This window comes from Syngnathus leptorhynchus, chromosome 11 (genome assembly GCF_054491065.1).
Source record: "Syngnathus leptorhynchus isolate UIUO chromosome 11, UIUO_Slep, whole genome shotgun sequence".
In the NCBI taxonomy this organism is placed as follows: domain Eukaryota; kingdom Metazoa; phylum Chordata; class Actinopteri; order Syngnathiformes; family Syngnathidae; genus Syngnathus; species Syngnathus leptorhynchus.
Window position 1 is genome coordinate 9276081 of NC_141205.1, and position 72089 is coordinate 9348169.

General features: G+C 41.0%; 2 protein-coding genes across 6 annotated transcripts; both read left to right on the forward strand.

Moving 5' to 3' along the window:
- Window positions 1–10664: 10664 nt before the first annotated feature.
- atp2b2 (ATPase plasma membrane Ca2+ transporting 2) lies at window positions 10665–53648 on the forward strand. Of its 5 annotated transcripts, none has more exons than XM_085923514.1 (22): window positions 10665–10866; window positions 23622–23822; window positions 25244–25501; window positions 25686–25811; window positions 26652–26777; window positions 26979–27011; window positions 28196–28288; window positions 30136–30177; window positions 31656–31817; window positions 33441–33655; window positions 33727–33969; window positions 38968–39209; window positions 39345–39579; window positions 42172–42351; window positions 42432–42519; window positions 43093–43199; window positions 43484–43675; window positions 44244–44457; window positions 44582–44793; window positions 44949–45056; window positions 45384–45566; window positions 50861–53648. In XM_085923514.1, exons 1-22 carry the CDS (start codon window positions 10665–10667, stop codon window positions 51170–51172), a joined length of 3774 nt encoding a protein of 1257 aa, XP_085779640.1. In that variant the 3' UTR covers window positions 51173–53648. The 5 variants fall into 5 exon arrangements, with proteins under 5 accessions (XP_085779640.1, XP_085779643.1, XP_085779642.1 ...); XM_085923517.1 differs by lacking the exon at window positions 28196–28288 and adding an exon at window positions 46446–46538; XM_085923518.1 differs by lacking the exons at window positions 26979–27011; window positions 28196–28288 and adding exons at window positions 29827–29843; window positions 46446–46538 and having other exon boundaries at window positions 10674–10866; window positions 26652–26784.
- A 6378-nt stretch (window positions 53649–60026) lies between these two features.
- slc6a11b (solute carrier family 6 member 11b) lies at window positions 60027–71275 on the forward strand. Its single transcript, XM_085925183.1, has 14 exons — window positions 60027–60237; window positions 60782–60916; window positions 61000–61140; window positions 61221–61302; window positions 62896–63028; window positions 64656–64790; window positions 66909–67012; window positions 67094–67218; window positions 67825–67937; window positions 68240–68377; window positions 69972–70074; window positions 70314–70414; window positions 70628–70798; window positions 71132–71275. The coding sequence occupies exons 1-14, from the start codon at window positions 60027–60029 to the stop codon at window positions 71273–71275; spliced, it is 1836 nt and encodes a 611-aa protein (XP_085781309.1).
- Window positions 71276–72089: the final 814 nt, after the last annotated feature.

The following is a 72089-nucleotide window of genomic DNA, read 5'->3' on the forward strand; positions in this document are numbered from 1 at the left end:
TGAACAAGTACAGAATTAGTCTGTGCTGCTTACAGCATGTGCGTGTGTAGCACTCCATGTCGCCTGTGCGAGCTAACATTTCTCGGTGCCAGGCAAATCAGTTGCATAGCAACAGGAACTTTTTCAAGAACAAAAAAAATCTTTCAGCACAAGAGCAGTTCAACTAGAAATGGAAGGACTGAACTTTTTCAGAGTCAATGCACTAAATATTGCATTTTAACTTGAAGGAGACATATTGTGGATTTGCTGTATTGCTAAAATGTCAGCATCAACCTTTTCACGATATTATTTTACATGACATGTCATTGTAATTGTGACCCGCAATGCATTTCCAAACACTTGTGACTCGAAGTGTTTATACCTCCCGCCCTGTGAAAGTAGTGCCACAAACATGGCAACGACTTGGTGTGTAAATGTCACATTGTTTGCGCCGCAAGTAATGGAGATGACATTTTACGCTTGAACGTGTGGCTGCTATTATTTTATTTTTTTCAGAAGGGGGGGGGGGGGATTTGGCTGCCTGATGGCGAGCACTTTAAAACGCTGCACTCTTTACTGCAAAGCTAGAGTGGAGACATGAGTATGGGAACCAAATAAATGTTAACATCGAGTCATCAAATTGCTCATTAAAATTGGTAAAAATGTCAGTCGGCCATGAGCTGACAGGTAAAGCCAGCTGTTATGACGCAGTGTAAAATGTTATAAGCTTTTACCAGGGTTCTTAAAGCTTAGGATTTTTCATTACAGTTGTTTTTTATTTTGTTTTGACATTTTCTTTTTTTTTTTTTTTTTAATTCACCAAGTTTCGAACGTTTGTCCGAATTAGTTAATTTATTTATTTATTTATTTATTTATTTATTTATTTATTTATTTATTTATTTATTTTTAGAGGTATTTTAGAGGTCTTGGTTTTTGAAGGGGACGTTATCACTGATCATTGCTAGCCATCGATATGACCCACTGGTACTGACATGATAGTCAAATCGAATTTTAAAATGCTTTTGGGAATAATGCAGATCATGATCCAGTCCTCCTGTTTATTTAATTGCTCAATATATTTCACAGTAGATTTCAATACGACCCGCCGAAAAGATGATTTGTCTCTGCTGCAGTCAGCTTGGAAGTTGACTCTTGGTTTTGTCTAAATTTATTGGCACCCTGTGGCTTGCTGATTTGTGATTTAAACTATGCGCTTTGGATGCTGCAGTGTGATAAGTTGCGTTTGAGCACACCACAACTTGCTTTACATCTCATTAAGTAACTACACTCTGTCTTTGTGGATGTACTCATTCTATTTGCTTAATAGATCTTCTCCCTCTGCCAATATTGTCTTTTAAGTGTCTGCTAACTTTCCTCTCCTTTGTCTCGTTCACAAATGACGAGTCACTGAGGATTCTTCTGGAGCGAATCGTTTTCTTGAGGGACAAGACAAGGGGTTGATATTCAGTTAGCATTAAATACTTTGTGAATTTGTGGGGTGGTAAGAGAAAGAAGATAAAGGGAAAAAAATCACAAAGAATATCGTCAATGGGTTCTCGCATCATATTCATTTGATCCAGTGCAATTGCAGAACATATTTTGGAGGCAGACAGGCTTTGAAAAAAAGTAGTAGAGCATCTAACAAAATCTGATATGATCATATTTTTCACTTTATCAAATGAATTTTTATTGCATTCCCTGCCTGTTTCCATTTCTGATGCCAATGGGCTGTCTTTGGGGCTAGAAGTTCTCCATGACCTGCCCCGCTTTCCCCCAATAGTGTGAGGAACATATGAATCAATTAATACTTTAAGTAGAAGGTTATACTGCTAGGAGCCATCTCATTAACGTCACACGTGCACTTGCACAGTCAGACACAGACAGAAGCGGTTTTATTTTACTACAGCACTTAGGAAATGGTTTGAGGCTTGAGCAATTAATAAGGCTAATGGTTATTGGCCGGTAGCTAGTAGTGATCAGTGTTGGAGATTTATCCACAAGATAAACACAGCACTTAACGGGGGAAATGGATTCTAAACTTGAGTGTTGTGTGTGTATGTGTGTTTGAGAAATACATACATGGTATAGAAAAAAAAAATCCATTATTAACAAAAAGACAACAATAATTTACATCAACATTGAAAACAATTCCCTTGATTTATTATTATTTATTTATATTATATTCATATTATAAAATCTTTTTTATATAGTTATTTGATGAGGGCTCAGGCAACAACCAATCACGGCTCAGCTTGCTCATGTCACGTGATCAAACCCATTGGTGGGTTACCTGGGTCCTCAGCACGTGATGTCAATTTCATTCGACAGGAAATAACAAAATGTGTTTGTTATTAAATGTACATAAAAAAATAATGAACTTGGGAAATGAAATAACGTTTTACTGCTGAAAATGGCTAAATAAGCACACTATCCCTTTCGGCACGTATCGTCTTTGAAAACTATTCTGAAAAAGAAACAGACAACTTCATCAATAAAAGATACGACTATCGGCATAGTCTTAAACCTGTGCAGAAAGTACAAAATGTAACAGATGTACCTTGGCCAGCAATCCTCCATTATTGATAGGAGTCAAGAATAAAAAGACACACAGGTAAAAATAAATGCTACTTTAAGGCTGTTATACATTTTTCATGCAGCTCTTGTCATGGATTTGATGCAGGTGTGCTTAATAAAGTGGCGAGCAAAGGGTACGGCCTGTCTAACGTACTGCAGTTGCTCGGACCACCCGCACCTGGTGGTACCTGCAGCGCTAGGCTGCGTGTCCTCTCCTGCTCTTCCTCGCAGCTTTTTGGTGCACTGCAGCTCTGGAATCTTTCAGACTGCGCTGCATTGATATTCAAAGCCTGTGTCTGATCCCCATCACTGCTCTCCTTCCCTCTCTCCTTCCTTCCTTCCTTCCTTCCTTCCTTCCTTCCTTCCTTCCTTCCTTCCTTCCTTCCTTCCTTCCTTCCTTCCTTCCTTCCTTCCTTCCTTCCCTCCCTCCTTCCTTCCTTCCTTCCTTCCTTCCTTCCCTCCCTCCTTCCTTCCTTCCTTCCTTCCTTCCTTCCTTCCTTCCTTCCTTCCTTCCTTCCTTCCTTCCTTCCTTCCTTCCTTCCTTCCTTCCTTCCCTCTCTCTTGCTCTCACTCTTTAGGTCGTCCTGTCTTTTCCTGTAATGTCCAAGTTAAATAGTCTTAACAGCTGTTCTGTAAAACTAACGCTCTGCTTGAATCCGCTCCTACTGAGTCAACTATTGCTTCTCTGTGTGACAACTTTACAAAACTTACTGAAAACGTTAGATAGGCAATTTCGGAAATATCGGGAATTGTCATTAGTTGGCATTCAATGGGTTTTTGTATCGTAACATTTGCCTGCTTTGTTCCCGCAACGAAAAATCTTCAGTGAGTTTGACAACTTGGTGTCCCCTGTGTTGTATCTTCTCACGGGTGATGTGGCTCTTACTCCTCTTGCCAGGTTATATCAGAGTGCTGAGGTGGTACTGGTGGTGTCGCATCATATTATTGTCTGAGTACAAACGCAGAACACACACACCAGTGCACCTAATTGCCCTATTATGCTCCACAGTCTCTACTTTGCTGCTGCGTGCCCTCAATCTCCAAACACAGATGTTCTCCTCTGTTTCCACTTGGTCCGATGCAGCATGCCTTTCTCGTCGTTTCCAGCAATTATATCCGAACCCTGGATATGTCTTGGAGAGTGACTTCTTTACTGCTAGCACATTTCCAGTTTTTGGCACTTGACCTTTTCAACTGGAGCATAATAATGCAATGAGTCCCAAGTAAATGGCTTCAAACTGGAGGGACTGAAATGGACTGTACCCTCATTAGAGTCTGACCTCTTTCTCTTTGCCTTCCCACCATCTCATCCCATCGTCAGGTGGAATGTTTTTTTAAAGAAAAAAAAAAACCGCCTTGTCGCAGACACACAAACACACACAGCACCCCCGCTGCCTGCCGACATGGTACAGGCTGTGCAGTGAGATGGCCCCAGCTGAGGCGGCATCACAGTGAGAGAGAGAGAGCTGCTCACAGTCTCAGTCTCCTCACACACTCACACCCACACACACACACGCACTCACACACTTACACACACATTCACACACACTCACACACATTCAGCACATTGCTGCGGTGGTTAGTCCGCCGCCGCCGACACCGTTGCAGCCGCATGTGCTGGTGCGCTCGCAGGTGGATTGTAGGACTGCGGGTGACTGTAATCTTGATGTCATGTAAGTGCTTTTTGTCATATTGTATGGATTGAAATGCAAAACATGACAATTAGTCATGGAATGATGTATTTATCATCCCTGTTATGTATGCACATCTTTGTAGCTGACTCCTGCTTTTTTGCCATCCGTTGATATTAGTAGGGACCGCTATCTCAATGATGGTGCGCAACTGGGGAGCGTGTACAATAAACGGCCGACTTGTCGCGGGTTCGACCGCCCGGGGCGACTGCTTTGGCAGATATGTCAACGTACTCAAAGATCACTGTTAAGACAAGCGAGCTTCCCATGGGGATTTATTATAGCCGCTATTGGAAAGCGGGGCTGACTGAATGACCTCAACCATACTAATGCGTCGCCGCCATCAAGTCCCTTTACTGCTCACCTTCTTTTTTTTTTTTTTTTTGCAAACAGTTGGCTTCAATGTCTATTTTTATACTTTTCAATATTGCTAGATTTTTTTTAAACATCTTATTACCCAATCAGAAGGATGAAAAATGCATGGTTCGGTGCAGTTGAGTCATTTTTGGACTATTCCATGATAGCTCAAACAGGTATGACAATGGTTGGCACCCCCAGCAGAAGAATGTCCAAAAATTGATACGTATAGACTAGTTGTTTTGGAACCATTCGCAATGCAATCAAACTCTATCAAAATGTACATGGTGGAAATGAGGCTGTTCCTTTGAGATATCTTACCACTGTTGTTGGTAATGGTTGGTGGGAACAGTATGGATCAGATATTTTGATTACCTCCACAACTGTACTGAATAGTAATTTCAAAATGTCCTACAATCATGGACACTTTGGTTGGTTACTCGTTCTCAAAGCTTCCCTGAAAAAGACTTGATCCAACAATTTTCACTTCTTAGAGGCCAATATCCAATTTATGCTTCTTGTCAAAAAATCCTTTGAATATCTCATCTGTGTTCAACTTTAAAAGAGACTTTGGAGACTCAAATGAGTTTCAAAACTGCAATCAGGCTTCAGAAAAAAAGCACGCCACTAACCCTGCTGTTATAAAAGTGATCAATAATATACCCGTTGCACTTTTGATTGATCCGTCAAAGGCTGATGTAGGCTTATCAGTTTTGCCCTTTGAGGTCATGTGGTTTCCTAGTTCATAAGTCATTTTAGTGACAGAATCTAATGTATTCATTATAATGATTTGTTTGCTGGAGTCGTGAGCATCCAAAAGGGGGTGCCTCAAGGTTCTATATTAGGACCTTTCCTATTCATTATGTACATTTATAATTTGGGATAAAATGTGCATGTCGCTAATATGCCGATGACACAATCATTTACTGCTTTGGCTCATCTCCTTCTAATACTGTTGAATCTCTGCAGGGAGCTTTCAGTGAAGTGTATCACACACGTCTGGCACTAAAACTAGTCATGCTGACAAAACTAAATGAATGTTTTGAAACTCCAGGGAGGGCCTGAAAGTGTCCACTCTTGAGAGAAATGGAATTGAGGTGGTTCATCTGTACAAGTGTCTTGGTTTCTGGATTGATGATGCTCTTACTTTCAAAAACCCTGCTCAAGTGGAATGAACTTCTTTGTTCAACAGGAAGATGGCTCATTGGTACACTTTTATTTACAAGGTCATTCTTAGAATAATGCATACTCTCTGTGGCTGTTAGCTAAACAAAAGTGCGTCCAAAATTGGTCCAGGTCGATCCTGGTATTTTGGTCTCATGCACAACTGTTGACCGTGAAAAAATTGTACCATGCATTCATATTACCAAGATGTGCTTTTAAGTACAAGTGATGTTGTGGGGACCTTGTGGTGAAAGCCCTTGCTTTATGAAAGATATCGTAATAGATGGGTCTCTAAATTATCTCGGTATCCTTTAACCGTACTAAACTTGACCACACTGTCCGTTACTGTTGTGTGGAACATTTTCTTTTCGGTTCCTTCCTTTCGTGCCAAATAGTACAGGAGCGAATGTCCTCTCACTGCATTTTGTGTTTGTCAATTGAAGGCACTGGGATCATGAATTGGTTTTATTTTCATGATGTCATATAGTAGTTTTCAATAACTTTGTACAATAGGAGTTTTGAAATTGTCAATCAAGTCAATGGCTTCTTGTGTGGCTGGAACATTATGTCCAACTAATAGCCACAATCTGCTCTGCACATTGACTGTTTGGAACACGCGGGTGCTCGCTTCGCAACTTCAAATGTCACGTTATTGACTGCAGTCCGAGTGTGAGCACATTAACCGCAGTTTACTCAGTGGCTAATTGGGAAAAAGATGAAAAATATGAACGTAACGTCTCAGTACAAGAAGCATGATGAAGAAGCCAATTGTACCCTTCATTTTACATCGGTAAGGTGTCCTAAATATATTTGGAGCATTGTGCTGTCCTCCTTTAAGTCCCATCTGTACTGCCACTGGCCAACATTTCAGGCCAATGTCAATTTTTATAGAAGCACCACTGAGCTCTTAAAGTGCATTCTGCCTTCTTAACAAGACATCTATAATGCTCGAAAATGAATCGCAATAGTTTTGGGAAGGTCTTTTGTTCCTTCTCGTCATTAACTCGTGCCTACAAATGTCACTGGTTGGTTCAGGTTTCGGTTTTGCCTGCATTTCATACACCATTCGGCACTGACCGAAGGTCAAAAGTGAACAGGACAGGTTATGTGTGAAATTTCCTTTCCTCCTTTCGTCCCTTTTTAAAGTTTGCAAAATATTGACAAGGACACTATAAATGCATTTAAAATGGCAAGCAGGGACTCTCCTGATCCTTTTCTTTTGTTCTGTTAGCAGCACGATAGACCTGCTCTACTAGCCAACCATTTCCATTCCGCCTTATCTCCCTGTAGACAGCTGAATTCAAAGATAGACCAACGTCCCTTTCTTTTTGCAATCCTCCTTTTTAGGCCCGATGCCCGTTGTCCTAGTTTTCAGTTAAACCTGGCCAAATTTGAATATTAAAGATAAAAAAAAATATCTTACAAATTACACATCATCTGAAGGTCTTATTTAATTTTTATTTAGGTAGTGCGTCAATATTTATTTCATGAATTGCTTAACTAATGTCTTTTTTTAAAGTGCAAATAGGTCAATGATTATGACATTTTATTTCAGTTGTGAGTCTCCCAATCATTTCATTAATTATCACCAATTTATACATATTAGCTATATTTTTCTATATCCCCAAGTCATTGATAATATTTACAATTTTGTGCTTGCTGTACTAAATGACAATCCATTATTTAAATTTTCTAATTTTTCTTAAAGGTTGTATGGCATTCTATTTGTTACAATTATAAACAGGATTTGTGTTTATTATTATGGTTGTAGTTTGGATTTATTTTTTTGTACTGCACCGCACTACATCATACTGAGAGGTCATAATAATATTTGGGTGACCTTACCTAATGTTGTGGTAGCTTGTGAGTCAATCATCCTCAGGGGATTCTCTTGCAGTGCTTTTCCTTAGAGGCAGGGGGCGCTGTGTGCCAGTGCTCTGCTGCTGCTGCTGCTGCTGTTGCTGCTGCTGCTGCAGTGGGCACAGCTCAAATCTCAGCACTGTGCTCAAGGACATTTTGAGAAAGCGTGTCAATGTAAGAAGTTGCTTTCATGATTAGTGCTTAAAGTCAAAGTGAAAGTTTATTGCTTATTACCCGTCACGTGCATATTGTATGTTTGATCAGGTGTTAAAGGCATCTGCTCAAATTCAAGCTCGCAACCCATATGGTGTCCACCTCCATAAAGTCCAATTAGACTTTCACTTTTTAATTACAGTATTCACATGGTTGGCATTTTGTCTTGCAGCGTGGGCTTGTGTAAGTCATTAGTCACTGTCAGGTCATGAGTGCAAAAAGTGAGTGAAAGGAGAGACAGTGGGAAATTGGAGGGGTGTGAGACACTTTAAGGAGTCTCATAAGGGGGCGCTGTAGTTTTTAGAGCACTTATTTAAGACTACATTCAATTCGAGACTCAAATGTGTAATGATGATTTCTGGCCCACAATGATCACATTTATTAAGAGTTAAATTGGCAAACAGTAAATGTCAATACTAATACAAATGTGCATGTGAGGTGCCGATATTATTCTTGTCCACTTGGGGACGTCCCCACGTTCCATACTGTAGTATCTGTGACTTTGAAGGTGTATGGCTTTAAAAGGCATCCGATGCCTGGTGAGTGACGTGTACCTCAGCGAATGAATGTATTGACAATGTTATTATTACAATACGAGGTATCAAGACAGAGACTAATAGTTATTCATGTCATCATTTTTTGCCCTACTTTAGACACATTGGCCTTCTTAGTTCTGTTATCAGTTAACATCAGTCGGGTTCTCGCTTGGAAATCCAAAAACTCTTTGCACATGTTTGAAATGAAAATGAATTCTAATTTGTTGACTGTGTTACAGTCACAAGTAATGAATCATATCAGTAAAAATTAGCCGGGTTCTTGCTGTGACATACAAAAAGAACAAGCTGAAGATTGGTTGAAGCTTACAAACAAATATGAATTCATACCTTCAGATCGTAATTGTGATGGGCAAGCCTGGCTCAGATTAGAAAGGTTGTTCTTCAAAAATAACCAGGATTCTTGTGATACCAAAGAGAAATTCCATCTTACATGGTCTTTTCTATTTAGAATTCTGTTTTATACGGTACCGTCTGGTTCTCTTCAAAGACAAACATCTGGGTTCAATGGCTAAGGTAGAGTTAGGGGATCTGTCTGCTTCTGTGGATGATGTCATTTCTTCATAGGCGAGTGATGTAGTTTCACTCCTCAGCTTGGTACTTGATTATGTCTACACACACACTCACACACCCGTTCCTGGGAGATCATTTGTTTGCTTTCATTTAGAGGATCTGGCCGACACAGATGCCCGCCTTGGCGTGCGCACAGTACGTCCGACGTCGACTTGGCCAGTACCGTTGGAAAGTTTGGAGAAAAAAAGATTAAGGGAGTAAAGCAGTACTAAGTGGAGTAACTATAAAACAAGACAACACAAACAAGACTAATGCAAGATAATTATTTGGATTATTATTCAGTGCCCATGAGGATTCTTTTCTTCCAATGTGACCAAGCAAAATGGAAGCAGCAGAGAATGTTGTGATGAATAATAAATACATTACTATTACTGGCGTGGAGCCAAAAAAGGCTATCCCACAATTTCCTTCCCCCCCCCCCCCACAAATTTATATTACTGGTCACTGGTCAGTTCCCATACAAGGGTGTTGCCCAATATAAAGTGCAGATTTAAAAAAAAATATATTGTAGCTTGGTGACATTTTTTCAAACGATACCAGTACGAGTACCAATTCTCAACCAATACTACTACAACATATGATGCATAACATTTCTACCAATGACATACCATTTTGAAGAATGACTTTTTATTCCTGATATAAAGCAAAAGGCAGTTTGCAATCAAATAAACCAAATTATCAGCAGTGACAACTATATGGGAATGACTGCATAATCGTGAGTACAACTGTGCAAAGTATCTTCTCTTGTCGTCTTGAAGTGACAGCGTCCGATGAAACGGACCTCGATGAGACAAGTGATGCCAAAGCAACACACACACACACACACACACACACACACACACACACACACACACACACACACACACACACACACACACACACACACACACACACACACACACACACACACACACACACACACACACACACACACACTCCATGTCAGCCCACCCTCCCCGGCGCCAGTGCGACGCTGCGTGCCACCTCTTCCATTTTGTCGTCAGAACAGCTCCCGGCCTACCGCCCCCGCGCGCACACCTCCTCTCCTCTTTCTCCGCATCTGAGAGGAGCATCCTCTTCTCTCTCCTCCTCATCCTCATCCTCTCGCCCGTCGCGCTCTCTTCCTCTCCCCGCCTCTCTCTGGTTGTCCTCAGAATGAGGTTAGCAGCTCCGTTACCGGCGCTAGATCAACACAGAAACGGCGGAGTTACCGCAGTGGCGGACTGTGGTTGTACCACCGCGCGCCATTCCCGCGCCGTCCTTCACGCTCTGTCCTCTGGGAACTAACCTCCTCCTCCTCTGTCCCTCCGTCTCTCCAGTAGTGATGCAGAGGACCACCATGTAGAAGCGGCCGCCGTATCGCAGAAATGGGAAGCCATGCATGGAGCGGGTCTGGACTGCAGCCGTGGTGAGCCTGAGCCCCCGCACCCCCCAAGCCTCGCGACCTTCTCAGGACCTGACCACAGGGGCCGTCCGACGCTCACCTGGATGCTCCCCAGTCTGTGCTTCGTCGCCCCTCTCCCTCCAACCTCCTCTTCCCTCTTCTTCTTCTGCTGAAACAGATGCTCCAATAATTGGATTTTGCCCTCCTTTTTAATATCTCCACAAGTGGCACTCTCGCTTATTTATTTTTCTCTACTTGAATCCCACTTTGGAGACTGATCCCATCGCTATTAGCAATAACTGACCGGCTGGCATCATGGGAGACATGTCCAATAGCGACTTCTACGCCAAGAACCAAAGAAATGAGGGCGCCAACCACGCGGCGGGCTTCGGCTGCTCGCTCATGGAGCTGCGCTCGCTCATGGAGCTTCGCGGCACCGAGGCGGTGGTCAAGCTTCAGGAAGACTACGGGGGAGTTGAGGGACTGTGCAAACGACTGCAAACCTCACCCACGGAAGGTGAGTCCCCCATCACCACACTCACACACTCGCCTGTGCTTGTGCATGCCGATTAACTGGTCCTGATGTATCCATGACACTGTATCATATTGAGATGGAGTCTTGGAGGAAGTGCTTGTAGGTCTCTTTTAAAATGTAGCTCTTCAGCCAGGTTACCTGTTAGGTATGCATAGGACTGTCATGTGTCACTCCCACCTGCCACCCTCCATCCCAGTCAGACGTATCCTTCTCAACTGGACTTAATGCTCTAATTACACTGCTCAATGGCAAATTTTAAGATAAGATGACTTTATGTAAACCTAAATGTATTTTTCCTGCTTTATCATGGCCTATTAGTGGGTAGTTTCGTGCCCTGGACACTTAAATTAGGATTAAAAAAAAAAGAAAAATACATTTTCAATTGGTCTTTATTAATGTAACCTATTTTGACACATTATGAAAAATATAGGCGATATTATTTGTCTCTGTCACTACACCATTTGTGTGTGAATGTTTGGTATTTGCAAATTTTTTATTAGCCTGGCTATTGGCCTGACACTGTGATGTGAATTTTCATGTACTGCTGGCGATGTTTTTTCTTGGATTTAAATATACAATGTGCGGAATCATTTTTGTTGTGTGATTAGGTTTATATTAGGCTCCGCCTTGGAAGTCATTAAGCAATTAATACATAGCATTGGTGTCGTCGTTTTAAGCAACAGATCTTTGTACACAAAATATGGTGTGACATAGACAGACTGTAAAACAATACTCACAGGCATATATTCTTCATCCTTTATTTTTAAAAAAAATGTTACTAATACTATTACTGCAGCTTACTCTTCTTCCTCTGTCGCCATATGTCTGTGCAATACTGCCCCAGGTGGCCAAGGTGCACACACCAGAAGGAACAGCACAATATCAATTGAATTAAAGCGGAAAATGTGCCCAAAAATGTTTGGTTCTTAATACTTTATTGGTTATTGCTTTATGTTTTTCTAAAGAATGAGGCCAGAACAGATTACTAATGGCATTTCAAATAATGTCAATGGGAAAAACTTGTGTTCGGGGTGTTTTTAGTTAGGAGTGTCATTGCTGAAACAATTAAGACTCGTATCTCAAGGCACCACTGATTAAATAGCAATTATTTTTTTTCGCTTTATCTGGGTGGGCTTGTTCCCCGTAAATAGTTGATTAATGACATGACACTAATGTGCCAGCTTTAATATTAGTACACACATTTGTAGAATGTTGCTGTGTGTATGGTTCCAGCCCTCATTCTTCATCATATATTTACTGTATTAATTATCACTCTGGCTTGGCACTCCTGGAGTCATTTAAGCACACATCTGCATTTTTAAAATGCTCCTCTCAACAGTGCCTTCCTCTAAAGTCAGCCTTCAAGGCACCTGGTTGTTGCAGGATGGTCTTAATAAACAAGATTACCCACAGAGTTGCATAACAAGTGCGCTGAATGACTCAGACAGGATTCGCGGTGCAATGCGATGCCCGCAGTGTGGAGAGCGATATTTGAAAAAAACAAAACTATTTTGCAAAGTGCGATAAAATTATTTTAAGTGACACATAATTACTCACCAGCGTCCATTTTATTAGCGTTCTAAACAGCGGCGGAGAATTAACTGCCTGTGGACCCGCACCAAATCAAAGACCCAACCAAGTCATAAACACCTTGAAATAAATACAAGGAGGAATTTTGTAAATATTAATGAGGTTTTACATATCTGTCAGATCACTTGTCTTAAATCTTGGTGTACGAACACCACTGTAGATAGTGTTTTCCATTCAATTGTTTTACATTTATATTTATTCTTGTAATTATTTTTACTATTGTGTTTGCATAGGTCACAAAGCTAATATAACTTACAAATTCAAGTTACGTCCCCGTCATAAAAACCGTCATAAACCCCCATATATCCATATATCAAATAAACCTTATTTGAAGCAATTATGTGTTTTGTGCTCTTTCTGAATTGCCACAAAATGGCTGCCAAATAGGTCATCTCAATCATGCATTTCAAACCAATTGAGAGGCAAGCTTCGCGCATCAGGGAGGAGGAGCTAAATTTCGCCGGGGTTATTTGTGGAAGTTAAAAGAGTTTTTGATGCATGTCCATGCTCTTTTTTTTTTTTTTTTTTTACATCGTTTAGAGCAACACAATTGTTTCAATTGCTCAAAATATCTGATGAACTGCAAGACTTTGTATAGACTTGTGAGATTAATTAGCTGTAGAGGACCGCGTTATTTCTTTTGTGCCGCGTTGTCCTCAGATAACGACTGTGTTCCACAACACACTTAAAGTCTTGGATTTGTGTTTGTGGCTCTGTTCTCTCAGTGAGAATCATTAATTGATAGAATGCATTATTCCGCTGTCATTTGCATTAGCGATCCCAGGTGATGCGTGTTTACGCCGTATCGGTCCGTTCTGTGTGGCTGAGTCGCAGAACACATGTTACGGGAGAAATACGATCACGCTAATTAGCTGCGAGGGTATTGCTTTGCGTGCGCATAGAGGCCCTCGAGGACGGTTGACCTCTTGCAGCCCCTGCTGCCTCGACTGGCCCTTTCACATGATACCCACGGATAGGTAGAATCCATTATGCAGCATGTATGCATAAGGGTCGCTCCAATTGAAATTCCAGTTTCACTTGAGTTCTTCAGCGACTGGTTATTTATTAATCTGCTTTCTCGCAGTAGTATTTTTTTTTTAATCTCATAAGCGTGGCGGTTAGCTACATATAGGAATTATTCATTCCAGCAAACATTTGGGAAGAAAAGGGAGGGATCTTCCAGTAAAGCAAAACTCAGTATTCCCATCATAACCTAATTAAATTATTTATTGTCAGACAAATGAGGCATTAATCATTTTAGATATAAATGACACTTTTTTTATTTTGACTTGGTGCCTTTTTTAACCTGCCACATTATATATGGCTCTGTAGAACTAAGCGTAAGTATATATTTAATCAACAAGCACTCGCGGGGAAAAACAATTCCATCGTTAGGCTCCTAATTGTTGTTGTAGTTTTTTTTTTACAGCAAAAAGGCTAATTACAATCAAATTAATCTTTTGATTGTGATATAAATTAAGGTTAATCACATTTAAAGAGAATCCTGTCGCATCACGCACCGCACTTGGTCTTGCAGGTTTGAAAATGCTCCCACAGCTTTTCCACAATTCCAATTCGAGAGTTAGTGTTTATTTAATGTTAATATTTGATCAACATGACCTTCATTAAAAGAACATTTTACAGGTGAACCTTTTACTAAAACTTTCTGAAAACAGGCTCCTCTTTTGATGCTCATTTACAAACTAAAAGTATTTTCTTCAAGTTTCCCCCCCAATATTTTTTTCTATATTTGAATCCATCGCATGTATTGATCGTATGTGGTTGACATGCCAATGCGGAGGCGGGAAGCGTTTGCCCACAACATGCGTAGTCGTATAGGTGAATACAAGGTGAAGAAGCTAGTGTTTCCCTCAGGCAAACAGCAGGTGAATAACTCATGCTGAGGCCAGATGGGATGTCAGTGAATCTACAGCTCGTTTTCACAGATACTCCGACAGGATGCTTCACATGCTATAGACGCGACTCTCGGTTACTCACGGAACAGGAAAGGCCGCTTACCGCGTTTGCTGACACTACATATTCAGTTCTCGGAGGCCGCATCGCCTCGGTCTATTAGGTTGAATCTTTGATGAAGTGAGAATAAGACTATTACTTACTTATTTCTAGTTAGACTTATTTTATCTCAAATGTCATTTTAGCACTCGGGAGTAGACGAAGCCCTCATTGTTAGCAGTGTCTCGCTCCAACTCGTGAATGTTAAACAAAATGGCTAAATCCCCAAAACGAAACGAAAGGCAGTCCTTGACGAGTGGATTGTAAGGACTATCTTGACTGGAAATGAGCAAGGGACTCTTTGCTCATTTTGTGTGTGTGTTCGAGGTTCTGTTTGTCCTAGTGAATGTTCCCGGCAGGGCCATTCTGACCTGTAGCCTCCGCTAACCTTTCTGGGCTCTCACCTGCCTTAAGACATCCTCATTACAGGTCCAGTCTCCGGGCAGAGAAGGTTGCGCCACCCGCACGTAGCTTAAAAAAAAAAAAGAAAAAAAAAAGGAAAAAGATTAAATTGTATTTTTTCACGGATTTTTACAGACATTTCCGCACATGCCTTATTGACTTTTTTGTTTGTGGCATTTCGTAACGTCATGTTTGGCTGCCAGATTACAAGTTGACGCTTGTCTAGTTAATAAAGACTTACAAATATGAATCAACTACTCACAACTATTTTCCATGTCACCATGATACAGTAAAGCAACATTGATGGTATAAGTGAGACGTCTGAAAACAGCAGGAGTTAAAATCCAGTGTGCTAGAAAATGAAGACAATATTTTTTTCTGATATTAATCTAGACACTATAAACTTCTCATTACACCTTCCACCTGCCCTTTCTCCTCTGCTCCCCTTTTATTTTTATCTGTCTTTTTTGCACCTCTGCTCTCATTTCTATTTCCATTTGCTGGTCGGTCGCCTGTCCCAGCGGGCCGCTGCACAGCGTAGTCTAAATATACCTGCTCTACATCTGTAACCTTTATCATTTCTCCTTCCTTTACTCGCTGGTTAACAAGGCTAGAAAAGTAGCACGTCCTTTTAAAGGTTAAATCCGTTTTTTGTAACGGTGATGAGGCAGCAATGCGGGGGGGACACATGTTGGATGGAAGCCAATTGTGTTTGGTGCAAACCCCAGAGGGTCATGACCTTGAGTTTTTCTTCCCGGTGGCTGGCTGCATCATCCTTTCTTCCTGGGAGAAGGCTTTGGTGAAAATAGTCCACTTGCGTTTCTTATCGCCATATGATCGATATGCCTCTGCACACCCTGACACTATTGATCGTGAATCGATTATGTGGCAATTTCTATCTATGTTTTTTTTCTACAATATGTCATCTGAGGGTAGGCTATTGGCAAAATCTCACCAAATTGCTCACAAGGTTTTTGTATGAATGTGACCGAAGAATGTGACCGAAGATCTTTGCATCTATCAGTGTCAGAATGTTCTAAATTTGGATCCGTTCGTCCTTTTTAAGGTCAGCGTGACATGTTATTGCACTGATCACCTCCGGACGTCTATTTTGCTTCTGCACGTCCCATTTCCTCATGGGAAGCTGAAGATTATCATAGCTGACTTTGTGGACAAAATGTTTGACTTAGTGGTCCAAATTTTACAAATGTCAGATGGCTGTGTCAGGTGGCCAAAAATGAGTGGACCACCAGGACGTGTGTGGCGAACATGATTGTAAATGTAACGACTATTCGCTTGGAGCAACACACATGAGACAAGCGAGAGACAAACATCGCCGCTTTTATTTATTGTGTTCCCGCTATTTGGGAGCCAGATCACCCACCATTTCTTCAAATCAAACCCCCAGAGTCTGATGGGTGCTAATTTCCAAACCTCGCCTTCTCTCTTCCCTGATGATCATACTAATCACACCCCCTCCCTCCAAATCCGTTCCTGATGAAGTCTATTTAATCTCCGTCCCACAAGGGATGTCTTGTATGGAACAAGGACAGTGTCTCCTGTTCCTGTAGCCATTCAGAAGGTTACACTGTAGGTAAGAAAGAGTGGTAATAAATTTGGAGACAGACAAAATGGAGAACAATGGATCCCAAAGGATAGATAGGAAATGATACGCAGCCAATATGTTTAGTGAGAGAGAGAGAGCATAAGGTAGTCCAACACAGGTGTGACTCAATAGAGGGCAGACAGTTGATGCAAGAGATTTTTTTCTCTCTATAGAGAAACATTTACATTCCGCTATAAAAACAGATACAATATAGCTTCATGTGGGTTAATGTTTGAAATAATAGTTTAAATCAGCATGCTAATATTTTATAAAAGTTTATCAAGACTGTGTACAAAGACGATGGTTGAATTCATTTTGTAGCAACTTGACAAGGGGCCGCCATTTTGTGGGATTTTTTTGGGGGGAATAATGGGCTCCAAATTTCAAGGCAACAAACTGAAACAAAATGTTCAAGGAAATATTAGACAAAGCTGTACAGACACAAAAAAATGACGGGTCTAAATTGAATCATAAGCGACTATCAATTTGAATGATTAAATTATGATGCCATCCTCATCTTGTGCTACTTCCGCCACTATTCCATCGGACATTTCCATTCAGTTCATGTCCCGAAGAATACTCCTCTTGGAAGATGGCGGTGTGACATGCGAGTTGACAGACGTTATGATGCTTTTAGCTGCAAATGCACAGTCCCTCCCCGGCTATAACCGGGTCGTTTCTCTCGCCGTCAGCGCTTTTCCTGGGATGACCTATCGCTTTCTTTGCCGAACACTCAAGTCGGGTGGTAGCAGGACTCTCTCCATTTCAACACATGTTTTTAAGATGCAAAAACCTGGGAGCAAATCCAGCTCTGCTTTGCTTAATAAGGACATATAATTCTCTCATCTTGAGCCAGAAACCTTCCCCATGTTTATACATAGCAAAGGGGTGGGCATTGCTTTGAGGCAGTGAAAGCATCAGACTGCCATGGCTGTCAAGCAACATGACTGCCCCCCACCCAAAAAAAAAAAAAAATTGCAAAGATGCTAAAATAGCCGTGGCTTTATCAGAACTGCCGGATTTGTGAAATCAGTTAATCACTGTTAAACTACTACTTCCTTTTTCACTCAATACAGCACTGGCATGGAAAACAGCATTTGTCCTCATTAGGCTTGCGGATAAAATGCAGCCTACCCCTTAAATAACTTTTGGGCATTAGGTGGAAGACACTCTTGACTGCTCTCGAGGGTTCACTGTAACACCGAAAGATCAGAGCTTGAGCAAATGTCTTACCAGTGATGAATGTCTTACCTTGAAGAGTTTAACATGGCTCCAATTCCTCTTCTGACAGAAAAGACAAAATGAGTGTGAAATACTTACCTGTGTTATTTCAGGACTATTGACATCTATGCGACAGATTTGTAATTGTTTTTGGAAAGGACTTCAAGTATATTTCAATAAGCTACCATTTTCTTTATGACTTTCCTGCTGATAGGCGGCTCGGTGGGGCACTGGGTAGCACGTCCGCCTCACAGTTAGGAGGGTGCGGGTTCGATTCCACCTCCGGCCCTCCCTGTGTGGAGTTTGCATGTTCTCCCCGGGCCCGCGTGGGTTTTCTCCGGGCACTCCGGTTTCCTCCCACATCCCAAAAACATGCTTGGTAGGCCGATTGAAGACTCTAAATTGTCCCTAGGTATGAATGCGAGTGCGGATGGTTGTTCGTCTCTGTGTGCCCTGCGATTGGCTGGCAACCAGTTCAGGGTGTCCCCCGCCTACTGCCCGATGACGGCTGGGATAGGCTCCAGCACGCCCGCGACCCCCGTGGGGACTAAGCGGTTCAGAAAATGGATGGATGGATGGACTTTCCTGCTTATGTGCCTAATACTTTAATACTTTAAATAAAACAAGACAAAAAATACTTTTACAAATATTGCTTTTTTTTTTCCATCAAAATACTTCAATAGCAAGAATTGTACAACCCACACACTATTTTTTTTCTTTGTTGCTCTTGTACTGGACTAATGATGAGTTTGGCTTTTGGTCACCATGACGACTCCCAGTGTGTAAGGAAAGACAATGAAAGAATTGTCACTATTAATATATACAAAAAAAAAATGCCAGCAGGTTGATACAATTTTAATAGCTGATTAAGTTATCCTTTTTGCTGAACTGTTATGATTATTTCATGACTTTCTCTGCTACTTTGGATATAAGGACTGTCCCCCCCCTATTGTGTTGCGGGTGTATCTGATCCTGAGACTGAAACCAGAGATCTAGATAGGAGATACAAGAAGGTCACACACCCTTACTCCCGCTTTGTCAAGCGTACTCTCACTTTCCATTCCTCCCGAGGATTGTTGATTTATATACTGCGTGCAATTTCATTGCTTATTTTGTGTGTGTGCGTTGGACGCGATTGGAAAAGTCACAAATCAAATGTATGCGGCATCAGTATCGCCCCCACATATTTGTGATTCTCTATTCTCAAATTTCTATAGTAGACAACACACTGCAATATTGTCTCGTAATAGTATTCGCTATTTTAGATCATAGGCCTCAATTTGTAGAAATTTGATGAATCCAAACTCCCCATGAATCCTTATGTATGAATTTTGAAAGTGCTTTTGATTTTTGTTTCATAGTTGTTTTTCTTGCATAATGTTACACAATCCCATTTTCCTGTATTTCAAAACCGAACAAAAAAAATCTCAAAAATCATTGTCATGGTAACAAAAGAGTACATTCAAGTTTGAGTGTGTGTATTATGGGTTAGAAGATGGCTAATTTGATGTATGACTTCTCCATTTGTTCTTCTCACACACTTTGTTTCGTCTTTACAAAATTGCTCCTAACCTCGATGCCCAGATACATTGTGAAGTGAGATTAGTGTGCTTGTGTGTGTGTGTGTGTGTGTGTGTGTGTGTGTGTGTGTGAATGTGAAAGAGGGAGCTGTGAGCTGTGTTCTCTCACTCCACTCCGTTATCACTCGCATGAGTCAGACTCATAGAGCACAGTGCCTGACAGCTAAACTCACCCACTTGTACAGCTGCCCACACGCACGCACGCACGCACGCACGCACGCACACACACACACACACACGCGTTCTATTTTCTTCATTTGATCTGGCTTGTTGCAAAGCCGTTTAAAAGTGCTCTGAACACTGCATTGTTCTCCTGGGCTATTAAAAATGCGGCCTGCTGGGTTGTTTTTATTTTCCGTAAAACCACAACTTCCAAATTTTGCTGCTGATAGTCATGTAAAGAAAAAGATCATAAATTGATCATTATATGGTAACCGGCAAAAGCGAAAATTTGCTAACTTACCCTAATAAATAAAAAACTAAAAGTTGCTATTTTACCGTAAAAAAAAAAGGAAAAACATTTTCACATTTATTTCCTGAACAAAAAAAATGGTACAGTCCTCAGCCGTGCGCCCTATAGAGTGACATTCATCTGTTTGTTGTTTTTTTCCCTATTTGTTTGCCTGCACGGTCACGTAGGCCTGTGAGATGTGACTGCTCAATAGTGTGTGTGTGCACAGCTCTGTGTAAGCTTTCATGTGAAGTGTTGCTACTCAAGTCATGACACATATCTTGGATCTGGCCTCATGCTGTGCACAACACGCCATCCATCCATCCGTCCATCCATACATTTCAATCGTCGTTTTTGCATTTCCATGTGGCTGGACCTGCTGTTGTGTTGGGTGTGGTCCGCTTCCTTCCTTCCTTGATTCATTTTATTCATTTATGCTGGTAGTGGACAGCCTGGCGTGTCTGTATGTGTCTTTTTTTCTGACTGGGGAACCGACATACTCATCCCACTGTTGTCTTACAGCCAACTAATAATATAATAATAATTTAGTACGCTCGAGTTAAATTGCATTCAAACAAATAAAAAGATAACTTAGCAGAGGAAACCAATGTCAGATTTACAGATTATGCTAATTTCATGATTTCATTTTTTTGGGGGGCTCAGGTGACAAAGCAGGTTGCTCAGTCACCAAAAGATCAGTAGTTCAACTTTGACCTCTGACTATTGAAGTGTCCCAGCCAAATGTGTTTCAATGCTGTATATCCTCCCGGATACATTTTAGTGAGGTATTCAAGGACACGGTGACACATTTCTCCATCTCGTAACGGCAGTGTGATAATTAGCCACCTTTTAGCCGCGCGCTCGTTGATGGCTTTATTATTCAGCCTCCTCTCTCGGTCGCCGTGTGCTCTCTCTCTCTCTCTCTCTCTCACACACTTTCTCCCTCTGAGTCACACTTGAAGCCTCGCTGCCATTTCTGCTTTTTATTCCCAGCTCGCTTTTCAAAAAGCGACTGAGAATGCGCCACGGACATATTGATTCACTCTACTTTTCTCACATCAATACGTTGATGATCATCACGCCGGCCTGTTGCCATGGCGACTCGAAGGGGGGAAACATGCAAGATCGAATATACAGCCGATACATATCATGAGAATTAACTTGAATATAAACTATAACCTCTTTGCTTCTCTGCAAGGACATTTAAAGGTCACCGCGTCTTTATATCCGCCGGTCGTCGTTTTCTTTTTTCTACACGCGTGCTCCTGGACACGCCAACAAGGATCTACCGCACACATTTAATTTACGAGATTCAGAGTTGGTTGAGGGTACTTCCACACGAGTGGGACGCGTAGTGTTTCCATAGAGATCTATTTTCAGCCCCTGTTAAAATATGCCATTATGTTTCTACTTGGACATAAAAAAAAAATCCTCATGCAGAGAGTGAGTGAGCAAACGAGGCAAGTTTTTTTTCTTCTTCTTGGTTTTCATGTCCCCGTCTCGTGTGTTTGGAAGCAGGATGTTAGGTAGGCAGGCGCCGTTTGTCACAGCAGATTTGAATCAGAGCCGGCAACATTTGACAGATCAGCAAATTAGCAGCCATGAACTGTTAGAGGAAGAAAAGACAACCGCCGTACTCCGCCTTTAAACAGCTCTATTTTTTTCTTACAAGCAAACATTAAAGATGATTATAATCCACAATTGGAAACCAAAAGTCTTAATAAAAAGTCTCTAACCTCCTTCAGTCAAAATCCACATATGATAAAAACTTCCCAGACTTTTTAAATAAAATGATATATTCTCATCACAACTCATCAAAATGAAATACAGTTTTTTTTCATGAAAAGTATGACTTTTTAATATTAGCCAATAAAAACATGAGTAAAATTTTAATCTGAAAGTTTTCTTTTAAATATGAATGACATGAGGCTCCCTCAAAAAACTATTTGTCACATTTCTATTTCATCTTTCTTCAATTTCATAATATTGAGTATCAAGCTACAAATAAAGAATACATTTGCACCAAAATGTGTGTCTACTTCCCAGGTGTGATAGCAAAGTGATGAAACAGGCGCTTCTATGTTTGACTCAGTAGGAGCTGGCTAATTGCTTATGGCACAGTGTTGCGTAAGGTCCAGCATCAATAGACGTGCACGTGTTATGTCTGTCGTGCGGCACCCTTGCGGAAAACAATGAAAGGTGTTAAATTTTGCTTCATACTTTCTATTGGGGAGGGAAAACTAACATCACCCAATTGACAAATACAAAAGAATATCTTCTTTACATAAATTGTTGCATTAGTTGAGCTCACATACATCTAGAACGTACATGTGTGTGTGTGTGTTTTGGTTCCCAGGCTTCGCAACATGACACACAATTCACCTTTAATCACATCACAGGTGCTTCTGACTCACCCGTGCATCAGCTCACTATTTCTATCCACTCCTCAATGTCCACTTGATGAGCAATTAGGTGGGCTGACAGTATTTATCTCACCCAACTAAATCTGCTGCGAAATGCTTCACTTGTGTAACAGATGATCTTCCTAGAAGTTTGCACTGCACTTTGCAAAAGTAAAAACAAATAAGAATAATGATCAAGCGGCTTTGGAAATGGGTTTTGATTTATGCATTCCTTGCATCAATAAATCAAACCCCAAAAAGCTCCCATTACCTTCAAGCACATAATATGACATAAAAGAATGGTGTATCCATCAGGACTGAGATTAAATTCCAATTTCAGATGTTGCACCGAGCCATGAAGTCCCATTACACCGCAGCCCGGACATTAACATGCATGCGAGGCATTCTATTTTTTTGATGCTGCATCACCGCTAACCATGCTAATGATGGCTAACAGCAGTCGGTGCAGTTTCGTCACTTTCAACTAGCTCCCTCGCCCGCGTGAAAATATGGGCCACGCGCAGATTTGCATATTTATTGATTTGACATCTTTCCGCCGCAAAAGAATAAACCCTTTGATGCGGTGGGGAAATGTGTTTATTGACGACACGGCTGAAAGGACCTCAAAAGGTCATTAATTGTCCCACACGTGCACGTACGCGCACGCAAGCACGTGCTGGCGGTCACGACTCACCGAGATGCACCGAAACATTCACGTGTATGCGCCATGTGTGATGTGAAACGTGCAACTGCTGTTACTGTGTGAGCTCAGCGACAGAGAATGCTAGGTCTTCTCTCAGAGACAATTAAAAGGGAATGGATAATGACGCTATTTATAGACGGATCTATTTGTAACAAGGGCATTCTCTTACGTAGGAGTGGGGAATGCTTCTCTCTGATCCCCCCCCCCCCGCCACCTCACCCCCTCCTCCTCATATCTGTTTTTTATTTGATAGTTCATCCACCCCCACCCCTCTTGTCATTCACTGGTTGTTTTATGCAGACGTGATGCACACGTGACATGTTATCAGGTAGCATCCAGGGGCACTCCCGGGAGACCCTGGTGACGCACGACCGCGTGACATAACGGCGTGCTGATGTCTGCCCTTGTGTGAGGGTGCACAATGCTGCTGTGCAAACACACTTTGGAGTTACAATGAGAAGCGCGTTAATTCTGTAGATAGCCAGCCATGTGGTGACCTGACCTCTTCGTTTCCACAGTTTCTTTCACTTGCAACTAAGGTTAAAAAAAAAAATCAAGATATATATATTTCAATATTTTAGGAAAACACACAAAAAAAAATTAAAATACACATTGGTATTCATTCAAACTTAAACCATTTGGATGTGGTTTTTCAGTTTTTTGTTTTCCTGTTAAGGTACTCAGACCACGAGGATGGTAATATTAGTTTCCCATACAATCACTCTGTCTTCTTACTGACTATGGCTGTGACATTTAATTTCTATCACAGGACTCACGGGTGCGCAAGGTGACTTGGACAAGAGGAAAGAAGAATTTGGGAAAAACCTGATACCTCCAAAGAAGCCAAAAACCTTCCTGCAGCTGGTATGGGAGGCCCTGCAGGACGTCACCCTCATCATCCTGGAGGTTGCCGCTCTCATCTCGCTTGGCCTCTCCTTCTACCACCCGCCCGGAGAGACCAGTGGAGAGTGTGAGTCCACTTATTTTATTTATCTATTCCTTTAATTTATTTATTTGCAAGTCAGCTCTTCTGTGATGCCTTCCGATGTGGGAAAGGAGAGTCAAACTTATGGTCAGGTTTCACATTAGAAGGGGGCAGGGCGGCATTTCATTGGATTCACCCCGTATACTTGCATGTGCATGGGCGTGTTAGCGGGAGGTTAATGAAGTGTCGCGCTGAGAAATAACCTTGGGCACCCACTGTCCATACATTAGCCCCACGAGCCGTGAAACAGAAAATGAAGAGCCATAACGAGGCGCTGAGTCAGCGACATTAGACACCATAGCCTGCGGCGTTATGAGAGTAATGGCACTGGGCCTACCTCACCAAAAGTGACCAGTCATCATTTTGAGGTCTGTAAAAATGTTAGAGAGTGACCAGAGGGAACAAAAATGGTCCAATTTATATTTTGTGTTTCGCATGCTTGTATTATCCATATAAATTCATTAGTTATTAAACACTTCACGCCATCAAAGTTGCAAGATTGCATGAATGTATTGAGGTGCCAACTTTCTTTACTTCTCTTTTTTGTGACTGCCTGTTAAGGCAGCAAAGTTAGAAATGCACACTCGGCAAAAGGAGCTTACTTGTGCTGATCATTATGCTCACATCTTAGTCGTAAAAAAATAGTCTCCTTTAACTTGTTGATGCATGTCCTGTGGAAATTGAATATTGGAAGCAAGATGCATACATGGTATGATGGTGATTTGCTTTGTAAAAGCGATTGATTTCATGCATCATTATTTTTTGATTATGTGATGTCAGTGGAGCTGTAGATTTAAAAACGGGTTTTGCTGTTGACAGTTTTTTCTTGATATGTTCCTTTTATTATAATATTTAATTTTATTTCTGCAATGTGATATTTTATTTTGTTTGATATGTTTTAAGTTGGTATTTCATTTTTGTGTTTTATATTTGAGTACAGATTTGAATTAATTGTTTGTTTATTTCAATTCATTTCTATTCCATTATTTTACTTACCTTATGACATTAAATAATGCAGGTTCCAATCCAAGGATTAGATTGGGAGAGTAATCAGTGACAATAAATCACTGTGTAGTGAGAAGTAAACAATGAATAAAAGTGCCGTTTTCATAGTCGGGACTTCAGCACCATGGACAGCGCCCATATTGCTTCAAGCTGTTGTGGCGCTGTTATCACACGTTGCTCATTCATTGATGGGCTATTGCATTTGTGCACGCTAAATTAAAGCAAGACAATTCTAATTTGATAGAAATATGTCGTAGTTAAACTTTTTACTGATACAGTGTCCTCCACACAGACGCCGGTGTGTTGTTTATTTGTGACAAGTGGATGATCACCCGAAGCAACATGTCCATCCAACACATTAAATCACACACTCTCCATATAAACCCATCTCAATTGGACAGCTTGCGGCTCGGTGTCGGGCGGCGTGGAGGACGAGGGCGAGGCGGAGGCGGGCTGGATCGAGGGTGCCGCCATCCTCCTGTCGGTGGTTTGCGTGGTGCTGGTGACCGCCTTCAACGACTGGTCCAAGGAAAAGCAGTTTCGCGGGCTGCAGAGCCGCATCGAGCAGGAGCAGAAGTTCCAGGTGGTCCGCGGAAGCCAAGTCATCCAGCTGCCCGTATCGGACATACTGGTGGGCGACATCGCACAAATTAAATATGGTATGTAGCTGACTGCATGATTATTATTTTTTGCCCTTGAATGCTTCCTCCAAATTCCTCCCTCCCAAAATTTACTATTATTGCTAATAAAAAAAAAAACTTTTATGCACAGTCTTGATTTGAGCAATGAAAGTGATATGATGAGTGTGAGTCTTATGCCAAGCTCTTGTCTTTTTGTTCTCAGGTGATTTGCTTCCTGCCGACGGAGTGTTGATCCAGGGCAACGACCTGAAGATTGATGAGTCGTCGCTGACCGGAGAGTCCGATCACGTGAAGAAAGCCGCAGATAAAGACCCCATGTTGTTGTCTGGTATGTCAAAGAGCTCACAAATAGAATCCTAATTTTACATACTAATGTTCAAATGTCAGCGTTTCCTCCAAAAAAAAAAAAAAAAGAGAAAAGCCAACTAGAATGGTTCCGTGTTATTTGAGGTTAATCCGAAGTACATTAATTGGTCGGTGTTCAGTTGCACTAAATCTTGCTTTTTATATTTTGTATTCCCTCCAAACACATTTAATGCACTACCTTGGCATGAAATCATACAAAGGAAAGAAAGTTGTTCATTATAATTTCAAGGCTTACACTCTTCCCCTTTACGTGATGTTAACTTATCTCCCGGGCATTTTAAAGGTTTGCTGCATCAGATAAATCGCATTCTGTAGCTTTAGGAGTTTCACAATATCTCTGATTAAATTAAAAAAAGGTGGATTAATCTCCCCCACCCCCCCTCTGTGGATAATTAGCTATGTGCCGTTTTGCTGCCTTCATTAATTCGCCTCAAATTCACCCACATTCTTCCAAAGGTTAATCAGGGTTGTGTTGTGTGCGTGCTCTTACGGTTTTTGACCATTTTCCATTACTGTCGCCTATATTTCAACTGTAGCTCTATAGACAAATGTAAAACAACTGTAATCTGACAATAAGAATTGAATATGGTTTATCATATTACTGTTATTATTTTTACCTTTCTTTGCTGATTGGCTGTTTAATAACCAACATACTTCTCATAGTGAGGCATCCATTTGGACTTACTAAATAGTTTTGCCGGCTGTAGGATTTTTCCATAAAATTATTATACCATAACAGCAAATTTAAAACATACTTTTACAAAGAAGGCAAAATATATATAAATATATGTTTTACTTCCAGGGACCCATGTGATGGAAGGCTCAGGGCGCATGGTGGTGACCGCGGTGGGCGTCAACTCTCAGACTGGAATTATCTTCACCCTGCTCGGCGCTGGCGTGGAGGAAGAGGAGAAGAAAGAAAAGAAAGGCAAGCTATTCATACTATTTTGAGTTATTTGACTAGAATTAATAAACATGACTTATTTGTTTTCGATGGGATCATATTCTCCCACACAAAAAAACATTTGTGTCCACAAATGGTATGCTTGGCTGGTGAGGTGCACCTCACCTCACCTCAGGAAATGTCTTGTCCTTTACTTTGTCTCATTGTTGCACATTTACCTTGAAGGAGACGCAGTGGAAGACGGACACCAGAACACAGGTAGAGTATCCTCTTTGTTTCAACACTGTGGGTACTACTTTCAATTCCTTTGACCTTTACGCTAATAATCAGCTCCAAGTTACCTCAATATTTCTCCTCAATTAATAAGATGAACATTTCTTATGCGGAGTCTGTACAATTAGTTTAAATTCATTTCAACTATGAAGCCAGCATCCAGAGTTAGTCAGTTGGCTAGTCGGTCAGCCAGTTAATTACTTGCTTAGTTAGTCACTCAATGAAGAACTTTGTTGCTCAGTTGCTCAATCAAGTGAATTAGTCACTTACGTCAGTTACCCGGGAAGTCAGTTGGTGATTTAGTCATTTAGTTGCTTTGTTAGTCCGTGTAAGTTAGTGTGTGGGTTAATCAGACAGTTATTTAGTTGCTCAGACAGTGATTAGTCAGTTAGTTACTTATGCACTTCTCCATTTGCGTTGTGGGTTAGTCATCCATTCCATTCAATAGTTCTTTAAGTCTTGGACCGAGCTTAGCATTTCTATTTTCTGTATGATAAGATTACAAAGGAGTCAGTTGTCAATAAACATTGCATTCATGTCTTTCTATCAAAATTCCCCGAAAAGCCCCTATTGTGTGTATTTTCTTTTTACATTTAAGTTAAAAGCACAGCACTCCATTTTCTCATATACAATATATTGTACCTTCAAACTTTTAGTACAATTAGTAAAGACTTTTTAAGCCCTCCTGCAAAAATCGCTGAGTGCTGCATTGCAATTACTTCCTAATTGGATCATAAAGGAAATAGGTAGTGACCACAACTAATGACTAAATAAACTTGTTTTTGTGAGCAGTAAAGTCATTCACGTGGAAAAAAATCTCCTTGCGGCGTCACTATAAGCTCATTTTCTTTTACTTTCCAAAGTTTACATGGCAGCTGCCCAACAAATAAAATGCCTCGCGAGATCTATTGCCTAGTATTCCTTTCACATTAAGTTGAGCTATCTGGGTGCCGATTTCTTTCCATAAATCTGTTTAGATTGTGTGTGTTTTGCGTCTGTCCAATGTTACACTTTCGATATTACGAATCATAAACACACCAGATGTTAAATTATCATGACTAAATAAAGATGTTAAAAATGTTGAATGTCTTATAACCATGTTGTTTCTGTTCACTGTTTGTTCTGATGCGTGTGTCCATTTGTGTTGGGCTTCCATTGTTACTGACTAGACTGCTCGCATCCCCCCATCCACCCCATTGCCACTATTGCCACGGATGGGGCGGCGGGCTTTAACGCCCCAGGCGGTGCCAACCTTATTAATGGTAGGTTGACAAAACCTCTGATTCTCTTTCTGTCGTCATCTTTGCCTCCATCCACTGCCTCGTACTCGCTGCTTGGCTCTTTTAATTGCTACCCCCCCCCACAGTCTGGCCTTGTACTGTCAACATTGATGATTCTGATTTTGTTCATTGTCATTCATCTCCTAAACGGATTTTGGTGGTGCTTGGGTTGCTTCGAGGGTAACACTGATGAGTTTGGTCACTAGGATAAAATGTTGGTCTTCAAATCTCAGTCAGGGTTCCTTGGCAAGCCTTTGAATGCCATTTTCCAATTTCCAACCAGTGCTGCCTCCAATCCTGAATAAAAATGAAATGGATGAGGAAAGCCATCTGATATAAAAACGGTGCCATTTAAAGCCTGCTCGAATTTTCATTCAATTATGCTTCCTTATTTAAAAGTTACTATTAAATATTTATTATAATTGAAGAGAGTGCAATTATACTGAAATTATATTATTATCTTAGCACATACTTTCATATGATAAGAAATACAACTTTAATCTCAGCATCAAATGAGGATCTGCCTGACAAAAAAAAATCATGCAAGAGCTGTCGTCTTTATTTACTTTAGAACAAATCCTTCTCTTTGGGGTTTTTGCTGGTACAGGATGAAATAAAAGATGAACTCCTTTCACAGTGGCACCGCGGCGTCTCCAAGGAGACGGGCGCAAACGCGCAGCCTGTGCTCGACACAGCTGGGCGGTTATTTGTACTGTGACGGCGACCTTGCAGCGTCCCGGGATGCAGCCGTTTGTCATCCTCACTGCAACTCTGGCGTCTGCTGTACAAATCAAAGACTTTGCAGCCATGTGGACTGATCCAGCATATCTGTCTGGTGATATTTAAAAAAAAAAATCTGTCTTCATTTTTTGACAATTAGTGCTCATCACTGTAATTCGAGCACAGGGTAGATAAACGGCATCTACAATGCAGTGTGATAGCTCAAGCGCTAATGTTACAGACAACCGGAAAAACATATAAGCAAGACATATTTTTAAATTAAACATATTTCCTTGAGGAAGCAAGAATCCACTGACAAATTAAATTCTCTGTCCCCAAACTTAAGTTTGGATTTTTTTCCCCTTCTTATGTAACTTCACTGTGTGGGAGGCTTTTTTTTTTCTTCTTTCAGGCTCTCTCTACCCTCCCTTCCTTCTTCGCATATTCATTCTGCTTGATTTTGAGTCTGTGATGCTGCATGCATAAACACTTTTGTCTCCATCGTTCGCTGTCGAAACAATCTTGTGTTCAATGTCAAATGCTTACACGATATGTTTTATTAGCCTGTTCAGTTTGTCGGATGAACAAGTGTTAGTAAGAACCATCCAGAACTTTTCAACTGATGGTGGGATTTATTTTTATTTTTTTTAGATTAGAATTATTAAATTGATCCTAGTCCCACAGTAGTTTAAGGGAAAATTATACAGACCTGCTCCAGTCAGACACTTATTTGCTAGTCACAGTGCTATGGGATGACCTTCCCTGCATTTCAACCTGGCCAATTTAGTTGTGTTGAACACTCGAGAACAAAGGGCGAGTTGATCCAATGGGTGAAAAACCTTTGATGCTGCAAACACAGCCTGAACTTCCTTTTTTTTTTTTTGCGAGATTTTTTTATTTTTAATTGTGCAATCCAGCCCACTCACACATCACTTTCTATGTTGCAAAGATGTATTAAAAGTCATTTTCTTGTCTCCCTGTATTTGTTTTATCTGTTGCTGGGTGGGGTTTCCCCTCACTGTTTTTTATTTTTTGTCCATGTGATGATTCTGTTGACTTGTCTGCCTTGGTTATCTTTGTTGTTACTGTCTTGTATGTGTCCATCGTAGGTAAAATGCAAGATGGCAATATGGAGAGCAACCAGATTAAAGGTAACCAGACCACATCTCTCCCTTTGTACTCCTCCCTCCCCTCCCCTCCCCACCTACTCCTACTCCTCTCCTCCCTCTCTCTGGTGTGCAGTATAAGCTGTGGGTCAAATGCAGGTTACATTCAATTCGTCTCCACGAGGAATGTGTACTTCTAATGCAGAAAAGGATCCTGTGGAATTACCTCACCTAGACAATTAAAAGAGTTGGGCCGTATGAGAGCCCATGTTTGTCCTTTGTTTAACCTGGAGTTTTATTAGGTTAGCATACAAACTCCCTCCTCTCCCCTCCCCTCCACTTCCTTTCCCACCGCTGCGTTTGCCACTGCTGTGTTGTCTTGTTGTTGTTCTTGTTGTGCTTCTTGTTGTTGACATGTGGTAACGACAGCAGCCTCGGTAATGTGATCAGGTCATCCAGGTAATTGAAAACGTTCAGAATCCTGATAATGTGCTTCGTTTTCCCCCCCACTGTTCATTCGTTGTTCATTAATCGCAAATGGTTTTAGCATTACATATTTGGAGGCTCAGAAAATGCATCATATACCCTTTAAATGAGTTTACAAAGATGACATGCAGTGGTCCTGTCTCATGGATCTCGATGTCGGGGACTGTGGTCTCTCATCTGATCCTGGTATGGACGGCTCTGTGAGATAAAGTTTCTTCACAAGATGCCTCAGGTGCTTAGGTCATCCACTGCTCTTGTATTTTTTATTCTTCGTATCCCTGTGGGTGGGAGATGAGATTATGTGAAGCACTGAGTTGGGTGGTTCTCAGAAAGTATGGTCCATTGCTGACCAGGCTGAATCTAGGCTCTCTCTCTCTTTATATGGTTGACTCTCATACTTGAGGCTCCCATGTACTTGTAATAGTGGACACATGTATTTCTCAAATAGTAGTTTACACTTTAGGCTATCCTTTGACAATTGAGACTTTTTCATGTATTAAGCTGTCATGTAGCATAGTTGAATATCTGCTGTCAAGATGTGGTTGATGCTACATTTTGGTTGCTTCTCATGATGCAATTGACACTTTCAGCTCTCATGCTGTGGTTGACTCTGTAGGTTCTCTCTTGTAGTTGACACTATAAAATCATCATCATTTTATTTATATATATATATATATATATATATATATATATATATATATATATATATATATATATATATATATATATATATATATATATATATATTTCAAATCTGTTTAGTATTGGAAGAACCTGCTATTAAAAACCCAGTCAGTGGTCTTTTTGCATTTGTATGGAATTTCAAATGCAATCCTGGACCTTATTCAACTATATTTTTTTTGTGTTGGTCTACGTGGTGGCCTTGATCATGTTCTTTCCAAAGGAAGCTGCACACTAATTACCCCCTGTTTTGATTTCTTCTTGGTAAACCCTGATTTTCTTTTTAACTTTTATCCCGTGCCCTATACTCACCATTCCTGACGCTGCTTCTCGCTGTGGCTTTGTGCTCTTTGCAGTCAAGAAGCAGGATGGCGCGGCGGCTATGGAGATGCAGCCGCTTAAAAGCGCAGAGGGTGGTGAGGAAGAGAAGGAGCGGAAAAAGGTGTCCATTCCTAAGAAGGAGAAGTCGGTGCTGCAAGGGAAGCTCACCAAGCTGGCTGTACAGATTGGCAAAGCAGGTAAAGTCTAACAATTCAGAATCACAATCAAAGAATCAAAATTAGGATTGTTTTTTACATCACTTTTTTGTGCCTTTTTTAAAATAAATGTATTGTTAAATTATAGCATCATACACAATTTAATTTTGGTTCTATTTGTTTTTTTTTCAAAAATGAATTCAGTAGAAATATTTGTATTCATTTATTTAATACATTTATTTAAAAATGTTTAAATATTTTCCTGTCGTTTTAGTGACTCGAATTCGTTTCTATTTATTAAAATGGCCTCACTCAGGGGTCATAGCGTCACTTTTTTCTTTGGCACACACTTGACAACCTGCTCACGGGTTTTCTCATTGAGTTTTCAAAAATACATTTGTGCATGGAGACCTGCATGATACAAGTTTGGGTGTGAAGGAGTGTGTACGTGTGTGCGCGTGTGTGTATTGGCAGGCACTTTTAGCACAATCAACATGCCCACATCGTGGGTGTCCTCTCTGCTGCAATGACATGTAACACATATGCATTCTTTTTTTTAGCTAAGCACTAAAAGTATTTTTGAAGCACTATTTTTGTAAACAACCTCATCCGAAACCTCCTCAAAGAAAATCCTTGTTGTCATAGCGACACCGTTACATCAGCCGGTCGGCGTGAGTGACGGAATGAGGACGTGGTGTCAGAACAATGCAATGCTGCGGATGGATTAGCATATACTTGGATCATCAGGTGCTCTCGACGCAGACTGTGTGGACTTTGTTCACTGCAGGAGCTTGTGATTGCCTTTCTGCTTTATGTTACTATCGCGTCGCTGTGCACTCTGCCTGACACCCCAGTGTGGCGCGCCGCTAAGCACCATTTAAAGCTTTGTGAGGTGACTTAGGGTTCAACGCCGGGCAGAAAAATATACTTTCTAGCAGGACATAAAGCATCGCATAGCTGCAATTAATTCTGGTAAACACCATTAGTTGTCTAATGTTGTTCATATCTTGCCGGACAAGCAGAAATTGCATTGAGCAGATGGATGTATTGCGATAAACAAGGTCTTCCAACATAAACGACAAGCTGTTGTCGCCACAAACAATTCCCAGGAACTGGGCATGATAGCACGAATTGCAACAATAACATATATATCATGGATATGCATTATGATACACTCGATTGTGGAGGTTTCCAATGTGCAGTGTCAACATTTTTTTCTTTCCCCAAACAAGCTGCTAGCTTGCTCGATAGGGGGAAAAAAATATTGATTCCCACCAAAGGGAATCGCTCACATTTGTCGACTGAGTTTAATCCAAATACAAAGACTGATTAAAGCGCTACTAGTAGTTGACCTTCCGAATTGTCGACTAAGCAAGATAAGGTTTGAATGATTACGCTTTATATTTACTCTGGTCTTGGGTTTGCTGCTTGGAGGCTCCTTGATTAATGTCTATATATCGAGATACTGCTGTAGATATTACCTTTTTGTACAACCTGTTTTCCATTGAAATTGCTGTGTGCAGATAATATTTCTTTCTATTTATTTAGAAAAATAATGATCATCAGATTATCTGTTCTGTATCTTTTCCCATTCAAAGTAGGATTTTCAAGTTTGGGTTTCAAGCCAGCGTTTTAATGACCGTGGGTTGTGGTAATTTTCCCCAGGTTTGCTCATGTCAGCCATCACAGTCATCATCCTGGTGTTGTACTTTGCCATCGACGCCTTTGTCATCCAGAAGCGTCCTTGGCTGCCCGAATGCACGCCCATCTACATCCAGTACTTCGTCAAGTTCTTCATCATCGGCGTGACCGTGCTTGTTGTCGCCGTGCCCGAAGGTTTGCCACTGGCTGTCACCATCTCTCTAGCCTACTCCGTCAAGGTGACCGACCGGCACCGCCGCACCTTTTCAATGATTTGCCTTTGTATGACAGTTTTTGTCTCGTTTAACAGAAAATGATGAAGGACAACAACCTCGTGCGTCATCTGGACGCCTGCGAGACAATGGGCAATGCCACCGCCATCTGCTCGGACAAGACGGGCACGCTCACCACCAACCGTATGACGGCGGTGCAGTGTTACGTCGGCGACGTGCACTATAAGGAGATCCCCGAGCCGGGAGTCCTGCCTCCCAAATCTCTGGACCTGCTTGTCAATTCCATCTCCATCAATAGCGCCTACACTACCAAAATTCTGGTAAGTAAAGCATTTTAGCCACTCTATATATTAATGCTATAGAATGAAATTATATTTATAATTGATTGGTAATGTCATTTAGTTATTTTTACAATAGACTCCTGATGTTTGATTTGGACTTTTTTTCTAAGAAGACTTGACCAAATGATTATTTTTGCAATGCACACTGCCCGTCTTTCCTCTTCATCATCTGATGGAAGAGAAAAACTTTCATGCCGCGCTTCCACCGACACCTTGGCGATATGAAGGCAGTCAAGCAGTCAGTGTCCTTGGCTGCCTTTTTACATGCAGGAGGCATCGCTCAAACTTGTCACCTTGAGAGCCCTTGAGTCATTTTACTCTAATCTGATATTCAAAATGTAGCAGACTGAACTTGGATCCAATCTGTCCAAGTGCAGCAGACGGCAGATTGGTGCTGGGGAAAACTTGAGACATGGAGTCGGATGCAAAATTGAATACCAGTTTACATGAAAAAAAACAACAACAAAAAAAACATATTCGGTTCATCCACTTATTCTGCACGTCATGCTGTCCCTTTAAAATGATTTCCATGCATTCCAAAACAGTCTACAAAACTGGTGGGACTGAAAAAGATACTAGCTGACCATGTTAGATGTGCGCAATTGCCATAATCAGAAATAGTAAAAAAAAAAATTCTGCAAAACATTTATTTTCCTCAGCCTACATGCGTGTGTGTGAACAAAAAGATGCTGTAAAACGTTTTGAGCACATACGATAAAAAAAAAAAAAAAAAATCACCTATTTAACCATTCACGAGCACAAACGTGGTCATCCATCCATGCAAGCACGCATTAACCCACATACATACATAAATATGGATGCATTCTTTCTTTAGTAGCTTTTGAATGAAGACAAAAAGCAAAGCATGCAATTAAGGAAAGAAGTTCATCCTGGGAGCTGAATAAGGAGACATTTCAGAGCAATATTTAGCTCTTGACGCCCCCACCGCTCCCTCAGCGCGCCGCCAGGCCTGCAGTATGTTAGCCGCTGTGTTCTTATATAAGAGGCCAATCCACTGAGATGCCAAGATGGCTCTCGAAGTCTTTGATGGCCATTGCACACAGCAGCGGCAGCACAAAGGAAAAGAATGCAGCATAGAATATTCATATATCCTTACCGCTGCTATGTCTTCATAATCCAGCCACTATGATGCCTCAGGTTCCGGAGATGAATGAATGAATAGAGATGCATCTTCTGTAGCAAGGGGTTAGCGCACACTCAATACATTATTGACACACACTGTACGACAATGAAATGTGTGGAAAGGTTGTGGCCAAAACACACCTACACAAACATTGACACAATGGCTCAAAGATTTTGAATACTAAGATAATTGCAATTTTTTGCCTCGATATCATTTTCCAAGGTTATGTTCCCATGCATTGTTTTTTATCAAACTCAAGCAATCATTTACTTTTGTTATAATCCAAACACATCAGATTTATTATACATACATATTTGGGTCTTATGCAGTGCCCTGTGATTGGCTATTGAAGTCAGAGTGCCTGTTACCCAAAGTCAGTTGGGAAGGCTCCAACTCAGCCACACCCCAAAAGTGAAACTAAGACAATTTACTGCTCTGTATTCAATACAACATGTTTTTTTCCTCCCCGCCAGCATGTGTTTTGAGAAAAATTACCACTGACGGTGATAAATGGCATAACAGAACAACAGAAAAAGAAGCCACAATGTGTTTTCAATTATGAAGCATTGCTCATTTTGGCTCAGCACGGCGGTTCATTTGGGCTCCATTTGTCATCTGGAGTGTCTCATAAATGAAAGCCACCCTCGCATAATAATTAACATAGTTTGCTCATCCGTCCTTTTAAGAATTTGCAGCCCATCAGAGTTGACAGCGCATCATCGTTATATTGAGACTTTTATGAGAGCTTAACAGCATCTCTGTTTTTTTTTTCCAAATTCCACGCTTCCACTGATCGTTTTTCTGGGCTGACCGGTGCCACTGGTGATAGAATATTTAATATGCGCGATTAAGATATGGAAGCCCACGCCAGTATTACTTATCCACGGTTTGTTTGGCGATAATCAGTCGAGCCTAAAGGAAAAGTAAACAGACCTCTTTCATGAAATCGGGCCAGTCCAGATATTCTTCAGTAGAATGGCAAGAGATATTCTCATGATTGGCCCGCAGGGACCAAACCGCCTCTTCACAGTGGAAGTGATATTTATATACGTAGTTGTCTTTTTGCTCTTTTTACACACAATCTGATTCCACTTATATTTTACAAGTATCTCTTGAGAGGTTATTTTTGACTGCACTAAAGAGACATGTTTGGACACAGAGCACGTTAAGGATACAGTGATGTGTTTTTTTTTTTTGCTTCAAGGCCACATAGTCTGTGTTGAATAACTGTTGGGTTTTTTCCAACTGTATTTTCCAACATATGTAGTATCCATCATAATTTAAATAACACAGAAGAAAATAGAATGCACAGAAAAAAATACTGTTAAGCTATAAAATGTATTTAAATTTTTTGTGTGATTTTTAAAATACACATCCTTTTTTGTTGAGTTAATAGTTTTAGTTTTTTTTTTTACTGTAGGCATTTTAAAAAGTTTAGTCTATTTTAAATATTTTTATGAGTGTTGTTCACTACTAATTCTAATTAAATTTAATTCCAAAGAAGTTGTATTTATGTTTTTAATGCATGACTTGTTTTTTTTATTTCTTTTGTTTGCATTTTAGATTTTTTTTAAAGCGTTTTATTACACTTTATCTTTTATATACGTATTTATATTTTATTTTTATAGGACTCATTTAGTACCTTGCCCTGATAAAGTAGTGTCTCAAATGAGAAGGACATGGTGGGAAGAGAGAGCAGGAAATGAAGAACTAGAGCAAAGAGAGGCAGACAAGATGGTGACATGATACTGTTAGAGCGGAGGAGGATTTGTAAGACTGCACTCGAGTGACAAGTGTCTTCATCGTGGACCGCGAGATCGCCTCGGTGCCCTCCAGCACACCTCCGGGCTTCAGCCCAGTTGGCCTGTACAGCTCACGCGAAGAAGCGCGATTCACGAGAGGGATGGGGTGGAAGAGAAAGGGTTAGAGCAGAATTGAAGAAGGTCATTGAGAGGGAGGGGTATAGATCACGAAGGCGAAAGAAAAGAAGTGCAAGGAACAGGAGGCATGGGGTAAGGAAATGAACAGGAAGTGAAGTTGCCAGCTCTCCTTCTGGCATATGTCTTTGCCCGCGGGGACACCCGAAGACCAGGGAGAGGGCAGCTGGTCCTCAGCCCGAGCGGGGCCCAAAACTTGCCAACGGCAGCAAAGCCGTGCCAACGTTGGTCTCTCGGTGACAGAAAGGAAGTCGCGTCATGCTTCAACCTTAGCGAAATCTCACCCGCCTTAACTGTATTCACTTCCCGGGAAAGGTTTTTTTCAACTCCATTCTGTTATGTTTATACTCAGGATGAGAAAAATCTACAAATTAATCTCAAATCAGTAAACACACAAAAACACAGGCACTGGAATTTGCGTATTGTGAAAACTTTAGTGTGATTAAATGCTTTTTTTAAATGATTTATTTGTCTAGAATTAATTAACCTAGATAAACTTCAGACCTAGTTAAAGGTAAGCTACTCGAATAAAATCCAGTAAAATAACTGGACCTCGGTATAGAGAAAAGATTGAGCCACTTTCACAAAGAGCAATTCAATATTTGGACTTCCCGCATAGGAATAATGAATGTTGATTCATTTCACTGCGGCCATATTTACATGGCTGTCTCTCAGCGGCTGGCACCAGCCGAGGAGCTCCAGCTGAGAGGGGAACAAAAGAAATCACATAAAGTCTTTTCAATGATTACAATTCCAATCACTTTTATCTCGCTACGATTTGTGTTTAGCTGTGTGGCATGTTAAACATCACTGTGAGTATGCGGTGAAAAAAAAAAAAACGAAGGCTCTCTCCTAATTGATCGATAATGACATTAGTGAGATGCTGTCTGTCTTTGGCTAATGAGCAAATGGAATAATTGTCTTCATCCAGTCTGGCTGCTTCATGGAACAGATTACAAAATTACTTTGCAGTACAATTGGTAGAATACTGCACTAGTTGCACTCCATTCTTTGACAGACAAGTCCATCTGGCTTCTTCTCTTTAGTGGGCTTTTGTTGCCTCAGGCATTCACTAAGCAGCTCGTCCAGGGGGGGCATCATCTTGAAGTATTCTTGGAAACTTCGTGCCGGTCATGCTCACTGGCCCACGGCCCCTGACTTTCCGTTTTGTGTACAACTGAGGGATTGCGATGTTAAAGATGGATAGAGATGGTGATCCAGAGAATCAATTTTACGTTCTTGGCATAGAGCTTGATATAATTGATGTCGGTTGATTGCTGTTCTACTTCTGAATTGATGAATAAGCCAGTGATATGATCTGCCTGAATATAAAAACGCAGGTGGCTCAAAATGGATCAAAAATGTTTAATTGATTGCAAAATATAAAGCAATGCCTGGATTTTGTTTGTGGTATTTTCCAATTTCCACTAAATAAACTCGAGTTGCACCTTGAGAGTCGTTGATGCACCAAAAGAAAAAAAAGAACAGGAGAGTGTTGAAGCAGGCCTTCTTTATGATGAGTGCGAATGACAACATTGCTCGCTATCCTAATGTGATCTTGAGACGAGCAAATGTGCAAAATGGCTTGCTTTAAAACGTCAGTAAAGTATGTGGGATGTTGACATTAATGAGATTTGTGTTTCGACGCTGGCTGAAAGGGAACTTGTTGTATAAGACGACAGATATTTCTTTTTTGTTGTCAGCTTTTCTTTTTAGTAACTGGGAGATTAATGTGAGCTTCGTGACAATAAGACATGTTCAGACATTGCTTCGGTGTGATAATACAGAAGGTCGACTGCTTGATCACGATGCCTGGGAAAAAAAAAGAGCAGGTTCATTTGATTTTATCACACAACACAAACACTCATAACCTTTCTCGTGCGTCTGCTTTTGCAGCCCCCGGATAAGGAAGGCGGTCTGCCGAAACAAGTGGGAAACAAGACGGAGTGTGGCCTGCTGGGACTGGTGCTGGACCTGAAGCGAGATTACCAGCCAATCAGAAACCAGATCCCAGAGGAGAAACTCTACAAAGTGTATACTTTCAACTCGGTGCGGAAGTCCATGAGCACTGTCATCAAATTGGCCGACGGGAGTTTCCGCATGTACAGCAAGGGAGCATCTGAGATCGTCCTCAAAAAGTAAGATTATTTATTCAAATGCAGATGGGATGAATGAATGGTGACTGACTTTTATCATATTATAGAGGCAGTCACTATTTTACAATTTTATATCATATGAAAGGTTTTGATAGACTTGGTTCTTAAATCCTACAGATGCAACCACATTCTCAATGAGGTGGGCGAGCCTCGGGTTTTCCGTCCACGGGACAAGGACGAGATGGTCAAGAAGGTGATCGAGCCCATGGCCTGCGACGGACTGAGAACCATCTGCGTGGCATATCGCGATTTCTCCAGCGATCCCGAGCCTAACTGGGATGACGAAAACAACATCCTCAGCAACCTCACGGCCATTTGTGTGGTCGGAATCGAAGACCCCGTTAGGCCAGAGGTAGGACGGGTTTGGAATTTATTACTATTTTTTTGTTCCGAGTTTTATAAGGTAATACTCGTACTGGGACTGGGATCAGAACCTTAAGTACTCAAAGACCCTTTTTGTCACATTATTTTTTCCTGTATCATCTAAAATATGTGCTTTCAATATGCCGAAATGAATTTTTTATCTAGTACCGAAATGACCTTTACTTCTGGAAATTCTATATTTCCTCGGCCTGCTCGTCCACAAGTTTGTCTCCCTGTCACATTAGTTACTGTACACGTGCCCTTTAGTTACCATGGTTACGGTTCAATCGTATCATCCTTTGAGGCCTCTGGCTTGCATTGTCCTTTGATGTTGTTATCGTCAGCCTTTCTTTCCCTTTTCGGAATTAACAGGAATACAAAATACACACGTTTTTTTCTTGGAGCTTTCAAATCAATGGGATGCCTTTAAATCACCTGCAACAAAAGATACTGAAAGAAGTCACCACAATCATCAAAATGAAAAATGTTGCCCTTGTTCCTCATGTAAAATGGATGCACAGGACATTCTTAAAAGGAGAGTTTAAGACAATATTCTTTGATAATATTTACAGCATGTCTTAGTGCTATTATTCAAACAGGCACTGATTCACAAATGTCCAAGGATGAACACTACTATAGTACTTGATGAATGCGTTGCCCATTTTTCTCTAAAGTAACAAAGTATAGTTATTATAACCACATTCTTGCATTTAAAATGTAGAAAGTTTTTTTTTACGTTTTGACTAAAAGTACCTGTTTTTTTGCATATTTATATTTATCAACTGAAATCCAACCATATACTGCCACAGACAGATATATTAATCAAGTACATTTTTAAGGGGAAGGCGAGGAAGGTCATGTTCAATTGCCAACTTAGAAAAAAAAACAACCAATAACGGCACACGGCGCCACCATAAGCCACATACATCAAAGTTTTCACTCACACCAACCCCCCCCCCCCCCCCCCCAACCAAGTTAAAGCCTCAGATGTCGTGTGATGCAATAGATGAAACGTTGAGCTGCCCAAGCAGTGGAATAGGCAGATCGCTTCCTTCCACATCAAGCATTACCGTTATCCACTTTTAACAAAACACGCTTACTCCAAATTGGTTAACCTGTTCATGCTTTAAAAAAAAATCTCGACTTTGAATCTTGACAGAGGATAGTGCAATCGCTTGCTTCATTGCCAAAATCTTGAATATGTCTACACTCTACACCCTTCCATTAATCAGCCTTAGAATTGACTGGTGACCAGTCCACTTTTCTTTTTGCCCAATTCATCAGAGTTAGGTCCTAGCCTTTTTTTTTACATGACCTTAAACAGGACAATCACTGCAGAAAATTGATGCATTTGGATCATGTGTCAAGGGCAAAGCAATTTGTGGTGTCAAGTTGTTTACAAAATGACTGGTCTTACCAGAGATGAGAAGCAGAGTTGTGCTTGAAGGAGGTATTTGGATGACCTCGTTTGGCATCTCTCGTGCAGGTACAGGACAGCCATGTTGAATTATTCAGCCTCTTCTTCTTTTCATCCTGTTTGCAAACACCCCGCCACTCTTTCTCTTGCTCATCTTCTTTTTCAATTAAAGCGATTGTCGGGAACTTGTTTTGATGACCGGCTAGTCTGGAGGGCTGCCCGAGATGGGGGAGGAGAGGAGAAAACCTAAACAGAAAATTTAATAAGAAGAATAACCTCGGGAGTTTATGACTATGGTGGCCGAGCTGAGTGTAATTGCTCTTGCAGTAAATCCTTGTTGTGCTTTGTTTTGCTCGAACCACTTTTTTTTTTTCTGCTGACCGGCAGACATGAAGATGACAAGTCGAGTGCATTGCATTGTTTGCCTGGTTAAATAAATGAAAATAAAAATGTATTGTGTTTGTGTACACAAGAGAGGCTTAATTTGGACCAGTCATGTAATTGTGCTGGTGGATTTCTGTGATTTATAAAAAAAAAAAAAAACCACCAACTAGGCAAAAGTATGTGGAACATGCCCAAGTAACTCGCGAGTCAAACGTATGCATCGGTCCGCCTCTGTGTTTGTAGATGTGTGGGTTTGGAGAGCGCAGCTCGCCCACGATGACCTTTGCCAGAGAGGAGGACATGCTGGCATCTCACATGCATCAATCTCCATACATAATATCTCCCAGCGGATCAGCCATGCTGTTCTGCGTCACATGATCACACGCGGGCAGCGGAAAGCTTGCCGCAACAACTACGTGCACTGCATACAGTGTTTACTATCCTTGTATTTTGGACATTAATTCGGATCTGTCATGTGAAGAGAATGTTCCCACTGGGCCATGTATAAGAAACAAGAAATCCCCAATAGGCGACTAAAGATGATTATTTTTATTTTATTGTACAAACTGACAGTATCTTAGGCAGTGCAATATTACTTCAGTAGGATATAATAAAATGAAATGAAATCAGGGAGAAGAACAAACTCCTGTGCTTACATCAGAAAAAAATCCATAAAATAGATATTTTTGGCTGAGTGTAAAAATCTGCAGAAAAATATGTCTGTATGCTCGTGAAATACATATTGTGACTTTGCATATCTCTGTTTGTGCATTTCTGCAGGTGCCAGATGCTATTCGGAAGTGCCAACGCGCAGGCATCACCGTTCGCATGGTGACCGGCGACAATATAAATACGGCCAGGGCCATCGCCATCAAGTGTGGCATCATTCATCCCGGAGAGGACTTCCTCTGCATCGATGGCAAGGAGTTCAACAGGAGGATCCGTAACGAAAAAGGAGAGGTATGCTGCTGCCTGACCCTGGAAGAGTTGACCGTGAGAAAACAAAACATCACTCACTCTATGTGCTTAATTGTGTTCAGGTGGAGCAGGAACGCATTGATAAGGTTTGGCCGAAACTACGAGTCCTGGCCAGATCCTCCCCGACTGACAAACACACACTGGTTAAAGGTAAACACGCATTTGTCTTGGTGGCATCACTTGTTGCTAGGCGGAATTCGCAAGGTAGGGGTGGGTGAATGGTGACTAAGGCACAGATACAACAGTCCATCATGCTGTTTTCTTGGTACAATTTGAAACATCACTAAAAAAAAAAAACTTGTCCGTTTTGCTCTTAATTGATTTTTAAAACAGTAGAAAAAAAAAATGAAGATAGCCCACTAAAGTCATTCCCACCATGCTTTATTTCCTTGGCACAGAAAGGAGTACCCAAAAATCGCCAAGTTCATTTACACTCATAAATTTTCATGGCTCTGCATTAATTATAAAACACCCACAAAGCCAAATAAAATATTTGGCTCGCTGCAGTCATGCCCACCATGCTGTTTCATTGGCACATAAAACAGCACAATTTAAGATTAGGAGCCAAATTAATTTATACCATGTGACTTTATTCTTAATACAGCCTTGCTCTTGAAATAATAAGACTTTTTTTTATTGAGAACAAAAACATTTTTATTTTTAGTCCAATTGCCATATAGTGTCCTACGTCCACACAAATAGCATGTTGCTTATGTGTGACAGGTATTATTGACAGCACCATGGTGGAACAGAGGCAGGTGGTGGCGGTGACAGGCGACGGGACCAATGACGGGCCGGCCCTGAAAAAGGCTGATGTCGGCTTTGCCATGGTAATCAAAACTATTTTCCATCTAGAGATAAAGCGCACTTCACATCTACGGATGGATCTTCTTCACCTCTCAATATGTGCGGTTGCCTCTGTAAAGATGATGAGCTCCCCCTAGAGGATGACAGGGGAGACTGCAGCTGATGCCCAAACTATTGTGTCCTTGGCATAATCAGTTTTGTCACCGTGGCACTGAGGCGATTTGTACTGATTCCCCTTGAAAAATGGCAGGATACAATCCCTGTCAAAAATGTTTGCTAAAATAATATCCCCACACTCTTCCCCAAGGGCATCGCCGGCACCGACGTGGCCAAGGAGGCGTCCGACATCATCCTGACCGACGACAACTTCAGCAGCATCGTCAAGGCTGTGATGTGGGGCCGTAACGTCTACGACAGCATCTCAAAGTTCCTCCAGTTCCAGCTCACGGTCAACGTGGTCGCCGTCATCGTGGCATTCACAGGCGCCTGCATCACACAGGTACAGACGGATGAAATAATAAGTCTCCTCAGAATGCAGCAGTACAGTTCTACAGTACTTCCTTGATCTGCACTTGTCCTTCATAGTCACACTGACTTTTAACGAGAAGCCGGGTACAATTTGTCCCTGTCCACAGTAGCACGTATAAACAACAATTCACACTTGCATTCGCACTCATTAACAGTTTCAAGTCTTTAATGATCTTCACATGCATGTTTTTGACATGTGGGAGGAAGCTGTAGTACCTGAAGAAAACCCACCCAAGCAGGTGACAGGCCTTATTAAGAGTTTTTTAAAATAGCTCATTTTCCACTACTATGTTTAGCGGGGTACTCATCTCGGGGGCAGCTAAAGCACAAAACCGGTCTCAACTTGTGGGTGTTAATCTTAAACAAATTAAGCAAGTCAAACTATTTGCTCTCCATTCTGCCCCTTTAGCCATAAAATAGCATTCGTCCTAGATTTTGCCATATTGAGCCTAATTGATCGATGGCTCTCCAAAGATCACATGATCATGCCTAGACTTGGTGACTTGGTGGAGGTTTAACATGCATCTTCTACTTGTCAGGACTCCCCACTGAAAGCGGTGCAGATGCTTTGGGTCAACCTGATCATGGACACATTCGCCTCGCTGGCCTTGGCCACCGAGCCCCCCACGGAGTCCCTGCTTAAGAGGAGGCCGTACGGACGCAACAAGCCTCTCATCTCCAGCACCATGACCAAGAACATTCTGGGACACGGCGTCTATCAACTCATCATCATCTTTCTCCTCCTTTTCATCGGTAGGTGCTGGAGCCCTTTTCACACTGCACTTAGGGTCATCGAGTGTTGCTGGGCAGGTGGTCTAATACCTTCGAATTAATTTGCATATATAGCATGTCTTCATACTTTGCTTTCCTCCCACAGGTGAGCAGATCTTTGACATTGACAGCGGGCGCAACGCCCCCCTCCACGCGCCTCCCTCCGAGCACTACACCATCATCTTCAACACCTTCGTCATGATGCAGCTCTTTAACGAGATCAACGCCCGTAAGATACACGGCGAGCGCAACGTCTTTGAAGGCATCTTCAGGAACCCCATCTTCTGCTCCATCGTTTTTGGCACCTTCGCCGTACAGGTAAGTTAGTTATCTAACTCTTCTTTGGTAGTCAATTAGAACCGATGCGTGTAAAATTTATAAACGAAATTTGACAACATGAATTCATTTGTACAAACAGTATACAAATATTAAACATGTTCCTTTGTGTCTTTGTTATTTTTATTTATGGTTAGATAATAATTGTACAGTTTGGAGGGAAACCTTTCAGCTGCCAACCTCTGGACCTAGAGAAATGGATGTGGTGTGTTTTCCTCGGCTTGGGGGAACTCGTGTGGGGGCAGGTAACGAACAAACCCATCACAATTTGTACGCACAAATTCTGAGCGCCCCTATCCATAACAGAACTCTTATTCCGGATTTATCATCTGAAAAATATAGTTGTTAAAAATATGCATTTTTGAAGAACATTTTGAATTTCTAATTTTGTTTTGCGGACACCCTGGCCCCCTTCAATCCTAGCTTCGGCAGTGGGAGATAATACGCTTTATTGCAAAGCAAATCAGTGTGGATGAATATATTCGCAATCACATTTATTGATTGCAAGTAACATCTATGTACACACACATGCACACACACAATGTAAACGTCAGCATCTCTGCGGGTCTCAGGTGATCGCCACAATACCCAACAGCAAGCTACGCTTCCTAAGGCGGGCCGGCCAGCTCAGCCAAAAGGACGAACTCCTAGAGGAGGACGTAAACGAAAACAACGAGGAGATAGACCACGCGGAGAGAGAGCTAAGGAGAGGCCAGATCCTCTGGTTCCGGGGACTCAACCGGATTCAGACTCAGGTGAGGTGCTCACTTACAGTTTTACACTACACGACACCTCATACCTAGTCTAAATTATGTTCCATGTTTGTTACCCTATTCTGTAATGGAAAATATTTGCTCTCAAGATAAGTTCGCAGACACGCGACTCTCGCGTGAACCCACGAGGAGCCCCAAGAAGATGGTCCTTGGACCCTGAGCCGTGCAGACCATTATCACTGTGATATTCGAGACAATCTGACTGTTGTGCACTCAATGCTTTCATCTCACTGTCTATGTCACTGATGGTCCAGGGTAAAGTTATCACATCGCCATGGTAACACAGGTCGATGTCCTGCAAGGGACCGTAAAGATAATTACAAAAAAAGGTCAGAATATATATTTCTAATCCCAGTAATGTTATTTGCTTTCAAAATACAAGCCTGGTTTGATTTTAACTTTTGAGGACTGGAAAATATATTTTATCAAAATTACATCTCAACAGATTTTTTTATTAAATAAAAACCTTGTGTCAGGTCCCCGGGATAAAATTGTTCCTCAGAATTAGAAAGTTGCTTCTCAAATCAATTAATGTGAGATTGTCATATGTTACTATAATAATAATAATAGAATTATTCACATAAATGTAAAGATGAAAAATATTAATGAATGAAATTAAATCAAATCGTTGATAAATCAAATCAAATTATTCAAAATATATCTTGACTTGACTTAGTATTTTTATCTGAAGTCATCCTGAGAAGCCCAAAGCCAGACCCTTCTCCTGAGGTGATGATCACCCTGACCTTCAGCCTCGTCTCATCGCAATCAGGACATGTGCTTTGTTGTTGTCTTTGGACTCGCCGCGCTCACCCCAAGCTACCATTTGTCCTCTCCTGTTCCGCTCTCTACTTCCTGCAGATTGAAGTAGTCAACACCTTCAAGAGCGGCACCTCCTTTCAGGGGGCGGGAGCTCTGAGACGCCAATCGTCCACCACCAGCCAGAACCAGGATGTAACCAATGTTTCTAGTCCTAGTCACGTGTCCTTGTCCAATGCCCTTTCTTCTCCTACAAGCGCTGCTGCTCCGTCTACTGGCCGTGAGTCAGAACTCTGTCAGTCTGCTTGTCTGTCTGCTGGCATTCAGGGACGTCAGCCCCGTTATACTAAAAACACGGTGGAGCCTCTAAAGTTCAACAATTTTAAACATAGTGGTGGATGCCTATAAAGTTCAGACGTCAGCTCAGTGAGCCTAAATCAGTGTTTCAGTGACTAGCGAAATCGGAGAATTATTGCCTTTGCGAGCATGAAATCATAACAATCTATAATAAAAAAATATCTCTAAATGATTGCTTGATAACTAAAATACAAAGAAATTAATTTGAGATTAATTGACAATTCATCGATAAACATGACATATGGCGACTAATCTGATTGATTAAGAGCAGAATGCTTGTACTGGTCTGATTTTGAGTTAATAAGATAAGCTACGGTCGATGAGGTAATTTGTACTTTGCTAAACATTTTAAAACCACCAAAAAGCTTCCAAAAAGTGTACTGAAAACCACCTTCACAAATCTTAGTGAACATTTAAAGGATGTAGTCCTTAGACTAAGTAGAGTTCTCTACTTTTTCAAAGGTAATTTTGCTCTATTTGATTTGTATGATTTTTACATTTGTACGGCAGATACAATTCTAAAAATGTAACCTATTCTAAAATGTGACCTAAAACACTCCCTTGGTCATTAATATTGGTTTTAGCTTCCACTTTGGAGGTTCCAATTTCTTTAAAACAATCAAACAGCTTTTGGTGGGGGTGTAGTCCCTGAAACGTTATTTTTAATTTTCTGCTTTTCTTCTGCTTTTTCTTTGCATATTTCTGTCTTGTTGCTAATCACGCTGGATCTCAAATCTCCTTCCATGCTCTGGTGTACTGTCCTCTCATTGGTCAATGTGTTGTCTGTTTCCTCAGAGTGCTAGGAGCGCGGGACTAAGGGTGATACCCACGGCGTGACATTTCAGGTTGTGAGTTTGTCTCCCTCTGCTCATATTCCCATAAAACCGACAACCCACATGCCCATTCGACCCCACCACCACCTCTCGACCACTACCCCTTACCACTGGCATCCCAACTGACACGTTTATGTCTTGACGGACGCTAACTCAAACTAATTCCGCTGATGGTAAACATTCAAGTATGAGCTGCAACGGTTGACTTCATTTAAAGGGTCTTTGTCTTATTTCATCAAAAAAAAAAAAAAAAAATCCCTAACGTGCCAAACATGCTCGCAATGAAATAATTGTTTCAATGGTATTAGGTTTAAAAACAATAGTGTCCAGTTTTGTTCTATTTAGTGACGTAATTTCTGATTGGTGTCAACAGGTGAGAGGAACTATGCTAATGCTAAGATGTGCTACTAATTAACACTACTCTAATTGATCCCTCTTGGAGATAGTTTATTTGGGGTCCAAAGCAATTATACATTGTGTAAAGATGATACTCTGCTAACTAAAATGCCTTCCTTTGTCAGACACACACATTGCTTTGATTTACTCTTATTCTCTCAATTTTACAGTAAGTGTGAGGTGACCACAAAATGTATTCACCACTGTCCTGTTGCTTCATGTTGTCGTGTAATTGAGTGTCATGTCGCCATGGTTACAGACATTGTGACAATTGGCGAATTCAACGTCCCGCTGACTTGGAACACTCCATCAGCGTTCCGTGTTAGACATCCTGTCACATGATAGTCTTGATAACACTTGATGACAAGTTATGAACGAGGATCCAAAACTTGACTGATAAATTTATTATGCATAGCATATATTATTATAAGGACCCATCATTTAATAGTACCATTAGCACAATCATTATTGTGTAAAAATGTAAACTGTGACAGGTATTTTGTAATATATTTTTAAAATCTAAAATCACTATTGAATTTGTAATTGTGTTAAATTTAAATATGATACACATTTTAATATACTGTATAATTTTATTCAATGCTTTTGAATATAATAATCGTATTGCTTTTCCTGTATTTTTTGTTGAATTATATAGATACAAATATTAAATTTAATACAGTGTAGCAAATTATTTTGTAGGGTTTATTTGAGGGGCAAATTATTCGATATCTTTGCGTCTAAAACATTAGCGTATTAGTTGTCGTATGATAATTTTTTTGTTTTTGTTTTTAGAGTATGATGCTTTGGGGGGGCCTCAAGAATGCAATTAAAAAAAATAATTTGAAAGATTATACAACATTGCACATTAAACCTTTTCATAATTAAACTATCCTAATAGACTGAGAGCTCTTATTTGAATGTTTACCAGTCCATGCATGGAGTTGAGACCGTCAGACCTGATTAAAAGAATAGACAGTAAATGAACTATTCTTCCCATCTGTGTTTTGTGTCAACTTTCTCTTCTCGTTGTCTTGTTGCATGTCGGTTGTGTGAACTTCCCTATTGTCGTCACATCGTACATGATGATGTTTGCTCATTATCTCACAACATGCGTGTACTGTTTGATGTTGCTGTGAGTCCTCCTGCACTGCTTGTGTTTAGATTCCATTCCCGCCCTCCTTTTGTTTGGGACCACCCTGTGCTCTATGTGTCTACGCAGAGTGTGTGGATGCGGAGTCAACAGAGTTGGCTCTGGAACTTTTTCCGTTCGTTTGTTTTTTTAGAGCACCTGATTGGATGGCTCAGATCTAACCTCCTTCCTCCTTACTGACCTTGTCCACCAGATTTCCTCCAACTTGCATGTGATATTCTCCAGAATTGTATCCCACCGTGTCAGACTATGGCTTCATAGTCGGCTCTCCGCTGCTGTCTCTGTGATTTGAACTCTTTGGATTGATCGACAAATGGCATTTGTGTGTTTGACGGGTGGAGCTAAAAGTACATTCAATATTACTATTCAGCTGTAATTGACACTGTAAAATAATGTAATGTAACAGTTTTTTTTTTGTTTTTTGTTTTTTTAAGGACGGGTGTCACTCTTTGAAAAAGAAGACTTTCCAATTAACATGAGTTTAAATGTGTGTCAGACTCAGGATTCAATATAGCAACATTTCCGGTTATAAGAGGGTGTGCAAACGTTTGCAGTTTTTTTTCCCACTTTTTAACTCGCCCTTTCTTTTTGCTAAATTAACTGTCAGTGAGATGCAATAATAACATTTTGTAAATGAATACAGTGTCAACATTATCTTTGTAAAAATCACAGTTATGAAACATGATTAGATTGGGCAGATAGTCAGTGTAGAACGTGTGAAAAGAAACCAAATCATTTTTTATACCGACAGCTGGAGGGTGCCCGGTGGGATACAAAATGGTGGTCGATGACCACGCATTTATTCATTTGATCTATTTTCATATGTCTTTTTTTGTGTGAGCATTACGTTGATTAACGTGGCTTGTTTCTAGGTATACAGCACATTGGACTAAAAGCGTATACTTATAACAGGCATTTGTGTCATTTTGTTATTTTTTTTTTGTGATTTTTACATTCCTCACAGTTTTCCTTTAGTGCACGTCTCCAACCTGAGTGAACTGTTTAGTGCTGTTGCGAAAGCACAGCAAAGACCTCCTCCCCTCGCCCTGCCTCCTTATTAACAAGCTTCAATGGAGGAAGTTGATGTGATGTCACAAAGATGAGCCGCCATATTGGTCTTGGGGAAGCAAAGGGGTTTTGGCGATTTCTCTTTTTCAAACAAAACTGTGCAACATCGGAGCGTTTTTATATAGTCTACTGTGTACGCAGCCAATCTGAGCCTTCCGTGATTCCATGCCAAGACAGTTCGGAACCTGGACATGTTTATTGGAAAATTTAGTGAGTAAAACGTAGTATTCGTAATCCGGGTCATACGTACAATAAGGTACCACTATTTGTATGTTTATTTTGTATTCATAATAGAAATCACCAAAATACTAAAAAAATATAAAATATATATGCTATTCACAAAATTTTGCTTATGGGTCTTTCAGGTGAAATTTCAGAATGACCCTAAAATTCACTTTAACCTTTACATCTGAACTTAATTTGACTTCAAAACATTTGAATGTATTGTTCATCTGTTTTGGCACAACTTGTTGTTCTTTGACCTGAATGGAAGAATTCCCAACCCATGTTTGATCTGTGAATGTCCCACTTTGCTGCGTGAAAAGGAGCAGTGACCTTTTGACCCAACACCAATAAGGCGGCTATGTATTAGCATAATGAGATGGGATTTCCGACTTCATCCATGAAGGGATCTCTCCTTCCATATCCCTCCTCGTCCCCGCCGTCCCGCATCCTCCTAATCCCCTCATCTGCTCCTCTCCCCCCCACGGCAGATCCGCGTCGTGAACGCATTCCGCAGCTCCCTCTACGAAGGCCTGGAGAAGCCCGACTCCCGCACCTCCATCCACAACTTCATGACGCAGCCCGAGTTTAGGATAGAGGACTCCACGCCCAACATCCCGCTCATCGACGACACGGACGACGACTCGGCTCGCCGAAGGGGGAAGTACTCCAGCCAGCCGACGTCGCCCAACAAGAACAACAACGCAATCGACAGCGGCATCAACCTCACCATCGACACCAGTAAATCGGCGGCATCGTCCAGCCCCGCCAGCCCTTTGCACAGCTTGGAGACCAGTCTCTAACCTCATGGTTTCAGAACCTTCATCTCTCCTTAAGTAATCGGTACGCACGATCCCTCCCCCTAAAAAAAAAAAAAAAAAAAGATTAAGAATAAGCGAAACGGCCATCATGCATTTGTGGTTGTCTCGCTCTTGCGATGGAGCAAACTGACGACAATGAGGCAGAAGACAAATACTGGAACCATTTCTCTCTCCTCGTAATTATATTCCGATTAATATTATTGTTATATTATTATTGTCACTCCTGCATGAATGTACATTGCCCGAGTTTTATTTCAAAGGGTTCCACCCCTACACTCCCGTTTGGATTCTTTTGCGGTGGCCGTAAGGACATCTTGCTCCTCTTCTTCTCCTTCTGCGTGGCATGATCACACGACATTTGATCATGTGACCGGGTGCCAGGGCTCAACTTGCACAGCAGCTTTGCACCTCCACCCCACCAACCCATCCAAAAAAGAAAAGAGGAGCGCAAAAATAATACAACGGCGTTTTACGAGCATTTACGGGATTATATTCTATAAATATGAACACATAAATATATTTACAGTGGAGAGAGTTCTATCTTTGTTTGTCGGCATGTTGCCTTGTTCCTGCTTGGAATGGCTCGAAAGTACTTTTGACTTATTTATGTCTTAAAAGAGAATGTAATTTGTTTACAAACCACTTAGAGATATACTTCCTGGTTTCTAGAAGAAGGGACGCCGAAGCTCACGTGATGTGTTATTATTGCTGAGGGTTAAAATTAAATGTAAAAAAAACAAAAAACTGAGGGGGGAAAAATAGAAAAAAAAAATGAGCTGGAATTTGCCTGCTATCTTGTGAAATATTGTAGATATTTTTAGAGGATTAACAAAAAGAAACCAAACTGTAATGGTAGTAAATGTGGAATCTTAGTATTATTCTTTTTGATTGTTAGAATGGAGTTGCCTTTGTTTTGTTTTTAAAGAAAGGCCTCCAAGGGGACCCGGGGAATAATTCCATCATTCTTATAGTGCTGCTTCTAACTTTTTTTTCCCCCCAGTTTAAAGGTTGCTATGAGGACCTTCAAAATGATCTGCTCGAGTCACATTAGCAAGGTAACATTTATTGACCTCACTGAAATCATTTTAAACAATGTCATTGGGATACATGGTGGTATTTTTCATTCATTTTCTTTATTCATCAAATCCAAATAAATTTTAATGGCTTTCCTCTGGAAGAGAGACTAACATCCACACAGCGCTGTAGGCCATTTTTTAAACAACAAAAAAAGAATGATTGCATTACATTTCATTTATTATTCAAATAGTAGAAGGCTTATAGCGTTTAAATTGGGTGGCAATTGGTGTCACCCAAGTCTCAGGTAGACTTGCTTTTCACTTGGGAGGAATCAGACAACATTTCAAGGGGGTTGTTTGTCTCTGACAGACCCATGGAAGCGACCCAAATAAACAAAAATTGTCACTTCAACCCAAAATGTCAGACTTATTGAATCTTGAAATAATATTTGTGGCAAAAACTCCAAAAGCTCCCAATTTAACATCACCCAGTTCTCTAGTTGACTTTGATCAAATTTAGAAGCAATTGGACCAAATTGTTCAGGGGAAGTTGACCTTTGAAAGATTCCTTAAAATGGCTAAAATGTTTTCTTCAACTGAAAAAAATGGCAGACTTCCTGTGTCATTTGGATTTGGGCTTTTGAGTCTTTTTTTTGTGGGTCTATTCATGTTAGTGATGCCGACCAAATTCATATTGCTATGTGGAACTTGCTCCTTTACTCATTTGCTCTTTCCACCGACAGAAATCATTTTATAACTATTATTCTGTCTTTAAAATCTGAGCTATAGTGTTGTTGTTTTTTTAATCCAAATTAATTTGAATTAATTTTCCTCCACAAACAGGCTCACAGCGCTGTAGGCCATTTTTAAACATCTCCAGGGGGAAAATAATAAAATGGAATGTTGCTTTGGCTCTTTTTCTATATACTGTACATAAACATATATACAGACATCCAAAAAAGAAGAAAAAAATACTTTTTCTGCACTATTTGGTTATGAATGGCAACTTACGTGGTGTAAAATCTAGATGTGCTTTTTGTGTGTTTTAACAAAGCTTGTCTTCCTGCTGTCACGGATTATACAGTACTCTAGCATCTCAGCTGTGCTCACGTATAGTTGTAATATTTATTGTGCTTTGACCGATTCACACGATCAGCAGAAGGAGCGTTACAAAAAAAAAGCCAAAATTTTGCACTCAGAAGGAAAAGGCCACTTTAAAAAATGCCTGTACTCTTTCTATTATTAACTCAAGTCACTGGCAAAGCGTGGTGTGGTCTCTAGGCTCATTATGCAAATCATAAACATTTTTCTACTAAATAAATACACTTTAGTGTTAAAATCTTCTCTTCAAGATGTCCCATCTCGTTGCGCCTATCCTCTCGTTGATCCCGTGTGGAGAAGGTGCACAAGCTTTACTAGTCAGCTCAGGCCTGTTGGAAAATAAGTTGACCAAGATACAAATGACTTTTATTTATTTGATTGTATGTAAACCCCCCCCCCCCCCCCCCAAGAAAAAGGCCAAACATTCAAATGTAATATACAGTGGAACTTCCAAAGTCATTTCTCCTCATAGGACACAATAAAACAAAATACAGTAAAACTACCCATGCTTAAGGAAGCTGAGAGATAATGGGAAGGTTTTTTATTTTCTTTTTCAAACTGACCCTTGCATCTATTTTCTATACTGCTTGTCAAGAGCTGGATCCTATCCCATCTGATTAATCCACGACAACACATCCATCTTCAACCAAATAGCAGCGCGAGCAATACTAAACCAGCGTTAGCACCATAAAAAAGCAAATGTTTGCCATCACTGTTACATTGGTAGCATGACTCATTCATAACTCTAAATGTTATAGATTTATTTTTGGGAATACAATACAATATATTCGTGCGGTCACTTTATTTCCATTTGCTAGTCTCATGGCCAGTTGATGGCTCATTAAAGGTATGGGCTTTATTTTCCAGGGGATAATCTGTCAAGACTTGATGAGTCATGCTGATCAAACATTGAGACATTCTTTGGAGGTTCTACTGTCAATATTTGGATAATGTCTCCCGTCATGCATCAATAATGAATTTCAATCAGTCAAAAGCACCTCAAAATATGCGATTCGCATTTTATTTTCACACGCCGCCACCGCTGATGATATCACTGACAAGTCTTGCAATATACTCTCACCTGCCTCGATGTACTGTATTTAGCAGCATGCAGTTTGTGGAACCAAGAAAAAGACACATGCCAACAAGCTAACTGACCTTTTGGCATACATGCTTAGCCATTTATTGGGTAAGTGATTTGAGTGTTAATCATGTTTTTCAACAATATCTATTTTTTTTCTAAATCTATACAATAATTGTAAATAAAGAACTCAATGTCTTTGTTCATTTAATACTATGCAAAAAGTCATGCTTTTTTTTTTTTCCTCCCCTGATTGTTACCCACCCTTAATCCTAGAGTGTGTTGATGGAATGTTTGTGCTCTACAAAATCAGTTAAACAATGTGATGTAAACTAATTTTCTAGCTTGAGAAAAAATTCTATGATGATGACAAATGATTCTGATACTATGGGGGAGGATGCTCGTGATGATGATAATCAACTGTGACTCTTGCTGCTTGACTGTCCCACTCATCACACTCCTTGACAAGAGCGAAAGTGGAAAAGAAAAAAGAAACATAATTAAAAACAAATATGGAAAAATCACTAAATAAATCTCCCAGAGCAGCATGACCCAGCATGGTGTGTCCTGGCCCCGTGTCACATGTCCTCGTCTGATTCAATGTGCTTCAGCAATATCGCAGATTCATTGCTTTTGTATTAGTTTTCTACATAATTTGTGGACATGAGTGATGCATAAACCAGTGTTTCTACGGTTCCCTTTTAAGGAGAAGAGAGGTAACATTTACCAGTATTTTTAAGAAGATGCATGTCAAAGAATTTGATACATGTACAATTTATGCGCCTGATATGTGAAGTCTTTTGTGGATTGCGCTTGGTTGCTTTTTATCTTGAAGAGGAGTTCAAATATAACTTGCCTCCAATTAAAGATATAAAAACAGGCAGGTCTCAGGTTTATCCAGAGGCAGTTTTTTGTTATTTTTCTTTATGTTCTTTGGGTTTTTTTTAGTTTATGTATTATTTTTACAATTTAAGTTAATTATTAAATTTATGTATTTTTAGTTTTGTTTGTCATTACAGGGTTCAAGAACAAGTGCAATCATTTATGAAAAATGCACTTTAAGGCTGTAAAGTTTATGCCAAGACAATAGGGGGCGCAATAGCCCCAAAGGTTATTTTCTACATCACAAATGTGCATGGGCCTATCCCAGCAAATTTAGGGAGTGTGTGGGGCGTGGGGGGGAACACCTAAGACTGATTATTTCTTTTTTTATTTTGAACATTTTTAACATTTATGTGAGCTCCACCAACCCTATAGGGGGCACTATAGCTCCAAAACTTTTATCCCTTTTTCTTTTCCTTTGTGGTTCAAAGAAAAAGTATTTTTTGTTCAGCAACATCAGCCTCACTATTAACACCAGCAAATCAGTTCCTCAAGGTCTGTAACAGTGTGCAACATTCTCAAACACTGTTCCTTGTTCATAGTTTCATAAATTGGGGTAATCATTTAATCAGTTTTTCCATTTACCTTTTCAGTAAATCCCATAATACAGTCTTTAAAAGATTTAAAGTCTTTTAATGTGTATCTAATTTTATTTTACTCGTGAAATGGATGTCATGGCCAACTGAGTTTATATGCCATTTAGATTTCCAGGAAAAATGAAACAAAACATGAAAAGGGAAACGTATGGATGGATGCGTTCCGCTTGGATACGACATTTTAAATATAGCGTTAGGGATTAACGATATACAGTAAACGATAGAAAATATCACATTCCTCCTGAGGACTTATTGCTGCTGATGGTCTCATAGCGCTTAAGTGGCTTGAAAGAGGATTGATTTGAAGTAGGGGACTTTTCGACTTAATCTTCTTTGCTTTGCCGTTGGTCACATTGCAGATGTGGCAGTATGCAATGCACATATGTGCTGAGCATGCTGAGCTGTTTTGATAGGCCTGTGCTGGATGTGAGCATGTGTGGTTTTGGATGGAGGGTCATTTATAGAGGACACAGCCTTGAGCATTTTTATTGGTTGTATAACTGGAAATGTGCGTTTCAAATCCACTGGAGGGCGGTAGCTCACCATTACAGACGCTGGCGGATGTCTATAAATAGTTTCATCATCAAGCCTTTTAAGATGAGGTACGACTCAATTGGACGTTGATTTTTACCTTGTTTAGTTGCTGACATTATCAATTCATGGTGTTCTCCAGTTTTCATCATAATGGACACAAATTGGTAATACATTTACATATTTTGAAAATCCACACGAAGCCTTTTAATATGAGATGCAACTTGAATTTTTTAATTGACCTTAAGTGGATATTTTAAGTAGGGTTTTCCCTCATTTGGAAATGAAATGCTTTAAAATGAGGTATAAATCGATGGAGTTTGATGGACATTAAGTTTTGACCTATTTGCTGTTCAAATTTGACCTTATCTTGTTAAACTTTGTGGACGTTGACCTTGATGTTTCCAATATGATGACTGTCCCATGTTTTGGGGTTTACTCGGATTGGGAACCCGTGTAACAGTTATGCTACGCCAATCCCGATCCACTCGCCATGTTGGCATTAAGCGTGTGTTACCCCATTTGCGCGCACAGTATAGGATCAGCATGCATAACTGCGTCTGCTCGAGGGGTGGAGGAGCAAGCTCGGCACTGCGTGTGAATATAGAGTGGGCTCCCACAGCTCGGAAGATTAGCACCCGGGTGCATTCAAGTCCATGAGCGAGGACTCTTTTCCAGGAAAAAAAACCCTTCACTGGGCCCCTAAGTTGAATCCCACTGCTTTCCTTTTTGGCCCAAAAGGAGGCAGCCGTAACTGACAGTCCTTTACAATGGGCCAACGTTAAGTGTGTAATGTTCTATGTTTGTATATGGATGCGTGCATAGGTGGAAATGCATTGGTTAATAGAAGATGGTGCATTCAGTGATTGATTTAAAACAGGCCTACCACGGTCTCACCTAGCATGTAAATAAATAGCTATGTTATATATTTGAGACACTTAACGGTGTGTCACCTAGCATGTAAAAAAATAGCTGTTATGTATTTGGGACACTTAAATTGCAACAACTGTACCATGTAGTGACATTTAGGATGTTTTTATTTGTTCGCAACCAAAGAAGGGGTCATGTAAGGTGAGAACAAGTGAGTGGGTGTGTATGATGGGCTGTAATGACATACCCTCAACTCTAGGGGCCCTCTGTGACCCCTAGAGTGCCCTTCCCCCCCAAGTAAAAAGGAAAAAGACAGCACTCACAACTCTGGCGTCTCAACATTATGGATTTGTAGTTGACAGAGATTTAAAAAAATATATATTTAGTTTGATTTGGGCCTTCAGAGGCTGAGACGTCAGCCGGCAATCAAGGAATTGACAAATTCTCACCAAGGTGGATGTGGAAGATGATGTTGTGCTCCCTCACTCCAGACTGATCGATATTTTTATCTGTGTGTGAGGATGAACGATTGGATGGCAGGAAAAAAAAAAGCACTGCGACCAACAAGCATTGGTTAGAACTGAACACTTGTGCATCCACAAATGCATTGGTCCAAATTTCTCCACCTCCTAAAGGAAGTATTCCCACTCAGATAATGTTGCACTGCTCACAACATAAATAAAGGACTTGACTCTGGCTGAAAAGCACACACGGTGTTTGCCAGCCACCTTGGGTGGCTGTGCTTTTTATGCAGACCACTTCCTCCCAGCTTCTAATGACGAGTGACCCTTGCGTGAAGGGATTCTTAGAGACTGGGTCAGGCTTTTAGAGTCAGGGGAGTTCCTTGTGCAGCAAGCATATCACGCCTGGAAAGGCAGCGAATTGACTTGTGTATGAACAAACACCTACAAGCGTTTGAAACTTTCAAACCCCTGGTGAGGAAACTGTTGTCGCTCTTGTTCCTCGAGCAGCGTGTGCGATAGGACTTTATGACAGGCTGATCGTTTATCATGAGCTGCTGACAAAGGCAATCCTGTCTTTTCATTTTTTTGCTTTTGTCTTTTCTTTTGACAAAGGAGTCTATTAGTATGCTGGAGTGCACTGTGACTGCTGGAGGAGACAAAGAGCGTTGACTTGGTATGCTGCGAGCAAAGGCGAAAAAGAAGGAGCGAACAAGACTGTTGACATCAATTGACAAAATCAAACGGGGGGGGGACAACTGTCTCCAACTAGGCCAGGTACAAAGAAAGAAGTCTGAACTTGTTTTGTGCTGCTGGGTTTTTCATGAATGCAGGGCTAAAAATTCAGAAATTTGTATATTTGTTTTGACAGTCACTATTAGGATTTTTACTTTTTATTTGTTTTTTATTTTATTATATGTTTATAATAAGAATAATAATAAGAATAATAATGATAATAATCATAATAACAATTTCTGGCTGGTATGGTCATGATCATACTCTCTGCCAGCACAGGGTCTCATCTGAGAAGGCATCCTTCAAAACAAAACAAAAGTTATTCGTGGTTCTCAAAGTGTAAACGAGCACCACTAGTGATATTCTGCTTCCCTCTAGTGGCGTTTGGGGAAAATGTTCACTGAATTTAATTAAGTGATCTAGTAGTGCAGGTTACAGTGGCTTCAACTTTTTTTAAAGCCACTACATAATATTTGTTAAGTACAGTTCAATTATATAAAGACTTTATGTACAACACATTTGCTTTGAATTATTGCAAAAAGTTTGTTTTCAAACATTTCGGAGCAATTTTGCTTAATTCTTATGTGCGATACAGATTTAACTGTTTTTTTTAATCCCCCCACACAGCAGCAACTCTGCATTATGTTAAAGTGGCTAGCAAAAAATATTAAAAACATTCTTTAGGAATAAACATCTATGTAAGTATTGCTGAACACTTGGGCCTACTACCCTACTGTATTTTATTTTATTTTAATGTTCCTTACTATGCTGGGCCTTGACGAGTTCTTTTTTAAGTTGTTGTAATAGCTTGAGAACCCCTGCTTTAGATGCTACGACTCCACCCTCACAAGATTTGATTGCACCTCAGGAGGTCACTGAGAATGCAAATTATTTGTGCCACCGTCTGCCAATCATCTCAAAACATTAAAGGAGTTCAATTTTTTCTTTTATATCAGCCCCTAGTTGCATTTGTAAGGCAAAAAAAAGTCAGACCTTCAAAATCCATTCATCTGCATCAAGGCAACGTTCCTCCATGTTTCATCCTGACTTGCCTTCACCTCCCTCCCACCATGTGGCTTTACTCCAAGTGGAGGCGCTTGAGAGAAGCACGCTTGGATAGTGCGAGCGCAGTCGCACACTGTCCACCGCCTGGTGTGCAACACAGACCAAACCAGTCCAGGAATCTTTTGTAGGCAAGAAATTTACCACTGCACCTAATTTGCTCATCGCATCTCTTCCTTCCCACGTTTTGCCAAGCCATCATCATTGAGAAAACCCAAAGGACCATTGCCACTGTTGCATTTTGGGAGTCAACTTGGTAAGTACTTCACTTGGTACATTTGAACTTTTTTGTCCCACCATCCTAGCATGATGATTTCAATTTTGTGATCTCCTTTTTATTCTATTGGTTCATAAGCAAAATGGAAATGAATTGTTAATGAAATCCCACGCTCCACTTCCCCACTGTTCCTGTTTTATTCAGGGCGGAGGGCCGTGCCGCTGCATTTTAAGTGAACGTTCTTCATTTTGCCCGCTGGAGATTCTGCGCAAAGCGGCAGCGACATGACAGCCGAGAAGAGCGGGCCGGTTATAAACGGTAAACCGGAGGATGGCAGGGACACGGATGACTCCAGCTCCAGCCTGGACAACAGGGAGTACTACGAGAGAGGCCAATGGAACAACAAGATGGAGTTTGTCCTGTCTGTGGCGGGAGAAATTATCGGGCTGGGCAACGTCTGGAGGTTTCCTTACCTCTGCTACAAGAATGGAGGAGGTAAGAATGTTGACCTCACTGAAATTCATTGAGCAGAAAGATGAGAACTTTGACTACAATCAACCGTGAGGACAATAAATGATCAATTTGTATAGTGGGATTGAAAAAACATGTTTGTGGAGTCTGCTGACATCAGGTTCTTCTTTGGACTCAGTGAGTTGGGCTGTCCACTCCATTTGGACTCAATGGAGCGCCTTGTCTAAATTGGTCATTTCCCAACCCGAAGGTTCTGGGTTTTACCTGTGTCCCCATCAGTGGGTGATTGAGGACTGTGTTAAAAAACTTTGTCTCAACATAAAATAAATACAGTTTCATGTAGGATTGAAGAAACTCAGACAGGTCATAGCAACTTTGAAAGATAGGTTCAGATGATGTGGAATGCACGTATTTATATGTACAATGACTTGTCATGAGTGGTTTTGTACTTTTTAATCATCTCCAACTTTATTGATTCTATTGAGATTTAAAAAGTTTGCTTAAAAAAAGTCAGACCTCTATTCTTCAGCCAAAATCTTTTTTAAAAAAATCTCTCATATGTGTCAAGGTGCCTTCTTCGTTCCATACGTTATCTTCTTCATATGCTGCGGTATCCCCGTGTTTTTCCTGGAGACCGCCCTTGGTCAGTTCACCAGCGAAGGAGGAATCACATGCTGGAGAAAAGTCTGCCCCCTGTTTGAGGGTAAGAAATTCCTTCTGCTCTCTCAAAGGTTTTTATCGTCATCCACGTGTAATTTTACAAAACATGTTTTTATGTGATTTCAGGCATTGGCTATGCAACCCAGGTGATTGAAGCTCACCTAAACGTCTACTATGTAGTCATCCTCGCCTGGGCTATCTTCTACCTCTTCAACTGTTTCACCACTGAGCTCCCATGGGCTAGTTGTGGCCACTACTGGAATACTGGTGGGAGAGCGGAGCATCTTTGATCCCGTTTTATGTTTGTTCTTCTTCAACAAGCCAATGAAGGCAATGTGTCTCCACAGAGAACTGTGTCGACTACTATGGAGAAAATGCCACCAACATTACTAGCGCCAACGCAACCTCTCCTGTTATTGAATTCTGGGAGTGAGTACAGTATTTTTCCCCACTTTCAGTATTCTTTAGAGATCTCTGGATATCAAATGTGAATGAAACAGTTTTCACCCAGTTTTCACCCAATCACACTACAGCCATTTCCTTTGAAGCAATCATCTCCTGACCCAAATAGCTTCATGTGTAAAATCTTAACACAGCCTCAGATGGTTTCAGTGATCTCCTCAACTCCCCTGCCCAAAATAATTAGTCAGCTCTTTTCATATTTGTCAATAGGGTCCACTAGGCCAGCTGTCTCCCAGTTGGAGTCACAAGCATGGCAGCAGATCGGCCTTTGTCAGCGGGCAATGCTGACTGCACTTCCATTCTCATTGCCAGTCCCTGTTGTTACAACATAACTGTGCAATTTTTACCCAATAATTCGTCAGAGTATAGGCAGAAAGAAAAGGCCCTTTGAGGTGATTTTGTGAAGAAAAATGTCCCACATGCATGAGACATGACAACGGCATCATTAACGGTGACACCATTTTCACAAATGTCTTGAAACGAAGCGCTGCAAAAGAATACATTGATACATTTTTAAATTATTTATTTCAAGGACCAACACAAAGACCAGTTAAACAGAATTACTGTCATACAGGATCACAAAAAACCGGCTTTTGATTCCCTGAACTAGAGCTTTCAAAAGACCGTCCTTTGGTATAGCTAACTAGCTAGCTAGCATAATGCGTACAAGTCTATCTGAAGACAAATGCTACGCGATGAATCTGTCTAAAAGCACTTGTTAGAGTACTCAAATGCAATCCAGATCGGTTGTAGTGTTCCAAGGTAGCCCTTGTGGCTGACCAGGACATGGTAGCCGAGTTGGACTTAGCCTGTGGCCTGCCACCAAGAACATGTCACCATGATCAATGGCTGCCTCAATGGCACCTCGGGGGTGAACTCGCTGGCCAAGATTTGGCAAACGGCGTTTCGCTCTGCCGCCTCGCATCCTCCATCAATGCCGTTGCCTGGAAATGCTTTGACAAACAGGAAGCACGGGGTTGGTTCGCTGCCGCAAATGACCTACGGTGGCACACTTGTTGACTGGGTCACCTTGACTATGACACATGCAGGACCACGGGGATGCGCTGTGGCCATGGAAGAACAACTTCTTTCCAATGTGTAGGCTTGCAAAGTGCCAAGTAATTCTGGATTACTACCCGGAGAAAAACTTGGAAATTTTCAGGAGAATAACTCATCTGTTGCAGTAGAATGGTTTATTTTTTTCATAATGAAGGCTTCTCGGTCTCAATTTGAGTTTCTGGCAGAAAGTCGATAACACATGAGAGTCCTCACCCCATTTCGCCCAATTTCAAAATAGCACATAAAATACCCATGGCAAGTTGACAATAATCATTCCTTTTCTGAGTGAAAAATGCCAATTGATTCTCAGCAGAATGTCATGCTGCGTAATTCTAATAAATGATCAAGTATTTTTTCCTTATATTACTTATATTTATGAGTAGCTGCAAAAGATAGAAGTAAAAAAGGCTGGCAAAGATGTTTTTTGTACTCTTCATGCAGACAGTGAATTCCTCTTATTGGTGAGCTGCCAGTTGTCAGTTTTTGTCTGGGTCCATACAGACGGAGAGTCCTGAAGATATCTGATGGTATTGAGCACATGGGGGGGATGCGCTGGGAGCTGGCCATGTGCCTGGCACTGGCCTGGTTTATCTGCTACTTCTGCATCTGGAAGGGACCCAAGTCCACTGGCAAGGTGAGATTTCTTCTTATGACTACTTTTCACCACTGCTGAATCCACCTTTAATTTCCACCGCCAGAGCTGCCTTGAGCAGGGTCATAAGCACACCCAACAATCCTTTGGGAGAACTCTCAGAGGCCCAGTGGTCCAGAATAAGTCGGTAGATGGAGGTAGAATGTGGAAAAGGCTTGCAAGAATGGCAAAACACAGAATAAAAAAGAGGTGTGTGAGGAGGGGGGGGAAATGAATGGACTCGCATTCTACATGATAGAGGGAAAACAAAACAACGAGGTGGCACTGCTGATTTGCCCCTAAAGTGTCTTTTGTCCGTCTGTGAAGTAAAGAGAGGAGAATGCTCCTTCATGGCTGGGGGCTTTAGCAGCCGGTCCAAGATTGATTCCTGTATTCACTGAAGGGAAAGAGGAGCGAGCGTTCATGATGAGCATGCAGAGTATTTCCTCGGCCTCTCCCTCCCTCACTTTCTTCTCCAGAGACCCAACGGGCCCATTCAGCCACGACACCGCTAAGCTGTTTGCTTTGTGACTGTGTTTGCAAGCCATTCTCACATTTAAGCCCTCCCGGTAAGATTTACGGCGTGGCGGGGGCAGGATTGACCCGTGAATTTGCACCGGCTTAAATGTTTACTCATGGTGAGGTGTAGGCAGCGTCAAAGTTCACACAGGGAGTGAATATTGCCCTTTTTGTCACCCCAAAAGTGGAGAAAAGGGGAATGAGAGGCTTACGATGTGTAATCGTTGTATTTGTCAATCTGAAAGAAGCAGGCCGCATGGCAGGAGACGGGTTTTCTCACACTTTTCCTGTCGTACATGTTGGGATTAGCACATCTTAAATTGTGTGGCCTTAATAAGTCTTTAGCATCATAAAATGCGACTTTTTTTTTTCTTTACAAATGTTTGCATAACATGCTCAGCCCGGAATTTAGCATCTTGCTATATTTAGAGCCAATGCAGCATAAGGATCAATTCCATATAGTGTATGTTAATCTTTAGTTTGTGTGTGTATGTACTTCTACGTTGTGAATGAAGTTGTGTATTTGTCCGCTTGTTGTGCATCTCTTTGAAGCACATTTTCCCACACTGCCAGCATCACTCCTCCGGGCTCCTCCTGTTTAAGAGACCGAGCCAAGGGAGCCCTTGCTTTCTTTTCACTCTCCTGGCCCGGCCGGCTCTGTTCTGTTCCATTCTGCCCTCAATTGGTGACCGTTGACTGAGTTCCAGAAAGCCAGGCGATATATGTTGCCCACGCCGGCCTTTTTTTTTCAAGTGGATTCTGGAGATGTTAAGCTCAAAATGCTCTTCAGCTATCCTTTGGGAAGTTTTCGGCAGTGATGAACACGATGAACTGTAGTATGTTTAGGTTCTGCATTTGTATATGCATATAAGTCAAAAAATATTGCAGGAAGAAAAAAATGCACCAGCCACACCGTATAAAAAATGCAATTTACAGTGAGAAAATATGGTACAAAAGAGACAGTTTATTATTATTATTATCGTTATTATTATTATTGTTGATAGTGGGTAAATGCCAGTTACGGCCAAGTGGTTACTATTGATTTTCTGTTCGGGGTTTTTTGTAATCTAGGCAAAAATTCAGTGCTGCTTGTGTTTGTTTGTACTTCCAGGTTGTGTATGTGACGGCCACATTTCCTTACTTTATGTTGCTGATTCTACTGATCAGAGGAGTAACGCTGCCCGGAGCGTATGACGGCATCAAGTTTTACCTCTATCCAGATATCTCTCGTCTGTCCGATCCTCAGGTACGTTGGAGACAGATGCACCCTTTTCTTAGTTCATTTGGAGCTGGATATGAATTCTTAGATGATTACTTAAACTCCGTGTTTGTGTGTGTGTGTGTGTGTGTGTGTGTGTGTGTGTGTGTGTGTGTGTTTGGAGAGGGGTAGGGGCAACAGAAGCAGTTAAGGAGGTTGACACTGTTGAGAGAGGAAGACATTACTTCTGACTCTGATGTTAAATTGACTTCCCTGGAGGACAATCAGGGCTCTGTTCAGTGTTCACTTCAAGGCTGTGTGTAATGTGTGTGCGTGTGTTAGCTCAGCTCCATGTCTTTACCCTCCAAGTGCTGTCCATCACTCACTTGTCCTTTCCTGACTTTTCAGACTTTCCCCCAATTGCTACCTAAAAAATGTTTCCTTGCCCTCGCCCATGCTTAGTGTTTCTTGAAGTAGCTTACTGTTGTGTACATCTCTCATCCCAAACTACTACGATGGTAGTTTGCTTGTGTTCACCACCAAGAACCTAATCAGATTCCCATTATGTAATATTCCAAGATCAGACAGTTATGCCTTGACTTGCCCCTTGATCAATCTATTGAAACTAGTTTGAGTATTCGCACAATAGTTCTTTCTGTCACACGGTCCCAATCTTGCTACATCTAACAGTAACCAATGTGAATTGCAGACTTCACTACATTACATTTCAATAAAATTCCCACATTGCCCTAGTTTGAACTTTCTTAAATGAACTGTCACTTGTTCAAAAATCTCATTTCATGAAGTAATTGCTTCGAGCTGCATTGAATGAGATTGACTTGTGTCTGTCAGATGTCGGCAAGGCAGGTGTCTTGTATCAAACCCGGCAAATGGGAACAGAAAATGAGCTTCAATTGAGCATTGTGAAGCCATCGCTATGTATTAATGTGCAATACACTCAACATTTTGTTACATGATTTACTTCATAAACACTATATTTGTGTAGATCTAGATTATATTTTCAGATCTGAAAGCGCAAACACCTTAGGCATTATACGTACTGTAATTCAGGCGTGTCAAACTCATTTTTGTTGTATAGTTTGTTGTATAGTTTCCTTCGGAGAGCTTTGAAATCCGAGACTAGTAAAACCTGTTCAAATATTTTAAAAAGATAAATGGTAATAAAAATTGCTATCGACGTCTTTGTTTTTAAGAGTGAAGTATCTTTGCAGGCCACATAAAATGATGTGACGGGCTGTATCTGTCCCCCGAGCCTTGAGTTTGACACCCTTTGCTGTAGATCAACAATAATATATATTCATATGTGTTTGGGATTGGATCCAGCAGTTGTAAACAGCAAAACTAGTCATAGCACTAGTAGACCTACTGAGCTTCAGTTTTTACATGGTGGACATGTTTTCAAGACGCAATACTTGCAAACACAAGCCGATCAAATTAGGGACAACATCAACAAGAGATTCTCTAGGGGGCTGGGCCGTTAAGGTTTCCCTACGCTGTGCGGCCATCAGCCCAGGGCAAACTAAAGGGAACATTAATGAACATTAGGAAAGAAAGGCCCGTTCTTCCACAGGAACAGGCCTGTGTTTGTGGGGTCACGGAAGTTACCGTGGTTACTCACAGGAGGGAGTGAAGATTGTGTGTTTGTGAATTGTTTTGTGGCGGTGAAATGAGATTAGTGGTTGAATGGTGATGTGAGGAAGTTTTCAAATAGCCGTGCTGCATTCGGTTTGAATTTGCTAGCAACCCCATGCTAAGCCTGCGGGTTCGGAGGTCCTGTGCTGCAACTTCAAACTGTTTCATAACGCACCTTACCTAATATCCATTTTGCTTCTAATTTATCTCATAGGGCTGATGACCCCTTTCTAAAATATAGAGCTAAATAATTTTTTCTTTTTTTTTTCAGAAAACACGAAAAACTGAACCAAATGATTACGAATTTTATTTCAGTGGTAGAATTGAATCTTTTTTAACTAAATATGCAGCATATTTTTTCAAAGCATATATTTTCTCAATAAAATATAATTTACTGAGCATATTGCAATTAATTAAATCACAAAAATTCAATTAGCACTGGCATGAGCTCAATAGACTATCAATTTCAATTTTTGTCATCCTCGTAATTGATATAAGCTGCATCATTTCCAGGTATGGGTGGATGCTGGAACACAGATCTTCTTCTCCTACGCTATCTGCTTAGGCTGCCTTACTGCTCTTGGTAGCTATAACGCCTACAACAATAACTGCTACAGGTAAGAATGTGTTGAATTTTGTCCTATTTTGAATTTGTCATGACAATTGGGAGTGTAATCACTTCCTGACTTGCTCCTCAGGGACTGCATCATGCTGTGCTGTCTGAACAGCGGCACTAGTTTTGTAGCAGGTTTTGCTATTTTCTCCGTGCTGGGATTCATGGCCTACGAACAAAATGTTCCCATTGAGGCCGTGGCAGAATCTGGTGAGTGTGGAAAAGAAATCGCAGAACCCAGTTAGGGATGTGGGCGTATTAAAATCACTTACTATAAGATGGCGTTCCTTCGTCCATCATAATGTGAAGGCACGTTATGTAACTTCACACTCGCACAACCTCTCAGACCACAACTTGATGATTTATTCACATTGGTATGAATGATTTAGAGAGAATGACAGCGTGAGAGATTTAAAATTCTTGTCTCAGAGCACAGCTAAAAGATTATCTTTGATGCTCCACCCACAGTGGACAGACATGGCTGTCTGCTGCATCTTATTTTGAACCAGTTAGTGTTGCTTTGAAAACAGCATATGCAGAAACATCATCAGTCTCCCGCGTTTGTGTTTTGGATCATTTATAGCTGCTGTGGTGCAACAAACACAGCGGCGTAATGTATCACAATTTCTCCAGCTGAGTGATTAATGTGTCTGTTTTCCATTGATGGATAAAAAGTGAGAAAGTGAGATACTCTGTAAACATGGAAGCATCCAAAAAGAAATAATTTTCTTTAAGCATGAACCATTAAGGGGACCATATATAAATACCAGACTTCAACCGTCACGACAATATTGTGACATCAGTGTCTGTTTTCAGGTCCTGGTCTTGCCTTCATTGCATACCCAAAAGCTGTGACCATGATGCCGCTGTCTCCACTTTGGGCCTGTCTCTTCTTCATGATGCTCATCTTTCTCGGACTGGACAGTCAGGTGAACAAGCCCAGAGACAATATACACCTCATCAGGAGATGAACCTCTCTTCTTTTAACATCCAATATTACTGCTACTGGCGGAGCTAGGGGAGGTGGGGGGGGGGGGGGGGGGGTGCACCGGTGCACTGCCCCCCACCCCGAAATATGCTATAAGAGTTTTTTTGTGACACGCAATATTGACTTTTTGCTCCCCACCAATGTATAATTTCTGCAAACTCAGAAATAATGCAATAAGACGGCTGGGATATAGTAAAAACATTCCCACTGATATGACCCACACCTCTTTGTGTCATTTCTCAGTTTGTGTGCGTGGAAAGCTTGGTGACAGCTGTGGTGGACATGTACCCAGAGACATTCAGGAGAGGCTACCGCAGAGAACTGCTGATTCTCGGCATGTCTATCGTATCTTTCCTCATAGGACTTATCATGTGTACAGAGGTGAGACTTTTACTCTCAAGTATTGTGAAAACTGTGGTGCCTTACGATTCAAGTGTAATTTTTCTTGTTAAGTTGAATTCGGAAAATCAAGTCATACGTATCTTCAGGCACTATTGTGAGCAATGTAGTATATCCCATTTCTATTGACCTGTTTCTACTGCTCAATAGAATTCAATTATTTTCACGTCCATGATACATCATCATCATTGTCATCATCACTGTCATCGTCATCTCCACCAGATGAAAGCCAGCAGGTACAAAACATTTTTGTGATACTGTCTGATTGTATCATACAATGTGAGCTGTCACTTTGACTTGTGTTGAAGTAGATTTTCAATATACTGCTGTCATATTCAGTGAATGTATAGTGTGTCTGCTGCAGCATGCTTTTAAGGCCATCTCTCCCTACTGTGCTTTTATGACAATAATCGTTGCTTATATCACCCACTAAAAGCTTCTCTTTCTATAAGCACTGGTGTCCATCCATCCATCCATCCATCCATCCATCCATCCATCCATCCATCCATCCATCCATCCATCCATCCATCCATCCATCCAACCATCCATCCATCCATCCATCCATCCATCCATCCATCCATCCATCCATCCATCCATCCATCCATCCATCCATCCATCCATCCATCCATCCACTCTTGAACCATTCTATTGTCTACAGGGCTCATAAGTGCCGTAAAATGTCAGCACATAACCAAATGTACCATGTTGACGTTATATACGTGACAGGTTTTATTCCCACTCTCCAGCTGTAATTTCCAATGATTTTTTTTTAAGTTGGTCATCAATCTTTCACATCCAAAGTGACAGTACGTTAACATGTCCAATATTTATGGCGACTTTTACACATCTGCCACTTTTAACTGCCGCAAAATGGCCCTCATGGATTAAAGACGATAAACATGGTAGTGTGGTGTATTTGAAAGGTCCCGCGGGAAGCCATTGAGTATTGACCGTGCTGAGATTTTCTGTTTATGAACAAGCAGGTCAGACCTCTGATGTAACCCTGCTCTGGGATTCTATTCATGAGTGTCCTTTTAGTGGAGTTGTTTTAGGTGAAACTCCACTAGTACCGTAAGACCTTCTACTAGTGTGCAGAGAAGAATATCGTAACGTATGATGGTAGATATGTGGATCTTGAGAGGGACTGAAAGTGTCGAAACAAAATGTGTTTGCAATCACTGCTCTTCACGAATAAAACTAAAAACGCCACTTTTGCAGTAATGAAGAAAGTATTCCCACAAAAATCTCCATTTCTCAACGGATTTAAACAAATCAAAAGTTCACCTCCTTTGATGCGGGGGAAGCTGTTATTTTTCTCCGTCTTATCAGTTCTAATACATTGGATTTTTGCTGCAAGATGAAAGACAAGATTATACAAAGAATGGCACAAAATATCCAATCAGATTGTTGCAAACGGCTCATGGGAACGTATTGTACAGTCTATGCCTGGTTTCTTAAAGTTCCAGGAACCTTTACTATACCTCCTGGAACTGAAAGGTTCTTATCAGATATGGTCATCATAAAAACATTAAATGGAAGTGAATTTGCATCTGATAGCTGCTTTGTCTCCTCACAGGGAGGGATGTACGTCTTCCAGCTGTTTGACTCCTACGCCGCCAGTGGCATGTGTTTGCTTTTTGTGGCCATCTTTGAGTCCATATGTATCGGATGGGTGTATGGTAAGACACGACTCAAGACTTCTTACTTGATCTCAGTAACAGTGTCCAGGCCTGTGGGCTCATCATTCACATGCAGAGACAAAACTGAAGAAAAATAGGGCAGTGGCAACTCCGCCATCTGCTGGAGATGAGCATAACGCAGAGAAGTGCTTGAATGCAGTGTCATCACAGATCAGTCATATCACCTATTTGAAGCCATAGGAGAAAATAAATAAGTGGCCGATATATATGTTTTTCAGGCAGCGACAGATTCTACCGAAACATTGAGGACATGATTGGCTACAGGCCTGTCTTCTTCATCAAATGGTGCTGGATGATCTTGACCCCAGGCATCTGTGCTGTGAGTCCACCAAACAAACACACGATTATTCAGATGAGCCTTTTCTTCATTAATCAATCCAAATTTGTAGATGATAATTCCTGTCTTTCCTTAATTGCAATTTTACCCTACTGTACGTTAACTTAGGTGAGGTCTCCATATTAATTGAGGACACTGTGTATTGTGTTCTACACTAGAACACTACAAAAGAGTGTTTTATCGTTTGCGCTCCAGGGTATTTTCCTGTTCTTCTTGATCAAATACAAACCGCTCAAGTACAACAACGTGTACGTCTATCCCGACTGGGGCAACGGCATCGGCTGGTTCATGGCCATGTCCTCCATGGTGTGTATCCCTCTGGGGATTATCTGGATGATCTGGAAGACTCCTGGAACCTTCTCTGAGGTAAAGATATGGTCATCTGCACGCAGACCTTCAGTACAAGGTACTGCACACTAAGGGCCAAATTCACTAAAGAATTGCATGGCTTTTGGGTGACACTATATTTTATATTTTAGACAGTGTCGATTTTGAATCAGAAGAACTATCATTTTGCGATTGGTATTCCACTCCAGTCCTGTGAGTGGCAGTACGGTGCTTTCAAACTGTCAAACACACAAACAAATGAAATAAAAAAAATTAACAAATAGAATCCAGAAGGCCTTTACACAATCTCACGCAACCCCTGAATGACCTTGTACAAGTAGAGTGCTCACCTCGCTCTCCACTCCTCTGCAGAGAATGAAGAAGTTGACGACGCCCAGCCCGGACCTGAAAATGCGTGGGAACCTTGCCGCTCTCAGTCCGTATGCCGCCAATGACGCCATGCTTAAGGCTGACGGGAAAATTTCTACCGTCTCAGAGAAGGAAACACACTTCTAACTGACTTTCTGGCCTAAATTAAGTCCAACTCTTCAACAACAACAAAATGACAGCACAAGTCAGCTGTCATTTCATAAATATGAAACAAATCAAAGGCTTGTTTTGGTTTTGTAAAAAAAGAAAAATGAATCACCAGATAATCTGCTTTTGTTTTGCACAAACTTTGATAACACATTTGTTGGGTTCTTTTAACCTTGTCACTAAAGCAGATGCTTTCTTTGCTAACGGTTTAGTAGTTAAAAAATTATTTTGATGACGTACGTTTATATTGCCATTAGCTGGCCACGTTAGTGTCTGTGCCTTGTTGTAGACAATTCAGGTAGGCAAGCAGAACAGGTAGGGCAGATCGGGTAGGGGTGCAAATCGGGTAGAGCAGATCAGGTAGGGCTGCAAATTGGGTAGGTAAGCAAATAATGTAGGGCAAATCGGGTAGGGGTGCAAATCGGGTAGGCAAGCAGATCGGGTAGGGGTGCAAATTGGGTAGGCAAGCAGATCGGGTACGCAAGCAGCTCGGGTAGGCAAGCAGATCGGATAGGGGTGCAAATAGGGTAGGCAAGCAGATTGGTTAGGGTAGATCGGGTAGGGGTGCTGACAGAGTACACATCTTGTGCCCAAATGTCTCAAATGTAGCAGCTTTGGATCCATGTGGTGTGCGATAGAGAATACTGCCACGTGTCTTAGAGTACTTAGAGACCATAGGAGGGCACCGAAAGCAGTAAAAGAAATCTCTTATGAAGACATGCCACTGTATAATGCTAAAATCTTATTTTAATGTTGTCTAATTTCTAGTCAAAACTTTTTTGAATGAGGCACA

Coding starts and splice junctions, on each gene's coding strand:
- atp2b2 (XM_085923514.1), top strand. CDS start 10,665: ATGGGAGACATGTCCAATAGCGACTTCTACGCCAAGAACCAAAGAAAT. Junction 25,812..26,651: donor AGACCCCATGTTGTTGTCTG/GTATGTCAAAGA, acceptor TTTTACTTCCAG/GGACCCATGTGATGGAAGGC. Junction 28,289..30,135: donor CGGTGCCAACCTTATTAATG/GTAGGTTGACAA, acceptor TGTCCATCGTAG/GTAAAATGCAAGATGGCAAT.
- slc6a11b (XM_085925183.1), top strand. CDS start 60,027: ATGACAGCCGAGAAGAGCGGGCCGGTTATAAACGGTAAACCGGAGGAT. Junction 67,013..67,093: donor TACAACAATAACTGCTACAG/GTAAGAATGTGT, acceptor CTTGCTCCTCAG/GGACTGCATCATGCTGTGCT. Junction 67,938..68,239: donor TTCTCGGACTGGACAGTCAG/GTGAACAAGCCC, acceptor GTCATTTCTCAG/TTTGTGTGCGTGGAAAGCTT.